This window comes from Lepus europaeus, chromosome 11, assembly GCF_033115175.1.
Source record: "Lepus europaeus isolate LE1 chromosome 11, mLepTim1.pri, whole genome shotgun sequence".
Lineage (NCBI taxonomy): Eukaryota > Metazoa > Chordata > Mammalia > Lagomorpha > Leporidae > Lepus > Lepus europaeus.
Window position 1 is genome coordinate 81,176,551 of NC_084837.1, and position 72,089 is coordinate 81,248,639.

Consider the following 72,089-nt stretch of genomic DNA (forward strand, 5'->3'; position numbering starts at 1 on the left):
CCAATTGGCCAAAACGACTGGAGCTGCGCCGATCCGAAGCCAGGAGCTTCTTCCAGGTCTCCCACATGAGTGCAGGGGCCCAAGGACTTGGGCCATCTTCCACTGCTTTCCCAGGCCATAGCAGAGAGCTGGATCAGAAGTGGAACATTCGGGACTTGAACCGGCACCCATATGGGATGCCAGCACTGCAGGCGGCAGTTTTACCTGCTATGCCACAGTGCCGGCTCTAGCATGAACATTTTTTTTTTTTTGACAGAGTGGACAGTGAGAGAGAGAGGGAGAGAGAGAAAGGTCTTCCTTTTTGCCATTGGTTCACCCTCCAATGGCCGCCGTGGTTGGCGCGCTGCGGCCAGCGCACCGCGCTGATCCGATGGCAGGAGCCAGGTGCTTCTCCTGGTCTCCCATGGGGTGCAGGGCCCAAGACCTTGGGCCATCCTCCACTGCACTCCCTGGCCACAGCAGAGAGCTGGCCTGGAAGAGAGGCAACCGGGACAGGATCGGTGCCCTGACCGGGACTAGAACCCGGTGTGCCGGCGCCGCAAGGCGGAGGATTAGCCTAGTGAGCCGCGGCGCCGGCCTCTAGCATGAACATTTTAATAATAACCTTCCAATCCATGAACAGAGGAAGCTTTACCCTTTTTTTGGGGTATCTTCTTCAATTTCTTTTATTAGTGTTCTGAAAAAAAAATTTTTAAAAAATGTTTTTTACATACTTGGTTAAATATATTACCAAGTAGTTTATTTTTTTGTAGCTAATGCAAATAGATTTGCTCTCATAAGGCCTGCCTTAGTGGGTTTACTATTGGTATATAAGAATACTACTGATCTTGTGTGTTGATTTTTGTATCCTGTCACTTGACTGAATTCATTTATGTGTTCTAATGGCCTTTTGATAGTCTTTAAATTTTTCTATATCTTAAATCATGACATCTGCAAACAAGGATAATTTTTTCTTTCTTAATTATTTATCTTATTTCTTTCTCTTGTCTGATTGCTGTATCTAATAGCTCCAGTACTATAATAAGTAAGAGTTGTGAATGTGTTAGAGGTGTTTGGTGTAGTTGTTAAGATGCTGTTTGGGATGCCTGCATCCCCTGTAAGAGTGCCTGGGTTCGATTTCCAGCTGCACCCCCAAATCCAGCTTCCTGCTAATGTGTACTTTGAGGGCCCAAGTACTTGGGACACTGCCACTCATGTGAGATTCAGGTTGAGTTCCCAACTCCTAGCTTTGGCCTGGCCCAGCTCTTAAAGGCATTTGGGAAGTGAACCAGTGGATAAGACATCTCTCTTTTACTATCTCTGTATATCTCAAATAAAATACTAAATACACTTTTTATTTTTTTAAGATTTATTTATTTAAAATGTATGGTTACAGAGAAGTAGAGGCAAAAAGAGAGAGGTCTTCCATTGGATGGTTCACTCTCCGTGGGCCACAATGGCTGGAGCTGTGGCAATCTGAAACCAGGAGCTTCTGGGTCTTTCATGCAGGTACATGGACCATTTTCTATTGCTTTCCCAGGCCATAAGCAGAGAGCTGGATCAGAAGTGGAGCAGCAGGGACTCAAACCAGTGCCCATATGGGATGCTGACACTGCAGGTGGAGGCTTTACCCACTACATCACAGCACTGGCCCCATAAACTTACTTTTTAAAAAAATGTTGGAGAGAATGGATATCCTTGACTGTTTAAAGATGTTAGGGTAAATGGCTTTAGCTTTTCTCCATCCACTATGATGTTGGCAATGAGTTTACCATACATAGCCTTCACTGTGTTGAAGGATGTTACTTTCATACTTGATTTCTTTTTTGTTCAGGATTTCTTTTTTTAAAATCATTGATATTGAATTTTTTTTTGACAGGCAGAGTGGATAGTGAGAGAGAGAAACAGAGAGAAAGGTCTTCCTTTTTGCCGTTGGTTCACCCTCCAATGGCCGTTGCGGCCGGCGCACTGTGCTGATCCGATGACAGGAGCCAGGTGCTTCTCCCTGGTCTCCCATGCAGGTGCAGGGCCCAAGGACTTGGGCCATCCTCCACTGCACTCCCAGGCCATAGCAGAGAGCTGGCCTGGAAGAGGGGCAACCGGGATAGAATCCGGCACCCCAACCGGGACTAGAACCCGGTGTGCCAGCGCCACAAGGCAGAGGATTAGCCTGTTAAGCCACGGCGCCAGCCGGATATTGAATTTTATCAAATGCTTTCACTGCTTCTGTTGAGATTATCATTGTTAACCTTCGTTCTGTTGGTGCCATGTATTATGCTAATTGATTTGCATATGTTGCGCCATCTTTGCAGCACTGGGATAAATCCCACTTGGTCATGGTGAATATCTTTCCTGTGATGTTGGATTCAATTGGCTAGTATTTTGTTGAGGATTTTTACATCACTATTCACTAGCGAGATTGGTTCGTAGTTTTCCTTTTTGTTGTTGTTTTTGTGTCTTTGGAATCAAAGCAATTCTGGCCTCATAAAATGAACATAGAAGGTTTCCCTCATATCTACTGTTTGGAATAGTTTGAGAAGTATTGATGTCAGTTCCTCTTTAACAGTTTGATAAGGTTGTGACACCACCTGCCACATCAGCATTCCATTTGGGCACAGGTTTGTGTCCTTTGTTCCACTTCTGATCCAGCTCTCTGCTGATGGACTTGGGAAGGCAGTGGAGGATGGCCCCTGTGCTTGGGCCCCTACCATCCATGTGGGAGACCTGGATGAAGCACCCGGCTTCAGTCTGCTGTAGCCCTGACTCTTGTGTCCATTTGGGGAGTGAACCAGAAGATGGTTTCTCCATCTCTCTCTCTGTAATTCTGCATTTCAAATAAATACATCTTTAAGACAAAACACAACAAGAAAAAATTTGATAAAATTCAGTTCTAAAGCCATTTGATCCTGCACTTTTATTTATTGGTAGACCTTTGACTAATTCAATCTCATCCCTTTTTTTTTTTTTTTGAAGTATTGATTTTACTTGCCTGAAAGGCAGAGTTTAAGAGAGAGAGAGGTAGATAGAGAGCTTCCTTCTGCTGTTTAACTCCCCACATGGCTACAATGGCCAGGGCTGGGCCAAGTTGAAGCTAGGAGCCAGGAGCTGCTTCTCGGTCTCCCACATGAGTGCAGTGGCCCAAGTAGTTGGGCCTTCCTCTGCTGCTTTCCCAGGTTCATTAACAGGGAGTTGGATTGGAAGTGGAACAGCTGTGACTCAAACTGATCCCCATATGGGATGCCAATGTGGCAGGCTGCAGCTTTAATCTGCCAGCCCCTCAGCCTCATTCCTTGTTACTGGTGTGTTCAGGTTTTCTATTTCTTCATAGTTTAATTTCTTTTTCTTTTTTCTTTTTAATAGAAAACTTTTAATAAATACAAATTTTGAAAGTACAACTTTTGGATTATAGCAGTTCTTCCCCCCATAACCACCCTCCCACCCGCAAACCATCTCATCTCCTAATCCCTCGCCTATTCTTCATTAAGATTAATTTTAATTACCTTTATATACAGAAGATCAACTTTATACTAAGTAAGGATTTCAACAGTTTGCACCCACACAGACACACAAAGTATAAAGTACTGTTTGAATACTAGTTTTGCAGTTAATTCTCATAGTACAACATATTATGGACACAGGTCCTAAACATAGTTTAATTTTTATAAGTTGTATGTATATAGAAATTTATCCATTTCTTCTAGATTTTTAAATTTGTTGTTATATATAGTAATCCCTAATGACCCTTTGTATTTCTGTGGTATAATGTATAATATCTCTTTCTCTATCTCTGATTTTACTTATTTGGGTCTTTTTTCATGATTAGCCTGGGTAAAGGTTTACTGATTTTTGTGTCTTCAAAACACTAGCCATTTGGTTGATCTGTTGTATTGTTTATGTAGTTTATATTTCATTTGTTCCTGCTGTAGTCCTTACAAATTTTGGTTTTGGTTTGTTCTTGTTTTTCTAGGTGTTGTCTGATAAATTCTGATTTTTTTCAATATATATGGTTATGGCTATAAACTTCTCTTAGTTCTACTTTTGCTATATCTCATAAGATTTGGTATACTGTGTTTCCACATTCATTAGTTTAAAATAATTTACAAAAATATTTATCATTCTTTACATTTGAGAGGCGGGGGGTGGGAGAAGAATCAACCATCTGCTGGTTCACTCCCCAAATGTCCGCAATAGCTGGGGGTGGGTTAGGCCAAAGCCAAGAATATGGAGCTCCTGTGGGTCTCTTACGCAGGAACTCTGTCATCTGTGTGCCAGGATGTGCGTAAGCAGGAGGCCTGATGGGAAGTGGAGGTGGGACTTCATCCCAGGCACTCTGATATGGGATGTGAGTGTTCTTAGTGGCTCAACCCACTGAGCCACAACGCCCACCCCCAAACTATTTTTACTTTGCCCTTTGATCTCAGTGGCCTGTTATTTACTCCAAAACATGTTGTTCAGACTCTACATATTCATATAGTTCCTAGAGCTGCTTTGTTGTTGATTTCTAGTTCTATTCCATTGTAGCTAAAATAGACAAGTGATTGGATTTCAATTTTTTAAAATTTGTTGAGTCTGGTTTTGAGTCTAACACATAGTCTATCCTGGAAAATATTCCATGTGCTGATGAAAAGAATGTGTATGCTGCAGCTGTTAGGTGGGATGTTCTGTGAATGTCTGTAAAGTGTGCTTGGTCTGTAGAGTAGTTTAACCCTGATGTCTTTGTTGATATTTGGACTGGATGATTCGCCCACTGATGAATGTGAGAAATCAAAGTCCCCCACTATTACTGTATTGGAGTTATCTCTTCCTCTAGCTCTCTTAATGTTTATTTTGTAAAACTGGATGCTCTGGAATTAGGTAAAAGGAACATTTATAATTGTCAGGTATTTTTGTTGAATTGATCATTATATAGCGACCTACCTTTGTCTCCTTTTACGGTTTTCCTCTCAAAGTCAATTTTATCTGATATTAATATTGCATATACTTCTTTCAGATTCCATTTGCATGAAATATTTTTTCCATTCATTGATTTTTTTCAGTCTGTGTGTATCTTTACTGGTGAAGTGAGTTTCTGATAGGCCCTGTATGGGAGAGTCCTGCTCTTTCATCCATTTAGTCAGTTTGTGTCCATGGATAATTTAGTCCATTTACATTCAAAGTTGTCATTGATAAATACTGGTTTCAATCTTTCATTTAATGAAACTCTTCAGTTTGAATATATCTGATTCTTTTTCAGGTGGGATGGTAGTTTTCCTTCTTCGTTTCTGTATCTAGGACTTTGTTAAGTGTCTTTGGTAAGCTTGGTCTGATGGTAATCAATTCAATCAGTGTTTTCTTCTCTTGAAAGGTCTTGATTTCTCATTCTTTTGTGGAAAGAAAAAAGCCTTCACAGGGGCAGCATTGTGGCACTTTGGGTTAATCTCTGCTCCCCTACTTTTTTTTTTTTTTTTAGATTTGTTTGGAAGGCAGAGTTACAGGGTGGGGAGAGAGAAATTTTCCATCTGCTGGTTCACTCCCCAAATGACCACAACAGCCAGGGTTGGGCCTGGCTGAAGCCAGGATTCAGAAGCTTCATCAGGGGTCTCCTCCATGGGTACTTGGGCCACCCTCAGCTGCTTTCCCAGGCATATTAGCAAGGAACTGGGTCAGAAGTGGAGCAGCCGGGACTTGAACCGTTGCCCATGTGGGATGATGGCGCTGTAGGCGGCCAGCGCTCCCCACCCCCCTTTCTGACCTAGCTCCTTGCTCGTGAAGGTAGCAGAAGATGGCCCAAGTGCTTGGATTCCTGCTATCCATGGGGGAGACCCAGATGGAGTTGCAGGCTCCTGGTTTCAGCCCCAAGTCCTGACCATCTGGCCATTTGGGGAGGGAACCAGCAGATGAAAGATCTTTGACTCCTTCTTGCCCTCTCTCTCTGTCACTCTGCCCAATAAATAAAATAACTATCTTTTTCTTAAAAAAAAAAAAAACAAAACAAACAAACAAAAAAAAAACCAAAAAACTTCACTGGGTAAAGAATTCTTAGTTGGCAGTTGGCAGTTTTTTCTTTCAGAAATTGGAATATATCACCTATTCCCTCCTAGCCTAAAAGATTTCTGATGAGAAATCTCTTCATTTAATGAGGATTCCCTTAAAAGTGACTTGGCACTTGTCTCTTGCAGAGTTTAGACTCTTCTCTTTCTGACTATAACATACCATGGTGAGGATCTTTTTTTTTTTTTTTTAAAGATTTATTTATTTATTTGGAAGTCAGAGTTACACAGAGAGAGGAGAGGCAGAGAGAGAGAGAGAGAGAGAGAGAGAGAGAGAGAGAGAGAGAGAGAGAGAGAGGTCTTCCATTCGCTGGTTCCCAGATGGCCGCAATGGCCGGAGCTGCACTGATCCGAAGCCAGGAGCCCAGAGATTCTTCCGGGTCTCCCACTTGGGTGCAGGGGCCCAAGTACTTGGGTCATCTTCTACTGCTTTCCCAGGCCATAGCAGAGAGCTGGATTGGAAGAGGAGAAGCCGGGATTAGAACTGGTGCCCATATGGGATGCCAGCACTTCAGACCAGGGCTTTAACCTGCTGCACCATAGTGCTGGCCACAGTGAGGATCTTTCTTGGTCATGTCTGCTCAAGGTCCATATTTTTCTCCAGATGGGGAAAGTTTTTGTGAGTTTTATTGACTAGCTTTTCTATGCCTTTACTGCTTTCTTCTCTCTCCAAGGTTACCAGAGTTCAGTATTTGTTGAATGGTGCCTCAGACCATGAAGTGGCTGTCTTTATTCTGTTTATTTCTTCGGTCTGACTGAGATGTTTGGACAGACTGGTCTTCAGGTTTAGATGTTCTTTCTTCAGCTTGATCTAGGTTGTTATTGAGGCTTTCAACTGTATTTTTTACCTGACTTATTGACTTCTTCATTTCTAAGATTTCTGTGTGCTTCCTTTCAAGAACTCTGTTTCTTTGCCGAGTTTCTCATTGGTACCCAGGTATCATTTTCCTGATTGCATTGAGCTCTGTGCTCCCTTAAACTTCTTGAGTGTCCTTACAGGAATCTTTAGAACCCTTTATCAGTCATGACTTTCTTTGAAGTCTGATACTGAAGTATGACTGGGTTCCTTTTGTGATGTCACATTGCCTTGCTTTTTCATAGTTCTTGTGCCTCTGTGTTGGGATCTGTGCATCTTTTGGATTAACCATATCTATATTTTTAACGGGTAGCCTTAGTTTACTTGAGGTTTGATCCCAAAAAGTGTCTTTGGATGTCCATTTATTTGGTAGGCTACTCAGGCTTTAGTTCCAGTTGGATATAGTAGTATAGTTTTCCTGTATCATTTCTTGGTGTAGTTGTTGGTGGCAGTAGGGGAGGGGCTCTTCCTGCTCCTGGGGCTACGCAGAGTTGCTGGGATCTCTGGTGCACAGTATGCCAGCCACCAACTGAGCGAGAGACTGGAGTCACAGGAGCAGCATTGGTGCTGGGAGTGGGTTAGAGTGCCCTGCAACTGGGTTAGATGCACAGAGCCCCTCGCCACAACCTGAGTGGGGCCAGAGCTGTGTCAGAGGCACTCTGTTGGGTGTGGACTGAAGCCTCTGGGCAGCGCTGATGCCAGGAATGGGCGTGTGTACACTGTCCTAGGGAGGAGTTGGGCAGCAGGGAGGCGCTGGCCGTGGGCCAGGCATGCCATATGCCAAGCTCACACACACAGCCCTGAGGGTGTGCATTTTATGATTGGTGGTGGGCACACTGGGCTAGGGTCATGGGATCCCTGGCTGGGAGTCCCTATATGTCTGGGTCCTAGTGGTGGTTAGTAACGCCCTGGGTGGCAGGGAAGGGGAAGTAGTGGAGGGGGCTGGGCCTCAAAGCAGAGGAAGCAGGAAGTCCTACTTGTGGGTCTTGGAGGCAGGATTCTCCAGTTGTTCTGAGCCCACTGCTCTTGTGCAGAGCACAGCAATGGCTGGGGGCTGGGGCCACAGTTGCTTTGTGGGATCCAGCTGGACTCGGGAGGCTGCAGTCTTTTGCTGCTGTGGTGGAATGTCTACAGGGTCCCAGGGATGGGGATATGCAGGGGCTTCCGTCCTCCCGTGCATTATTGATTCTGACAGTGGCCCTTTATGATGGTGCGACACCACCTCAGCCTGTGCTCTGGGTGCATGGCGGTAGAATGTGAGCGCCTTCACTGAACCCAAGCGACCATGAGTTTTCCAACTGACCCTCCTCTCTGGGCCCCTGGTGGGTAGCAAATGTGGATTCCTTGGTATGCTGGATGGCCCTTGGAAGGCACTCATGCAGGCGGGCTCTGCTGAGGCTTCCTGTTGACCCTTTCTCTGGCACTGGGGATTCTCCTGGCCATGGGGCCATGGGGCCAGGGTCTCAGTAGCCAGTTGACTTTGTTCCTGTCTCCATGCTGCCCTCCCAAGTCTGTCTACTAGCTTCCTGTTACTCCCTTACTGAGTTCTGCTCTCCTTCCTTGGGCACTCACCTCAAAATGCAGCTGTTGATGTTTTCATCCTTTCTATGGAGGAAGAGGTAAATGTTGGAAACCTCTATTCAGCCACCTACGGAACAACTACTCAATATAGTTTAAAAAAAAAAAAAAAAACCAGCGCCGGCACACTGGGTTCTAGTCCCGGTCGGGGCACCGATCCTGTCCCGGTTGCCCCTCTTCCAGGCCAGCTCTCTGCTGTGGCCAGGGAGTGCAGTGGAGGATGGCCCAAGTCCTTGGGCCCTGCACCCCATGGGAGACCAGGAGAAGCACCTGGCTCCTGCCATCGGATCAGCGCGGTGCGCTGGCCGCAGTGTGCCTACCGCGGCGGCCATTGGAGGGTGAACCAACGGCAAAAGGAAGACCTTTCTCTCTGTCTCTCTTTCTCACTGTCCACTCTGCCTGTCAAAAAAAAAAAAAAAAACACAAAGTTTTAGTGAGTATGATTGATGTAGAATAAATTGCACTTGAAGTATTCAACAAGTTTCTGATACATATCCATGCACATGAAGCCATCAGTGCCATCAAGAGCATGAACATACCCGGTATCCCCAGAGCTTTCCTCCTACACCTTGGTAATTCTCCCCTCTTTTCCCTCTCTTCCCTCCCATAAATAACCAATGATCTGCTTGTGGACACTGTAGACTAGTTGGCATTTTATAATTTGTTTATCCACTTAACCTGTTGCTGAACACTTGGGGGTTTCTGGTTTTTCTTTTTAAAATATTATAATGCTGCTGTAAGTATTGACACACAAGTCTTTATATGGACACATATTTCTTATTCTCTTGGGTAAGTATCTAGAAGTAGAATGGCTAGATTACATCTCAGGTGTATAACTTTTTTTTAAAGATTTATTTATTTTACTCGAAAGTCACAGTTACACAGAGAGGAGAGGCAGAGAGAGAGAAAGGTTGGGGGGTATGGATCTTCCATCTGCTGGTTCACTCCCCAGATGGCTGCAACGGCCGGAGCTGACCTGATCCAAAGCCAGGAGCTAGGAACTTCTTCTGGGTCTCCCACATGGGTGCAAGGGCCCAAGGACTTGGACCGTCTTCTCCTGCTTTCCCAGGCCATAGCAGAGAGCTGGATCAGAAATGGAGCAGCTGGGACTAGAACCAGCGCCCACATGGGATGCCGGTTCCACAGGTGGTGGCTTTACCTGCTGTGCCACAGCACCGGCCCCTGTGTAACTTTTTTTTTTTTTAAGATTTATTTTATTTATTTGAAAGAGTTACAGAGAGAGGTAGAGCCCGAGAGTGAGAGAGGTTCTCCATCTGCTGGTTCACTCCCCAAATGACTGCAATGGCTGGAGCTGAGCTGATCCGAAGCCAGGAGCTTCTTCCAGGTCTCCCACGTGGGTGCAGGGGCCCAAGGACTTGGACCATCCTCCACTGCTTTCCCAAGCCATAGCAGAGAGCTGGATCAGAAGTGGAGCAGCTAGGACTAGAACTGGAGCCCCAATGGGATACTGGCACTGCAGGTGGCAGCTTTATCTGCTACACCACAGTGCCAGCTCCTCATTAACTTTTTTTTAACTTTTATTTAATGAATATAAATTTCCAAAGTACAGTATATGGATTACAATGCCCCCCCCTTAACTTTCCTCCCTCCTGCAACCCTCCCTCCCCTTTCCCGCTCCCTCTCCCCTTCCATTCACATCAAGATTCATTTTCAATTCTCTTTATATACAGAAGATCAGTTTAGTATATATTAAGTAAAGATTTCAACAGTTTGCACCCACATAGCAACACAAAGTGAAAAAATACTGTTGGAGTACTAGTTATAGAATTAAATAACAGTGTACAGCACATTAAAGACAGAGATCCTACATGATATTTTTAAAAAATTGATTAATTTTCTATGCAATTTCCAATTTAACACCAGGTTTTTTTTTTCATTTCCAATTATCTTTATCTACAGAAGATCGATTCAGTATATACTAAGTAAAGATTTCATCAGTTTGCACCCACACAGAAACACAAAGTGTAAAAATACTGTTTTAGTACTAGTTATAGCATCACTTCACATTGGACAACCCATTAAGGACAGATCCCACATGGGACATAAGTACAGAGTGACTCCTGTTGTTGATTTAACTTCTTAATAGTTGTATTTTTCGGTGTTAGCAGAAACTCATTTGAAGAATTAGAATTCTTCAAATGTGTCCACTTCTCTGCCAGGACGTTTGATGTGATCTTTTGTCTCCCTGCTCAGAGTAAGCAGAGCAATTTTAGAGGCTGTATCGGATAGTTCCAATATTGGAAGCCTTTTTTGTGGGTACTTCTGCTTTTGGTGTATGGACTCTTGTACATAGGTCAGATCTGGTTGTGTTGATGGGCTTCGTGTTTAAGATCTATTTGTTGAAAAAATTTGCCAGACAGAACTTTGGTTGGCCTCAGTTACCTGCCTGGGGGTTATCTTCATTCAGTTCTAGAGACTGCTTTTCTGGGCCCCCCAGGTGGCTCAAAGCTGGCCTGAAGCTTGCTGACAATTCATCTAACTTGCAGTATAGCTCTGAGGGGGCATGGACCAAATCATCAGGTTCTCCACTTCGGTGCCACCCCCCCCCCCCCGCCCAGTTAGGAGCTTATCTCTGATAGATCTTCCAGTGTCTGAAGATTACACCTGAGTCGAAGCTGTCCCAAATGACAGGTTTCTCTGCTAGATCCTCTTCCTCTCCCGAATCGTGGCCCAATAATTCTTTGCTATCTCTTTAGCCTTTAGATATGCTATGCAGATTAAAACAAATTTTTCTTTTTGAGTTTTTCTCAATGGGAAGGCTAGTCCAAATGATCAAATTTGCAGGTTACTGAAAATGGGAGCCTTCGTAAGCTTTCTTTATGATTATAGTTTTGAACGGTGTGAATTAAGTATTTTAAAAATTAAATGATCAAAAAAAGCCTTCACAAAAGAAAGGTGATCTTCTGGACTAACTCGGTTCTGTTTGAGTCTCTAGAAAAAGCTCTTGATGGTACTGAGCAGCTTGCCGAGTCTAGAAATCCTACAGGGAATTAGTTGGCCTTCCACTACAGGTGACTTTGGGGTCGCCTGTTAATCTGTATGTGATCCATAAACATAATTAAAATCGTCTGTTGTCCAGGAAGGTTTGGAAAGCAGAGAGGTCATTTAAGCAGAGGAAAACCCCGTTACTATGCATTGGTAGTTTATGTTTAAACAATGAACCCATGAATACAGAATGAAATTATGCAATGAAGGTATTTCACAAAATTCATGGAAAAATGGAAGAAAAAGATAAGCCTATTTTCCATGAGCTTTTTCAAGGTCCCTCATAAAATTAAATAGCACATATTTATCTAACTTTAAGTTCGATCTTGATCATTAATATAAGCTTATCATTATAAAAAAATAGATGAGAATGATGTGGTAGACTGGACTGTGAGTTCTGACCTAGTGACATGCCTGAATTCTTTTTTTTTTTTTTTTTTTTTTTTTTTTTAGTTTTTTGACAGGCAGAGTGGACAGTGAGAGAGAGAGAGACAGAGAGAAAGGTCTTCCTTTACCGTTGGTTCACCCTCCAATGGCCGCCGCGGTAGGCGCGCTGCAGCCGGCGCACCACGCTGATCCGATGGCAGGAGCCAGGTGCTTCTCCTGGTTTCCCATGGGGTGCAGGGCCCAAGTACTTGGGCCATCCTCCACTGCACTCCCGGGCCACAGCAGAGAGCTGGCCTGGAAGAGGGGCAACCCGGGACAGAATCTGGTGCCCCGACCGGGACTAGAACCCGGTGTGCCGGCGCCGCAAGGCAGAGGATTAGCCTATTGAGCCGCGGCGCCGGCCCTGAATTCTTTTTTTATTCTTAGGAAAGCCCCAATATCACCTCCTTATCCTTGTATCTTATACAATAAATAAAAAATATGGCTTGGCTGGGAGTGAGGAAAGAAATGTTACCTTTTGTTTTACTCCAGACAACATGTAGTGTACCAACTAAAGAGTCAATTCTGGTTTTCCTGTTGAACTTAAAAGATCTCATGATAAGAAAATCCAAGTGCTACTGACATCACCAATGTCTAATCACCTCCAGATTTCCTGGGACACCTTGAACTCAGAAATTTCCGGAAAGCTGAAACATAAACCACTGTGTTCTGATCTGGAAACATTCCAGATCATTACCTGAGGGTGTTTTCCTGGATCAGTGAAGACAGGTGTGGAATTTATTTTTCCTGCTGCTTATTTCTTTTGTTCTCTGAGGACTCTGTCAGTTGTCTGAAATTAGGAAAATGTGCAAGCTTATGTAATTCTCTGACTATTCATTAATAGAGTATAAAATAATTAAAAAAATCTCATGCTATACCATGGTACAGTTCTGAATTTATTGACTGGTTAGGTGTATGGTACACGAAGAGGCATTGTACAAAGTACAACAGAATACTTACCTCAGGTACATTACTTTATCAAATGTACCGATTATAAATTAACTGACACACTTATTTATGATCTTCCTTAAGTGTCACGAAGTTCAAGTGTTCAATCTTGAAACAAGAGCTTAAAAATGCGTCAGGGTCACTTAAGTAGCCACAGGCTGTCACCTTCATCTCTAATAAACAGGCTTGCAATCTTGATTTCTTTAGCATCTTTATGAGGTGAAAATATAAGTTCAAGGGATCATGAAAAGTATGGGGTGTTCCCTCTACAATTCTATTTAACCCATAGATTTGAGCTTTGTCTTTCATTGGATTGTAGAATGCTGAAAAATCTAGTATTCCTCTTGAGAGTTGCTTGCATCCTTTCCACAAACCTTTAGCTCTGAGTGACAGTCAATCAGTATCCCTAAATAAGCTTTTCCAACTCCTTCAGTTTGCAAAGAATAGCCAAATCTCTACCAGCAATGCCATTGCTAGCTAATCCATGTGTTCATTATCAATTGGTTTAAAACTGTTTCGTTACGGAGAAGAGTACAACCAAATATCTGTGGCATTCCCACCCGGAGTGCAAACCGTGACTCTAATCATGAGGAACAATTAGACAAAGCCGAGGTACAAGACAACTGCCCATGCTCTTCCAGCCCACCAGTGTCATCAAGTACAAAGACTGCAGAAGTGTTTAAGATTCCAGAAAAATGAAAGAGGCCTGACAACTAAGTGCAGAGCAAGGTCTAAGATTTTCTTTTGTGAAAGACGTAATTAGGGCAGTTGGCAAAGCGAGAATGATAATGACCTATCTGCAGATTGGATTGTACAGCTGTATCAACATTCATCTTCAGAGTTTCCTAAGCGTACTGTGGTGATTTAAGCCAATTTTCTTTTTTAGGAAATACAAGCTGAAATATTCAGGGATGTGTAGGGGGAACCATGTCTATAACTGACTTTTACATGGTTTAGAGAGCAAATAAAACATTGAAACGTAGGGAACATCATGAAGGGTATCATAGAATTCTTTGTACAATTCTTGTGACTTTTCTGTAAGCCTCAAATTGTGTCAAAATAAAAAGTTGAGAGGGGCAGGTCTCTGGCTGAGAGATTCAGATGCCACATAGGATGCCCATATCCCATGGTGGGTACCTGGATCCCAGTCTTGGCTGTGCTCCTAATTCCAACTTGGAGTTACTGCAGAGCCTGGCATGAGTCAGGTGGTGGAACTGAGTCCCTGCCACCCACTTGGGAGACCTGGATTGAGTTCCTGGTGTCTGGTTTTGGCCTGGCCCAGCCCTGGCCACTGCAGGCACTCAGGGAGTGAACCAGTGGATGGACCCTCTCTTTGTTAGATTGTCTGTCCCTGTTGCTGTGCTTCTCAAATACATTGAAAAGAAAACAGTTACTCTTCTATGCTTCAAAGATATTTGTGCATGAAACTTCTCCAGGAAAGCAGGGATCACCTTTGTTTGACTTTTTTCTTCCTCCTCTGATGAATCCTTGGTGTTGAACTTGTGCTCAGCACAAAAGAAATTATTCAATGTTTGCTAAATGGGGGAAAAACCCAGTTAACAGAAAACACCAGTATTATGATGTAATTTCTTTGAAGATTCTTCAGAAGAGAGTGAAAAATCCAAATTAAGATAAAAAATGCACTGTGAAGGGTCCCATGGATGTGAGGACAGACATGAGAGCACTGGTGCTGCCCAGAGGGGGCAGGCTTGCTTGTGTTGACCAGCCAAGGTCATGGGTACAGAGCAATAACATCTGTCTGTGCTGTGACCCCCTCCTCTTGCCTAGTGGCCATTTGATATAGATTGTAAGGAGATAATAACACTGCTATATACTGGGCACCTGCTTTGTGTTAAGCAATTTCTCTACATTATTTAATTCCTGAAAAAATACTTCTGCTATTGGAATACACAAACCCTTTAGAATGGTGAAAATACAGTATTGGTAGTGATAGGCAGGACTGAAAGAACCCTGTGATACGTTGGTATGAAATCAAAAGCTGGCGTCAAGAATGACTGCTTGGCTTCTCTTAAGCCTTTGGTACCATGCATTGAAGAGAGATCTGGAAGAGAAGTTAATTTGCTTGGGAAGGGAGATGGTTAGTGGAAGGAATATGAACAGACTAACTTTAGACATTTATTTATTTTTGTAAAGATTTATTTATTTGATGGGGCTGGCGCCATGGCTCACTTGGTTAATCCTCCACCTGCAGCACCAGCATCCCATATGGGCGCCGGATTCTAGTCCCGGTTGCTCCTCTTCCAGTCTAGCTCTCTGCTGTGGCCTGGGAGGGCAGTGGAGGATGGCCCAAGTGCTTGGGCCCTGCACCCACCTGAGAGACCAGGAGGAAGCACCTGGCTCCTGGCTTCGGATTGGCGTAGCTCCAGCCATGGTGGCCATTTTGGGGGTGAACCAACAGAAGGAAGGCCTTTCTGTCTCACTGTCTAACTCTGTCAAATAAAAAAAATAAAATAAAAAAAGATTTATTTGCAAGGCAGAGTTAAGGGGGGGGGGGAGAGAATGAAGGAATGAAGGAATGATTATGAATCTCCCATCCACTGGTTCATTTCCCAAATGGCAACAACAACTGGCGCTGGGCCAGGCTGAAGCCAGGAGCTCCTCCTGGGTCTTCTGTGTGGTGCAGGATTCCCCAGGACTTGAGCCATCTATCTTTTGCTGCTTTCCCAGGTCATTAGCTGGGAGCTGGATTAGAAGTAGAGCAGCCAGGACTCGAACCGGTGCTGGTGGCACAAGCTATGCCACAATACCATCCCCTACTTTAGACATGCAAATGAGTGCCTATGAAATATCTGGGTAGAGGAAATACAGACCCAAATTCAAGAGGCGAGAAACTGAGAACTGAAGAAATTTGTTAGAGAATGAGGAGGTAGGTGGTGTCTACATACGACAGAGTTATGAGAAACTCTGGAAAATGTGTTTGCACGTTGGGAGGGTTTTCAGGATTTAGTACTAAGGCGGGGATTCTGGAGGGCAGCCTGTGTCCTGGCCTCCCTCCTGGGACTTCCACAGAGGCCAGGATACCCTTCTGGAGGGGAACAGGAAACAGTCATGAGTGAGATTTATTGCTTAGCAGGATCCCAGCAGTTGCTACATATCTTGATAAATGGAAATGCTGAGCTTGGAAGTCATAGAGGGAAATATCTCAGTGTATCTGCACAAGCTGCAAAAAGTTGGTAGAAAATGAAGTTAAAGATATTTGTTTTGGTGCAAAAAAGTTTGAAATTCATGCATACCAGAGATCTTCGAAGAGTTCATTGAAAGTGCATATTACGAAGAAAGTCTTCATGGACTTCAAAATCTATTGTAATTCTACTTTTCCCACAAACTTTTCATGTGCCTGCATTTAGGAGCCAAGGTCACTGAGTATTGCTTCATGCTGAAGTTGAGCAATTATGCTGAATGATTGTGATTTTGAAGGATTGCAAGTAGGCTGAAAGCATTGTAAAGCCTTCTCCCAGAAAGTTGAGAAGTTGTTATTTAATGTAAACCAGTAAATGGTGATGATCTTTACCCTTCTCACACTTGCTGCCTTAAATTACTTCAAAGTCAATACACTTGATGATGGATACATGTAATCTCCTGGGGACAGAAGGTTCTTCAGAGAATCTGCTTGCACACACAGCCACGCAAACGAAGAAATAAAATAGCAAGATGGTTACGTCCTCTGGACTAATAGTTTTAGAACAAGAATTGAGTGGGGCAGGAGCTGGAGTCTAAGCTGATGCTTCACTCAGTACCAGGTGTCAACCTTTGCAGCGAACCAAGATCCACTGAGATCTGAATGCCTTCTGGAGATCAAGTCTTTCCACTGTGATTCTAGATCTCTTCTCCTGGGGGTGTATTTTTCAGAGAGGTCATTTCTGCCTTCCTTTTAAGAAATATTAAAGACCGCTGCAACATGTCCTTGTGCTCCTCGTGTTGGTCAGTTCTTAGGTAGGGCCACGTCACCAAGTCCTGCCAATGAACTAATTAGGTAGTAGTTGAGACAAAACTGTATGGGCCCTTACAGTTCTTTCTTGCCTGCCCTAACACTGTCATTCAGCTTGATCTAACTGATGATTATTGAATACTGCTTCCAAGAACAGCTTAATCCACATTAAAACAAGTGATTTTCATTTTATTTGAAATGCAGAAAGAGACAGACATATAGAGAGAGACCTTCTATTCTTCCCCAAATGCCTGCAACAGCTGGGGTGAGCCAGGCTGAATCCAAGAGACCAGAATATAATTTTGGCATCTCATGTTGGTGACAGGGAACCAAGGATGTGCTGTCTTGCAGGAGGCACGTTAGCAGGAAACTGGAATGGAGAATGAAGGTGGAACTTGAACTTGGGCACTCCAATATGGGATGCAGGCATCTTAGTCTTTGGGTCGAATGCTGTCCCCACATACTCTTTGTAAGTGCACACAGACCACTTATACCAGACCATACTCTATGTCATAAAACTGTTATCTATGTTTGTTTCCTGACCATGGTGAAATTGTATTACCAATCAGCAATAAAGCAATAACTGTGAAGCCTGGCAATACTGAGAAACTGACTACTGCTCCTCAGTAACTGTTGCATCGAAGAGGAAATCTAAAGTGAAATGAGGAACTCCTGTGATGCAAATCAAAATGAAAACACATCAGTACTTCTTGAATGTAGCTAATTCTGTACTTAGAGGGAAATTTATAGCCCTGGGCATTGATACTAGAAAAGAAGAAAAGTCTCAGGTCAATTATTTCAGCTTCCACATTAAAAACCAGAAGAAAAGAATGAAATGAAACCCGTAGAGTGCCAAGTGATAGGAATAGTAATGTTTGTCCCTACATGGATACAAATCACACAGGCAAAATCTGAGTTACCTATTTTGGAACTGTTGAGCCTATTGAAGGCTTGCAGCTTCTAGGAGGAGTGGATGATAAATTCAAGCTAACTTCAGTCAATTTTGGTTCTTAGCACACTAGCAGCTACTCATCAACCCCACCACCAACCCCGTGGCAAGCCGTTGGGTCTATGCTCCTATGTCAGCTGGCATTGGGCTTGCAGGATCCAGGATGGGATCAAAGGAACTTCCTCTTCGAATAGGAGAGGACTTCGTGAAGTTCATGGGAGAATAGAATTGGAAGTCAAAAATAACAAGTGCAAACTTTACATGGAGATAATCCCCATCAAGTTCAAGACATAGTATTAGGTCTGTCCCTGATGCACTGAAGGTCCTGGGAACTGAATCTTAGCAATGCTGTCTTTTCTACATTATTAACTGAAGACAGGAAGTGCCTTTTAAATATCTGAAGATTAATAAACAAAAAAGTCATAAGGAGCCAACTCAGGATTGTAAGGTGGATGTCTAGTGATTCCCATTGAAAATCTTAGAAAATTGACCTTATTTGATGAGATGAATTAGCTTTATCATGATGGAGAAGGACTGTCTGTTTTTTTTTTTTTTAAAGATTTGTTTTTGTTTTGAAGTTCAGAGTTACAGAGACAGAGGAAGACAAATTTGGTTCACTCTCTTTCCCCACATGGCTTGCAATGGCCAGTGCTAGACCAGGCTGAAGCCAGGAGCCAGGGGCTTCATCCGGGTCTCCTACATGAGTTGCAGTGGCTCAGACACTTGCACCATCCTTCGCTGCTGTTCCTAGGCCATTAGCAGGGAGCTGGATTGGAAGTGGAGCAGCAAGGACTCAAACCAGTGCCCATATAGGATGCTGGTGTCACAGGCTGCAGCTCTACCTGCTATGCCACAACACGGGACCCTTCCTGCTAATGCTCCTGGGAAAAACAGCAGAAGATGACCCAAGTACTTAGGTCCCTGCACCCACATGGAAGACCCAGATGGAGTCCTAGGCTCCTGGCTTCAGCTTGGTCCAGCCCCAACTGATGTAGCCATTTGGGGGAGTGAACTAGTGGATGGAGGATCTCCCTCTCTGTCTTGTCTCATCTCTTCTCCCACCTCCTCCACTGTGTGTGTGTGTGTGTGTGTCCCCCTCTCTGAATTTACTTAAAAGGTAGAGTTAAACAAATCTTTAAAAAAAAGTGAATAAAACCAAAGGGAACTTTGGGACACTATCAACTGGATAGTAGGACTATCACAAGAAAGAAATGGAGAATATTTGAAGAAATAATGGTGGAAAGCTACTAAAATTTGAAGGACATGAATATAAACATCAAAAATTTAATGAACTCAAAGTTGGATGAATTCAAAGAGAACTATGAACTGAGGCACGTTACAATCAAATTTCTGAGACAAAGACAGAATCTTATTCTTGAGATACTTATTTATCTATTATTCATTTAAGAGATAGCTTTTATCCACCGATTCACTTCCCAAATGCCCACAACAAGTAGGGCACGGCCAGGTGCAAGCTAGGAGACAAGAACTCCATCTGGGTTTCTCACATGGGTACATTAGGAAGAAGCTGAATTGAAATCACAGGGCAGCCACAACTCAAACCAGGCATTCTGTTGTGGCATGGGAGCATCCCAAGTGGGAGCTGAACCTGCTGTGTCACAATACCTGCCCCAGACAAAATCTTGAAAGCAGAAAAACAGAAACAGATTGTTATATATGAATGAGACTTAATCAGATTATCAGCATCTTTATAATCAAATTTCTGAGGCAGCTGGGTTAAAGCCCCAGCCTGCAGCGCCCATATGGGCACCGGTTCGAGTCCCGGTTGCTCTACTTCCTATCCAGCTCTCTGCTATGGCCTGGGAAAGCAGTAGAGGATCGCCCAAGTCCTTGGGTCCCTGCACCCACATGGGAGACCTGGAAGAGGCTTCTGACTCCTGGCTTCAGATCAGCTCAGCTCTGGCCATTGCGATCATTTGGGGAGTGAACCAGCAGAATGGAAGGCCCCCCTCTCTCTCTCTGGCTCTACCTCTCTCTGTAACTCTTTCAAAAAAAAATTCTTAAAAAAATCTATTTTTGTCAAGGATACAGGACTGTAGCTTTTTGCTTTGTCCCTGTCTGGTTGTAGTGTCAAGGTAATGCTGGAGTCTCAGCATTTAAATCTGAAAAAATTCCCTCTTCTATTTTTTTTTTTTTTGTAGGGGGACTTTAAGATAAATTTGATTTAGTTCTTATTTAAATGTTGCACAGAATTTAACAATAATGCCAATCTGGTTCTGTCTCTTTAAAATTCTAATTTCATTTGTTTAAAAAATTTTGCTTATTTGAAAGGCAGAACGACAAAGAAGGAGAGAGGACAGATCTTCCATCTGCTGGTTCACTTCCCAAGTGGCCACAACAGCTAGGTTTGAGCTAGCCTGAAGCCAGAAGCCAGGAACTGGTCTCCCACATGAGTGGCAGGGGCCCAAGCATTTGGGCCATCATTCACTGCCTTCGCATGCACATGAGCAGGCAACTTGATGAGAAGCAGAGCAGTGGGCTTGAACTGGCACTCTGTTGAGGGATGTGGGCGTCACAACAGTGGCTTAACCCACTGTGCCATGACACCCACCTCAAAATCCAACAGTTGAAAACAAGTACATGGTGGCCCTGTGAAGTTTCTCTAGGAATTCAAACGCCATATTAAGAAACTAAAGGATAATTTCAGTAGATGCAAAAAATTCATTTGACACAATCCAACCTTCATTCCTGTTAAAAACTCAGCCGGTGAGGAATCCTCAGCCTGATAAAGGACACCTACAAACAATCATAGCTCACATCAGACTCACGATAAGGGACTGAGTGCTTTCCTCCTAAAACAGTTCCAAGTTCAAGAGTATTGGCTCTTGTCAGTTTTATTCATCATTGCACAATGAGAGCATGACAAAGAAAGGAAAGGCATCTCAATTGATACTACACTTGATCTTAGCCAAAAGGCCGAGAAGCGATGAGGCATCTCAATTGAAAGAAGGTAACTTTTTTATTTGTATGCCGACAAATTAATCTATAAATGATAAGGAAAGATCTCGAGTGGTAAAAGAAAACAACAAATAGGAGAGCAGTGTTACCCATGTGATTCCAAAGCTTTTCATGAATTACAGAAGTAAAGAAGGTGATACTGGAATACAGGTAGATGAGTAGGATAATGGAGCAGAAGAGACCCCACACTACATGATCAGTGTGTTTTTTCACAAAGCGAAGACAATTTAGTAGATAGTTTATTAGAGGAAAGGATAAGTTTGTTTTTTCCAACAAATTGTGCTGGAACAATTGAATATCTATATGCAAAAATTCAATCCATACCTTATACCATATGCTAATGTTAACCTAGTATTCAGTCAGAATGGATCATTGATTTACTTATAAAATCTTAAACTATAAATGTACTGACTAAGGTTAGGCAAAGATTTCTTAGATATAGCTGAAAAAATAGATAATCCATAAAAAAGATAAATTGCGCTTCACTAGAATTAACTGCTTTTGAGTGATACTGTTAAGAGCACAAAAATATCAGTCACAGACTAACAATATCTGCAAGTTACATATCTGATAAAGGCTTTATATCCAGAGTCTATTTTTTAAAAACTTGAAAAACAATTGTGAAGATAACAACCAAACCAAAAACGAAAAAAAAAAAAAACAACTTTATTTGCCATCTCTGTGTTCTCATCAGTAAACACATTAAAAAAGCTGAGCTGTATTAGTCATTAGGGAAATGCAAATTTGAACAGCAGGGGTTGTGCGCAGACAGCTGTCAATGTCGGTAGCAAGATGAATGGTAGCACGTGTCCTTGAGGATGTGGAGCAACTGGAGCTGCCATTCACTGTGGGGCCAACCATTTAAAAAAAACAATTTGATATTTTTTTAAAAAGTTAAATACACTTCCCAGTCATTCCACTGCTAGGTGTGTTTATTTCTGTAAAATTCAGGTATGTGCCCCTGACATATTTGATGTGAAGATTCATAGTAGCTTCATTTGTAAGGGTCCCAAACCAGAAAATACGTGCAATGTCCTTTGACCCATGGAAATTGGCGTATACACATGCAAAAGAATACTATGCAACAAAAGAAGTGCGTAATTGAGACAATATGGACACATTTCTAAATAATTGTGCTGGGAGGGAACAGCCAGACGTGAAACAATGCAAATAATATGATTGCATTTTTATAAAGCTCGAGAAAATGTAATTAAATGTAAAGTGACAGAAAGCCAAAGATGAGTGGTTTCCTTTGGTGGTAAGGGCAGTACATATGGACAGAGACACAATAAAACAATAAAACAATAAAAGTGCAGTCAGAGATAGTCACGCAATTGTAGTCACACGTAGACTGAGGTTTCTGTCATCTGAAGGCTTGATTGGGGATAAAGATTCTCCTCCTGAGATGGCTCAGCAAATTGGAGCTGGACGTAGGTTAAGGAAAGACCTCAGTTCTTCAACTAGGCCTCCCCCACAGAACTACCTTGCTTTCTGCACAGTGAGCCATCCAGAACACAAGTCCACAGGTGGACAGTGTCACTGTTTTAGGTCATTCTGATGACATGTTTTTAAAAAGCCCACAGCCTCAAATGTGCTGTGATCTGTCGCTCACATAGGCCAGCTCTGATTCAGAGCCCTTGCTGTAACCGGATGTTGACCCATTTCCATTAATAGTTGGGTCTACATTCCCTCCGTTTGAACCTGAGCAGATCTTTGCAAATATTTCAACCAATAGAGTGTTGTAAGTCATGCTAGGTCACAAGGTCAGGTCATAAAAAGAAATATGGCTTCAGTTAGTGTCTCTGTCTTGGTGTCTCTTGGGACACCTATCCTTAGTGTCCACCCACCGTGATGCGAAGGATCGCAGGCTGTAAGGTGAGGACATGGGTGGATATTTCGCTCAACAATGCTGGAACCTCAACTGACATCAGCAACAGCTGCCAGATATGCGATTGACTGAACTTGCAGATGATTTCAGCTGTCAGCCTGTGAGTCTTCCAATTGAGGCCCTAGACCTCATGGAATACTCACGGAGATGAGCTGTTGGCCTGCCTAAAATTCTGACCCACAGAAACTGAGAGTGATGCAACTATTGTCATAAGCCTTTAAGTGGTGGGGTTATTTGATACACAGTGATGGGTAATTAAAACAGGCCCCCAGATCCTTCCTTGGTCAAACCAGCATACATTGGCTACCTACCCCCAGATGTGGGAATGAGAGTATGAGAGCCGGATAAATGATGGCTGTAGTCTAGCAGCTAGAGGTTCCAGAAAGAGCAGAGCAGGAAGGTAGGAGAATGGTTGAGTCCAGGTCTGGGAAAACGTGAATGGATTAATCAAGGCTGCCCTTAAAAAGGGGCAGTGGCAATGCAACTGGTGGACTTGGGCAACAGATTCCAGGAAGTCCAGAAGAAATGGAAGGTGGAAACATGAAGACAGTGGATGAAGACGACATGATGAAGTCTAGAGAAGAGAGATGGCCAGAAGTGAGGAGTGAGAAGCCTAAGTAAAGAAAAACCTGGAAAGAGAAATGTCCAAGACCAACAACCATTTCAGGATGGAGCTCTGATTCCTGTGCCCCAGAGCCAGCAGAGTGGTGGTCAGTCCAAAGGCAATGAATGAAAACCAGGCAGGAGGCAACCTTGGTAGGCTTCAAAAATCACAATCATAGGGCACGTAGAGGTGACCTGATTGGTTGTTCCATACATTAGAGAAATACAGTGTCTGTCTAGAAAGTACCTCTTTTCATATGCAAGAATGAAGAAACCAGGTTTCTCAGTACCTCCAATGTCTCTGGCTACATGAATGTATCCCTAGACAAGTATATGGGCATGCACTGATTCAGGTGTTTGATCAACAAACATTCCTTGCGGATATTCTATGTGTATATTCCTTATATAAAATGTGCGATAGGTATATTAATAACAACGTTGAAGTTAATATATCAACAACAATACCTAACATCTGCTAAATACCTCCTAGTAGTGTCTGAAGCTGTAGCTCACTTAATCAAAACATATATAAGGTAAATGCAATCACCATCATATTTTAGGGGTATAGATGCAGGCACTTATAGAAACAATGTGATTTGTTAGAGTTGGGGAATGATGGAGCAAAGGCCAAAGGACAATTGAATCTCTGACCAAAATTGGTGCTGATAATCACTGTCCAGCCAACAGTGCAAATGAAGACCCAGCCAATACCCAACATGGTCTTCTATAGCCTGTTAGCACCACATACCAGCCTCTGGGCCCTGGGTATGGGCATGCAGGGACTCATGGGGGAAGGAAGAAGCAAAAGGAGAAATAAGGAACCAAGAGTTTGGGGGTAGTCTGTTGTTAGAGAGTTCCTGCCCAGGCTTTAGAAGCATGGCCAGTCATGCTGCAGCTACTTGGACACCTCCAGCTGTTAGGTAGGGTGAAGCCCATTCCTTAGTGAGCAGCTGAAGCCACATGAAGGCTTTTCTGTGGTCTTCAAACCTGTTCCTTTGTCCCAGAATCAATGTTGGTGGCTGCTGGGACAAAGAACATAATGATGCAGTTATCCTGTGGAGTGGCCTGGCTCTCTGACCCACTGTACTGGGAAGCCATTGATGTTGACATTGCCCTTGCTCTGCCGGCTCAGGCTTATTTTTTTAACATCTCTCCATACAACCTCATAGTCCCTGCCTGGTGGAACACCATCTCTGTGCTTTCTGTGTCTGCTTTTGCTTCCACACAGGAATTTGGTCACTTCCTCTTTAGCCCCCACTGGCCAGCCATAGTGCCTATTGCTTATTCTTGTTGGAGCCACCTGCAGGTCTCTTCCAGATGCCCAAAGCAGTTCAGGCCCTGGATCTCAGAGTTGTCAGCCTCTGTCCCTGACAGAGATCTGGCAGTCCCTACTGTCTGGAGGAGTGGCTCATGCAGTGTCTGGCCTCACTAGGTCCCGACCTCCTGTCCACTCAGCAGCCTGCTCAGACAGGCCCCCTTGCAAAACCTGAAACTACAAACCCCAGAGTTCCTCGCCCCATTGCTGGCCTTTTGCCTTTTCTACATTATCCTTCCTCCTAAACCTACTTTACAGTCACACCTCAATCTCTGGTTCCAAGCCTGTCTTTTGCAGCCAGTGGCTCAGTCCCTTCCAGCTTCATTTGCTTTCCTACCCAGCCTGGACTTTATGTTCACCATTTCTTTGCTGTTAAACTTGCTCTTTTCTTCTTGGCCTGGTTTTCTTGGGATGCTAGTCAATCTTCAACCTCAGGTAAACCTAGCTGCAAATTTCCTTTGCAAGTGCACCTGAGCTGTCTAAATACGGTTATCACTGGGAAAGCCAAAAATCAATAAAAACAAACTATGTTGGTTGACTTCATAACAAAGCTGTATGATTGATCTTGAGCTGGACCCCAAATGCTGCCTGAGGATTTTATTGATCCCTTCTCATTCTTCACTGATGTTTGCATCATTCTTCACCAAGGTACATTTCATTTACCCCTCACCCTAGACTGGATTGTGGAGACAGCACTTCTGCTTCTCTGTGGAGCACTGGGTATGGCTGTGGTGTGCTGTGGTCAGGAGTTACTGTGCCCTGCTGGTGCTGTTGAGGCTTATCTTGAGACCTGTGCACTGTGTGACAACAGGTGGGCATAGGCTGACAGGAGAGCTTCAACTTTGGGTGGACATGATTGTAGGAAGCTGTAGTGCAGTGTCATTTCAACCTGGAATCATCACAAGACAGGCTAAGGAATGTCCTCCTAGCAATTTTCAAGTTTTAAAAAATGCTAGCAAGTGTCTGTACTGATGACATCAACAAACAGGAAGACAAAATGGGTCCCACTGCGGGAGTATTGGTTGCAGATAGTTGCTTCACAAAGCTGTTTATACACAGGAGTCTGCAGTGAGAATAATTCACATGGGGATGGTTGGAAAGGATGAACTTTGAACTTGAGGGAGTAAGGTGTGTTGAGCTGTGGGAGTGTAGGGAAGGATGATAGGACTTGTTTTGCATTCAAACCAAGAAGTGGAAATATTCTGGATTAATAGGTCATTTCATTCTGAGCATTAAATGAAGAGATTTTTTTCAAGTTCTTTTTATGGGCAGGGCACTGCTCTAAGTGCTGAGAACAGTAGAAGCAAAACAGAGTTCCTGCCCTTGTGGCCAGGGAAAGCCTCTGTGAGGAAGGGAAATTTGAGAAGAGATGAAATGAAATTGGGGGACCAAGCATAAGGTTTCATGGATCAGAGCATCCGACGGAGGGAAACCGTGTGTGCAAAGATCCTGAGGCAGGAGGTGTTAGAGTGTTTGGAGCATAGTTAGGATCTGAATATGATTTGTCCCCAAAGGTTCAAGTGCAACAAGCTTGGTCCTCATTGTAATGGCATTGAGAGGTGATGGAACCTCTAGGAGGTGGGGCTCGGTGAGAGGTGATTAGGTCATGAGGCACCACCCTCTGAAGGAATGAATGCGAGGATGGAGAAGTGGGTAAGTCCCTGGGGACCGCATTAGTCACCATCAGAGTGAGTTGCTAGAGAGCAAGGGCAGCCGTGTGCTGGATCCCTTTTCGACTCTCACTGCCAGCTGCTCTCACATATGCTGTTGCCAAGGGTTGCCAGGGCCATACCGCGATAGAGCACGAGACCCCCACCAGCTGTGGTGCCTGAGCTTGGACTTCCAACCTCAAAAACTGAGCCGAAGACCCCGCTTTTCCTTAGAATGTGCCCAGTCTTAAGTATTTTGCTCTAGCCACATGAAATGGACTAAGATAGCAAGGAGGCTCGTGAGTGAGAAGCACAACAGGGGAGAAACAGCGCGTCCTCAGAGTTGACGACAGACAGGCCGAGACAGCACGTGGGTGAAGACTCTTTGCAAGGCCCACATGTGAAATAGAATTAACTTAGTGAAGTATCTAATAATTAAAATAGAATTGACTTCCTGTGTTTATCTTATATATCACTAAAGTAAGACTGTTGTCTTGTGAGAACGGTATCCACCCAAGGAGATCCCATAGGAATACCACAAGAAAGGCCCTGCCCATCTCAGAATGACAGCCTGTGACTGTCACATTCTCTCTTCATTTGTTTATCCACTGAGAATTTTCTCCCTGGGTTCCTGTTTAACATTTGAATCCACGTATAGTGTCTTTGGATGTGTTGAAATGTTTAGCTTGTATGCTGTCAGGTCTCAGGGATTATATTTGTATGGTTTTTATGGCATGTGTCTTTTTCTTTTTACTTTGGAAAATCAGCTTGGGGTTGGTGTTGTGGCATAGCAGGTAAAACCCCTGTCTGTGGTGCCAGCATTCCATGTGGGCTCCAGTTCGTGTTGCTCCACTTCCACTCGAACTCCCTGCTATTGTGCCTGGGAAAAGCAATGGAAGATGGCCCAAGTGTTTAGGCCCATGCAACTCACTTTGGAATCCTGGAAGAAGCTCCTGGCTTCTACCCGGTCCGGCCCTGTCCTTTGTGGCCATCTGGGGAGTGAACCAGTGGATGGAAGATCTCTCTATCTGCAACTCTACCTCTCAAATAAATAAAATCTTAAAAGAAATAGAGAAGTAATTGGTGACTGGGGAAGCAGTGAGGAGAGGAAGCTAGATAAGGTGCTCCGTCTTGAGTTCGAGGAGCCCGTGGAACAGGGTTTTATCAGCAGAGAGAGGGAGTAGAAGCCATAACTGGTAGTCAGCAGAGAGAGTTTATAAAGCATGAAGGCCAAGAAAAGACTCTCTAAACCCAATACTTGAGCATCCAACAAAGGACGCAAAGAAAGGCCGTGTAGATGTGTGTGCTGAGCGCTGATCGCAGCATGTTCCTTAGCAGGGAGACGCACTTCTTAGTCACACTTGTCTCCTCCATAGAGCCGTGCAGCTCCAAAGTTCTCAGAAGTATTTGAGGGAAGCAAGGGTTTGGCCTAGCAGGTCACATGCCTACGTTCCCCATCAGAGTACCCAGGTTTGTTTCCTGGCTCCAGCTCCTGAGTCCAGCTTCCTGCTAATGCAGACCCTAGAAGACAGCTGATGGCTCAGGCTTCCTGCCACTCATGTGAGAGACTTGAATTGTGTTTCTGGCTGTGGTCTCAGCCCAGCTCCTGGCTTGAAGTCATTTGTGGGAATTAACTAGCAGCTGGGATATGCTCTTTCTCAAATAAATAGGAGCTGGTGTTTGGCACAGCAACCACGGGAGCTGAGCCGATCTAAAGCCAGGAGATTTTTGCAGGTCTCCCACATGGGCACAGGGGCCCAAGCACTTGGGCCATCTTCTACTGCTTCCCCAGGCCACAGCAGAGAGCTGGATCAGAAGTGGAGCAGCCAGACATGAACGGGTGCCCATATGGGATGCCGGCGCCGCAGTTGGAATCTAAGTCTCCTGTACCACAGCATCGGCCCCCTGCAGTCTCTTTTGTTAAAAACACTTAATCCTGTTGATGCGGGCTCTACTGTCCTGACCTAATCACCTTCCAAAGTTCTGACTTCCTAATTCCTTCATCTTGTGGGGGTGGGATTTTAACCTATGTATTTGAGCAATAAACAGCGTTCGGATGAGAGCCCCCTACTTCTACCAGTCATCTAAGTACCTACCTAGATACTGGAGTCGGTCTGTCCAGCACAATTTAATTCAAACCATACCTCCTTGCCCAGCTATGAAGTGGGGATAGTCCTACATTGATAGGAATACAAGACAGGTACAAAACTTTGTTTTCCCTTATCTACCCACAGGAGCCCAATGAGAGTCTTCCGAGCAGGTACTTAACACACAGTGTGTAAACACCTCTATGCTGAAGTCACAGAACCAGGATTCAAATAGCAGATGGGGCAATTTACTTAATGCTATTATGCCTTTGTTTTCTCATCTATGAAATGAGAATAAAAATCATAGCTTCACAGGAGTGCTATGGAAAAGCCTGTAGCAGCAATGGGTAGCCTGTAACAGACATGCATGCAGCTTTATTTATTTATTTTAGTATTTTTTTTAAAGATTTATTTGCTTGCAACTCTGCCTCATCAAATAGAGGTGGGGTGGGAGGGTGTCTTGAATTTGCTGGTTCATTCTCCAGATGGCCACAATGGCTGGAGCTGTGCCAATCCAAAGCCAGGAGCTTCTTCCGGGCCTCCCCTGTGGGTACAGGAGCCCAAGCACTTGGGCCATCTTCTACTGCTTTCCTAGGCACATTAGCAGGGAGCTGGATTGGAAGTGAAGCAGCTGGGAATCGAACCGGCGCCCATATGAGGCTGCAGCTTTACCTGCTACACCAGCCCTGCATGCAGCTTTAGTTAGCTACCAGAGCAGCCTTTGTTAGCAGGACAGTAGTACCCCGCATAGCCCCTCGTGTTCTGATGCACTCAGTTAGCAGTCACTAGGGATTTGCTAAATGCCCAAACGATGACTTGGGGGTCATGACTTACCTGCCGCTTCTTCCCCAGTGCCAGAAGTTTCTTCAAAGGGAAAGGAGAGGAGCTGAGTCAGACCTCAAAACAGCATCTGAGTCATTACAGCCAGAGTCGCTGGAAGTTTAATTTTTTCTGTTCTAAAGCTGGAGATTCTAGAACTTTGATTATACTGTTCTGACTGTACTTATATTTATTTTTATTGTAATTCTGTGAAGTAGGAACTCATTCTTGAGGAAACCAAGGGACAGAGAAGTTAAATAAGGTGCTCTATAAATCATGCCTCTAGGAAGTAAGAGTCTGGTTCTGCGCCCAGGCCTCCTGGTCCCTGTCCCTGCACCTGTAAGGTCACATTGTCCAGAGCAAGGTGGCAGTGACCTGCAGCGCCTCCCTCTGTGCCCGGGACACCCAGTCTCCCAAGGAGGCTGAGTCAGAAGCCCTGAGCCTGCTCTGGCTGGTCCAGTTACTCCTGGCACCAGGCCTTTAGGTAATGAGGAATGGCTGCTTTTTTTCAAAAAAATTCTTTTATTTCCGATTTTTTTTTTTTTGAACAGGCAGAGTGGATAGTGAGAAAGAGACAGAGAGAAAGGTCTTCCTTTTTGCTGTTGGTTCACCCTCCAATGGCCGTTGCGGCTGGCGCATCGTGCTGATCCGAAGCCGGGAGTCAGGTGCTTCTCCTGGTCTCCCATGCGGGTGCAGGGCCCAAGGACTTGGGCCATCCTCCACTGCCTTCCCAGGCCATAGCAGAGAGCTGGCCTGGAAGAGGGGCAACTGGGATAGAATCCGGCGCCCCAACCGGGACTAGAACCCGGTGTGCCGGCTCCGCAAGGTGGAGGATTAGCCTGTTAAGCCACGGCGCCGGCCTACTATTTCCGATTTTTATGACATAACATTTAATTTACATTATAGTCAAAGACGCAATGGCTCTTCTAAATAAAGACTTCAATGAACAAAAAGTTAAAAAGCCATTGTCTATCAAGGGCTATAAACAATAATCAAATAAAAAGATGTTCAACTTTATTCATATAAAGCAAATTTTAAAATAGTTACAGAATCACTAACATAGTGCATATACACAATGGACTATTATTCAGCCATAAAAAATGAAATTCCATCATTTGCAGCAAAATCACTGGGACTAGAGAATATCGTGTTGACCAAAATAAGCCAGACACAGAGAGACAAATAGCACAAGTTCTCCATTATATGGGGAGCTAAAATTAAAAAAAAAAAAACAACACCTATGTGTTTCAGTTTTGCAGCAAATGGAGTGTTTTGCCAAACTTTGCTTTAAATATTAGGCGAAATGATAGGACTGGCTTCTTGGTGGCCCACCAGATCTATCTCAGCCTTGGGAGGCTTGTCACACTGACCTCGGCTGTGACAGGCACCATCCGCTTTCTTCACTTCTAAGTTCCGAGGAAACTTCTGAGCAGTGACCCTTGCTTCTCCTTTTGGCTGCAGTAAATCAGATGCTGGAACCGCCTACAGCCAGATGCCTAGGGGTCCTTGGTTCCATTTATAGATTAAGAAGCTGATGATCTGATGAGTTAGTCCCAAACAAGTGGGAAAATTAGTTGCAGGGCTGGCGCTGTGGAGCAGCGGGTTAAGGCCCTGGCCTGAGGTGCTGACATCCCATATGGGCTCTGATTCTGGTCCCAGCTGCCCCTCTTCTGATCCAGCTCTCTGCTATGGCCTGGGAAAGCAGTAGAAGATGGCCCAAGTCCTTGGGCCCCTGCACTCATGTGGGGGACCCAAAGCTCCTAGCTTTGGATCGGCACAGCTCTGGCCGTTGTGGCCATCTGGGGAGTGAACCAGTGGGTGGAAGACCCCTCTCTCTCTGTCTCTACCTCTCTCTGTAACTCTTTCAAATAAATAAAATAAATCTTTAAAAAAATAAAGAAAATTAGTTGCAATTTGTGCAGGGAAATTGCATTGGAAGGGCTTGACTTGAACTAGAAGGAAGAGTACCATGTGAGGTGTAGCAAGAGGAAGACTGGAAGCCGGAGTGTCCAAGCTGCACATTGAGATTGTTGGCCTGAATGACTCAGAATGGTATGGCTTGCTCTTGTTGGAACGAGAAAGATTTCCTGCAGCATTGCAGGCAGTGTCAGCTGGCTTTTATAATACATTATCTGACAGGGAGGCACCCTTCAGTCTGTCCTATAGTCTTAGTAAGAGAACATTAAACCTATTTATGTGTTTGTTCCAGGCTGTGAAATCTAATACCTTAGTTTGTCCAAACTGTATCAGGCCAAGCCCATGGTCTATGAAGGAACATAAATAAATATTATCTCAGAAACCTAGAAGCAGAAAATATAGAGGCATTTTAATCCTTGAGTGGGCAAATTGAGAGTTTTCTACTGTTTTTTCTTCCTGTTTTGACACGGTACAGACCACATAGTGGAAGGAATTGTACTGTCCAGAGGACAAGCATCCTCCCCTCCCTGCACCCTTCTTAGCTTTAAGCCTCTGGTCCCTGCTTGACTATGCGAACAAGCACATGGCAGGAAAATCCTCCCTGCTCAGGAGCAGGTCTGTGAGTGAGTAATATGGACCCAGGGTGTCTTTGGGCTAGAGTCCTCATGCTGCCATTTAACTTTTTACAAAGAGGTCTTTATGGAATGAATAATTGCTTAGTGGGTAAAGCTAAGGGAAGAGAACAGGCTACATGGCTATTAAAACAGTACGACTCAGTCCACGTTTCCCATATGGGTGACAGGGACCCAGCTACTTGAGTAATTGCCTGTTGCTTTCCAGGGCATGTATCAGCCAGCAGCTGTTATCAGAAGGGGAGCTGACTTGTGAGCCCAGGCATTCTGATCCGGGATAGGGGTGTGCCAAGCAGTGTCTCGAGGGTGATGCCAAACACCTGCTCACTTTTCCAAATGCTTTTCATGGCGCACAACCTGTAAATGGATTTCTAAAGGCTGCATTGCCATCTGGAATTGATCTGTGATGTCTCATCCCCTCTCAGTGAAAGAGCCTCCAGACCTCAAGAGTATAAATTTGATTTCAAATGCAGTGTTGTCCATCTTCTTTTCTCTCCACACCCATAGCAAGTCTTTTCTCGAAAGAGAAAGCAATTTATTAAGCACAGATATCTAAGCGCAAAGTGTATTAACCCCCCTGTATGCGAAAAGTAATATTTCCAAGCTACCTGCTAGAGAAAAACGTTCCCAGAAGCTGTGTGATAGATAGAGCCCAGGCTTAGAGACCGGTCCTGACTTAGCCATCTTCAGCCTGTGTAACCTAGGATGGGCCACTTCAAATACCTGTGAGATGTTCTGTTTCCCCCAAAGGCAACCAGAAGATGGCAAATCCCTTAGTGGCTCGACTCAAGTCTGTCTTGACAGAGGAGCTGCTCAGATCTGGCATAGGAACCTCAAAGCAAAAGCGTTCCTCCTGGATCATCTCTCCCTCTTCCATTTCCCAGGGAACCTTGCTGTGGTGTGATCTCACCCTCTTCTTCTGCCTCTCTTCCTTGCCCCTTGAGTCTGTGGCATGTGCTCTTTGGAGGGCGGCCGTAGACCTGTAGACCTTCTGTGGTGTGGGAGGTGGCTGTGTGCCCCCGGACCGCCGCGCCCCGCCCACTGCATGTCCCCCTCGGCCACCCAGCACAGTTCATAGAACTCATGTCTTTTCAGATACTTTTTTGATAGTTTTTTTATATAATGAAATCCTTATTCTGTTTATAACTTAAAAATAATAAGCCACTATAAATGAATTCCTTAAAGTAATATATTTGTTCTCTTTTGCTATTTCTACTTCTCATTACTTTTTAGCTATAACATTGGTAAACTGATTCTTATTAATCCCTCCCTCTTTTTTACTATTTGGTTTTCAAATTTTATTTGAATGTCAAAGAAATTCCTTTATTAGGAACAATATTTCACACGGAAGTATTCAAAGGAAAGCTACTTAAATCTGCATGCAGTGTGCACGTGTTGATTGAACGCCTGTTTTCTGTAGTCAGGCTGCTGCATGGACGTCAGTCTCCCGTTCCACCTTGGTGTGACTGTGACAGCTTTCAGGGCCCTGTGGATGATGACCCGTGGGCTGTCTGGGAAGTCCTTAGTTTGATCATGTTGCGTGTATCTGCTCAGTACTGCAGTGTAAATCGCTGTGTTCGCCAGTGTATTTCAACAATTAAAACATTTTTAGCCCTTTGACACTTAATCCTATCATTATGATCAATTATGAACTTAAACAGATCACTTTGACTAGTAAAATGACATTGGTACATGCCACCTTGATGGGATTGATTTGGGATCCCCTGGCACGTTTCTAGCTCTACCATTAGGGCTAAGTCCGAGTGAGCATGTGCCAAACTGTACATCTCCTCCCTCTCTTATTCCCTCTCTTATATTTAACAGGGATCATTTTTCAGTTAAATTTAAACACCTAGGAATAATTGTGTGTTAATTAAAGAGTTCAACCAATGGTATTAAGTAGAACAAAAAATACTAAAAGGAAGAAAATAGTAAGTTGTTCCTCGACAGGACAAGGGCTGATCAAGTCATTGTTTCTCATAGTGTCTATTACACTTCTACAGGTTTCCTTTTAGGTGCTCAGTTAGTTGCCACAGATCAGGGAGAACATATGATATTTGTACCTTTGTGACTGGTTTATTTCACTCAGCATGATGTTTTCTAGATTCCTCCATTTTGTTGCAAATGACCGGATTTCATTAATTTATTTTTTACTGCTGTGTAGTATTAATAGAGTACATATCCCATAATTTTTTTTATCCAGTCTTCGGTTGATGGGCATTTAGGTTGATTCCACGTCTTAGCTATTGTGAATTGAGCTGCAATAAACGTTGAGGTGCAGACAGCTCTTTAATTTGCCAATTTAATTTCCTTTGGGTAAATTCCAAGGAGTGGTTTGGCTGGGTCATGTTGTAGGGCTATATTCAGGTTTCTGAGAAATCTCCAAACTGTCTTCCATTGTGGCTTTACCAGTTTGCATTCCCACCAACAGTGGATTAGTGTGCCTTTTTCAACATCCTCACCAGAATCTGTTGTTAGTTGATTTCTAACCAGGGTGCGATAAAACCTATTGTGGTTCTGATTTGCATTTCCCTGATGGCTAATGATCCTGAACATTTTTTCATGTGTCTGTTGGCCATTTGGATTTCCTCTTTTGAAAAATGTCTATTTAGGACCTTGGCCCATCTCTTGAGTGGGTTGTTTGTTTTGTTGTGGAGTTTCTTGATCTCTTCGTAGATTCTGGTTATGAATCCTTTATCAGTTGCATAATTTGCAATCTCCCATTTTGTCGGTTGCATCTTCACTTTCCTGATTGTTTCTTTTACAGTACAGAAACTTCTCAATTTAATGCAATCCCAAATGCTAATTTTGGCTTTGAATGCCTGTGTTTGTGGGGTCTTTTCCAAGAAGTCTTTGCCAGTACCTATATCTTGCAGGGTTTCTCCGATGTTCTCTAATAATTTGATGGTGTTGGGTCGTAGATTTAGGTCTTCAATCCATGTTGAGTGGATTTTTGTGTAAGGTGTAAGGTATCAAGCCCTCTCCTTGATAGAGAAGACTGCCGGGAAGGGAGCGGGAGGGGGAGAAATGCCTAAGGGAAGGAAAGGGACATTTACAGAGCTGTGCCTGGTGCCAGGCTTTCCACAAAGTGCTTTTACAGAAGTCTTTCCCCTTTCATCCTCACAGCAGCCCAGCAAGGTAAGTCTTGCTTCATGCTTCTGCACGTGGAAATCCAGTTTTCCCAGCACCATTTGTTGAATAGACTATCCTTACTCCAGGGATTGGTTTTGGATCCTTGATCAAATATAAGTTCACTGCAGATGTTTGGATTGATTTCTGGTGTTTCTATTTTCTGTTCCATTGGTCTATCCATCTATTTCTGTACTAGTACCATGCTGTTTTGATTACAACTGCCCTGTAGTATGTCCTGAAATCTGGTATTGTGATGCCTCCGGCTTTTTGTTGTACAAAATTGCTTTAGTTATTCGAGGTCTCCTGTGTCTCCATATGAATTTCAGCATCATTTTTTCCAGATCTGCGAAGAATGTCTTTGGTATTTTGATTGGTATTGCATTGAATCTATAAATTGCTTTTGGGAGAGTGGACATTTTGATGATATTGATTCTTCCAATCCATGAGCATGGAATATTTTTCCATTTTTTGGTATCCCCTTCTATTTATTTCTTTAAAGTTTTGTAATTCTCATCATGGAGATCTTTGACATCCTTGGTTAAGTTTATTTCAAGGTATTTGATTGCTTTTGTTGCTATTGTGAATGGGATTGATCTTAGAAGTTCTTTCTCCACTGTGGCATTGCCTGTGTTTACAGACTGTTGATTTTTGTGTATTGATTTTATATCCTGCTACGTTGCCAAACTCTTCTATGAGTTCCAATAGTCTCTTAGTAGAGTTCTTTGGATCCCCTAAATAAAGAATCATATCACCTGCAAAGAGGGATAGTTTGAGTTCTTCCTTCCCAATTTGTATCCCTTTAATTTCTTTTTCTTGCCTAATAGCTCTGGCTTAAACTTCCAGAACTATATTGAATAGCAGTGGTAAGAGTGGGCATCCCTGTCTGGTACCAGATCTCAGCGGAAATGCTCCCAACTTTCCCCCATTCAATAGGATATTGGCCGTGGGTTTTTCATAAATTGCCTTGATTGTATTGAGAAATGTTCCTTCTATACCCAGTTTGCTTAGCATTTTCATCATGAAAGGATGTTGTATTTTATCAAATGCTTTTTATGCCTCTATTGAGATAATCATATGGTTTTTCTTCTGCAGTCTGTTAATGTGGTGTATCACATTGATTGATTTGTGAACACTGAACCATCCCTGCATACCAGGGATAAGTTCCACTTGGTCTGGGTGTATGATCTTTCTGATGTGTTGTTGCATTCTATTGGCCAGAATTTTATTGACAATTTTGCATCTATATTCATCAGGGAAATTGATCTGTAATTCTCTTTCTCTGCTGCATCTTTTTCAGGTTTAGGAATTAGGGTGATATTGGCTTCATAGAAAGAATTTGGGAGGATCCCCTCTCTTTCAATTGTTTTGAATAGTTTGAGAAGAATTGAAGTTAGTTCTTTAAATGTCTGGTAGAATTCAGCAGTGAATCCATCCGGTCCTGGGCTTTTCTTTGTTAGTAGGGCCTTTATTACTGTTTTAATTTCTGTCTTGGTTATGGGTCTATTTAGGTTTTCTGTCTTCATGGTTCAAATTTGGTAGGTTGCATATGTTCAGGAATCTATCCATTTCTGATAGATTTCCCTGTTTGCTAGCATATTACTCTTTGTAGTAATTTCTTTTTTTTCATTTCCAAATATCTTTATATATAGAAGATCAACTTAGAATATACCAAGTAGAGATTTCAACAGTTTGCACCCACACAGATACACAAAGTATAAAGTATTGTTTGAATGCTAGTTTTCCGTTAATTCACATATTACAACACATTGACAGAGATCCTATGTGGGGAGTAATTGCACAGTGACTCCTGTGTTCATTTAACAATTGACACTCTTATTTATGATGTCAGTAGTAATTTCTGATGACTGTTTTTATTTCTGTGTTGTCTATTGCTACATTCCCTTTTTCCTCTCTGATTTTATTGATTTGGGTCTTCATAATCTTTTTTTTCTTTTTAAGGTTTATTTATTTAATTTATTTGTGAGGCAGAGTTATAGATGGAGAGAGGGAGAGACAAGGAGAGAGGTCTTCCATCTGCTAGTTCACTCCCCAGATGGCTGCAACAGCCAGACCTGTGCCAGTCCAAAGCCAGGAGCCAGGAGCTTCAACCAGGTCTCCCATGTGGGTGCAGGTACCCAAGGACTTGGGCCATCTTCCACTGTTTTCCCAGGCCATAGCAAGGAGCTGGATTGGAAGTGGAGCAGTCAGGCACCCATATGGAATGCCAACATGGCAGGAGGAAGTTTAACCTACTACACCACAGCACCAGTCCCTATCTTCATAATCTTGTATTGAAGTGTCATGTTCTATTGGGGGCGTCATATTGTTTTCCTTGTCCTTGTTTCCTCTGTTGTTCCTCGTTTGTTTGGCATTGTGGAGATATTCTTTGGGTTCTTCTTCTTTTTTTTTCTCTGCTATGGTGGCCTTTCTCATTATACTATGACTCTAGATAAGTGGACTATCTACTTTCAGTGAATCTCTAGAGGCTTGTGGTGGGTATGGCCAGAGAGCTCTATTCAGTTCTTCAGGGTTAAGGAGATGCCTAAGGTGACACACCCAGGTTTGGCATGGTAAATCAATCTCTCTCTCTCTCTCTCTCTCTCTCTCTCTCTTCAGAGGAGAAGTAATTATGCTCAGCTAAGCTCCTTGATGGTGATCAGTACCTGAACACTAGCCCCAGTGGGTATAATATTCATCTGCTGTGTCCCAAGGACCACACTAAGGATCTGTGCAGTCCTCAGTGTAAGTTCAGATTCCCCTGCGATGTCTCTCATCAGGTAGCCAGGGCTGCTCAATCTTGTGGCATCTCCCACCGAGACTACTCATGTCTCAGCCACACCATGAGTTCTCCCACACACCCCCATTTTTTTTCACAGTCCCAGTTCATAAGCTCCACACATTCACTAGGTCTTATTCTCCTGTTATTACTCCGCACCATAATCAGGTTTTTCTGCTCAGCTAATTGCCGGACACAGCCCCAAGCTGGGGCAGCTGTTATGTATGTTCAAAATGGCGCCTGCTCTATCAGCTCTTAATGCCTTTGTAAGGTGAGTGGAGAGAGAGAATCGTGTCCATACTGTCCCTTTTATTTTTTCTCTCCTCTAGTTAGTTTGGTGTACTTTCCCCCACGGGGCTTCAAGCCTGGTTCCCTCTAGGCTCTTCCTGCCACTTTTCTGCCAGTGTCTCTGGCTACTGCGGTTTCGTCTCGCCTCTCTTTCCAGCGCTGGTGTGGAGGCTCTTGGCAGCTAGAGTCCCAAACTGAGGGTGCCTGTGTCCTCCATGTAGATCCATCATGTCCCTCTAATTGCGATAGAGTTTCCTTTGCCGTTTTTTCCCTAACTCTTTCCTGAGACTACATTATCTCCACTTTTATTAAACTATCTTTTCCTGGACTATCAGTGAGCTCCCTCCCTATTCCACCATTTTGGAACCTCCCTGTGTTAGCAATTGTAATAACTCCTTTTTACCCGATTTTTGAGTCTTTTTTAGTCTTTTTTTTTCTTGGTTAGTTGAGCTGATGGTTTATTGATTTTGTTTATCTTCTCAAAACAATTAACTCTTCATTTAATGAAATGAATCTTGTGAATTGTTCATAAAATTTCTATTTATTTCTTTTCATTTACAAAATTTGAGTTTGGTTTATTATTCCCTTCCTTTCCTAGTTCCTTGAGAAGTATTGTTGTTTATTTGGCATATATATATATATATATATATTTAAAATTTATTTATTTATTTGAAAGTCAGAGTTACACAGAGAGAGAGAGAGAGAGAGAGAGAGAGAGAGATCGATCGATCCTCCATCCGCTGGTTCACTCCCCAGTTGGCTGCAACAGTCGGTGCTGCACTGATCCAAAGGCAGGAGCCAGGAGCTTCTTCCAGGTCTCGCACATGGGTGCAGGGGCCCAAGGACTTGGGCCTTCCTCCACCGTTTTCCCAGGCCATAGCAAAGAGCTATATCAGAAGTGGAGTAGCCAGGACTCGAACTGGTGCCCATATGGGATGCCAGCACTGCAGGCAGTGGCTTTACCCACTATGCCACAGCACCAGCACCTATTTGGTATATTTTTAATGTATGTGATTATGACTGAACTTTTAGTACTATTTTTGCTCTATCATAAGTTTTCATATGCTGTTTCCTTTGTAATTAGTTTAAAAGATTTTTTAAGTTTCATTTTAATTCTTCATCGATCAATTCATTAAGAAGCATATTTTTGGGTCTCCATGCATTTATGTTACTTCTTGTTTGTTTATTTAAATTACATATGGAGGGGCAAGAGGAGAGTGAGATCAATCTCCTATCCTCTGGTTTACTCCTTAAATGCCCACAACAGTAGGGATAGATCAGGCCAAAGCTGAGAAACAGGAACTTAATTTGGGGCTCCCACATGGGTGGCAGGGACCCAACGAATTGAGCCATCATTTCTGCTTCCCAAGGTATGCATTAGCAGGAAGGCAGAATTGGGAGTAGAGCTGGGTTGAATCCAGGCCCTCTAAATAGGGCATGTCTCTACCTCTACTATTTCTTTTATTGCTGATTCTAGTTTTATTCCATTTTGGTCAGGGACGATACATGATACGATTTCAGTTTTTTTTTTTTTACTTGCTTCATAGCTTAATATGTGGTCTATCCTAGAGAAAGTTGCATGTAATGATGAAAGCCGGCGCCGCAGCTCGCTTGGCTCATCCTCCACCTGCAGTGCCGGTACTTTGGGTTCCAGTGCCAGTTGGGGTGCCGGTTCTGTCCCAGTTGCTCCTCTTCCAGTCCGGCACTCTCTGTGGCCCAGGAAGGCAGTAGAGGATGGGCCCTGCACCTGCATGGGAGACCAGGAGGAAGCACCTGGCTCTTGTCTTCGGATCGGTGCAGTGCGCCGGCTGTAGCAGCCATTTGGGGGATGAACCAATGGAAGGAAGACCTTTGTCTCTCTCTCTCACTGTCTAACTCTGCCTGTCCAGAAAAAAAATATGTATTCAGCTTCTGGTGTGTGGAATGTTCTGTAAATGTTTCATCCGTTGGTCTGTAGTATAGTTTTTAACTCTGATTTTTTTTTTTTTCCTTAGATGGTCTATTGTCAGTGAAAGTTGAGGTTGGAACCTCTCTCTTTTGATCTTGTTTGTTTTATAAAATTGGTTGCTCTACCATTACATGCATATGCATTAAAATAGTTATATTTTCCTGTTGAATTTGTAGCCTAATGATTCTATAGTGACCTTTTGTGGCTTTTGTCTTACGTGTCTGTGTTATCTGAAATGACTACTCCTGCTCACTTGGTTTCCATTTGTGTGGAATGCCTTGTATAATCTTTTCACTTTTAGTCTTTGTCTCTGCTGGTGAAGTGAGATTCTTGGAGGCAGCATACTGGTGGGTCTTATTTTTTTTCCCCATTCAGTGTGTGCCTTAATTGGGAAATTTATTTCTTTTATATTCAAAGTTACTATTGATAATAAATGACTTCATCCTGTCATTTAAAAAGATCTTCTGTTATTGTTGAAATTTCTTTATTGTTTTTCTGGTGCATTTTGTAATTTTACAGATTTTCTTGTTTTTCTTTGTTTCTTTATGTAACTCCTTTAAGCATCATGGTCAGGCTCTTGCTTGTCTGTGAAAGAATTTATCTTTCTTTCATTTATAAAGTTTAGCTATTCTAGGTGTACTATTCTTAGTTGGCACTTTGTGTTCTCTTTTAGAACTTGGAATATACCATTTGATTCCCTCCTGGCCTGGAAGGTTTCTGTGGATAAATCAGCTGTTGGTCTCATTCAGGATCCCTAAGCAGTTACTTGGCACTTTTCTCTTACACATTTTTGATTCTCTTTTTGGGTTGTACTTTTCAGAATTTGGCTACAAGGTGTTGTGGTGAGGATCTTCTCTGGTCATGCCTATTTAGAATCCCATGGGCCTCTTGCACTTATGTGTCCTTATCTTTCTCCAGATTGGAACATTATCAGATATTGTTTGAGCAGATTTGGGTTATAATTATTCAATATATTTACATGCCTTTATTCCACTCTCTCTCTCAGGGATTCCCAAAATCGAAGTATTTGCTCATTTATTGGTATTCCAAAGGCCTTGGAGCTGTCTTCATTCTTTTTAAAAAAGGTTTATTTTGTTTGAAAGGCAGTTACAGAGGGAGAGGAAAAGACAGAACTTCCAACTGTTGGTTCACTCCCCAGATGGCTGTAATGGCCAGAGCTGGGCCAGGCTAAAACTAGGAACCTGAAGCTTTATCTGGATTTCTGATGTGGGCAGCAGAAGTCCAATACTTGTGCTATCATCCACTGCTTTCCCAGGCATGTTATCGGGGACCTGGATTGGAAGTGGAGCAGCTGGAACTCGTATGGGATGCTGGCGTTGCAGGTGGTAGCTTAACCTGCTGCACCCAACGCTGGCCCTATTACTTTTTTTATTTCCCTTTATTGTCTTACTGGGATATTTCAAATGACTTGCCTTTAAGTTCAGCTATTCTTTCTTTTTGCTTGATTTAGCCTTTTGTTGAGGCTTTCGACTACGTTTTTATTTGACTTAGAGAGTCTTTGATTTTTTTAAAAAGATTTATTTATTTATTTTTTTAAAAGTCAGAGTTACACAGAGGAGAGGCAGAAAGAGAGAGAGAGGTCTTCCATCTGATGGTTCACTACCTAAGTGGCCGCAATGGCCAGAGCTGCACCAATCTGAAGCCATTAGCCAGGAGCCTCCTCCAAGTCTCCCATGTGGGTGCAAGGGCCCAAGGTCCTAGACCATCTTCTTCTGCTTTCCCAGGCCACAACAGAGAGCTGGATTGGAAGTGGAGTATCCAGGTCTTGAACCAGCGCCCATATGGGATGCTGGAGCTTCAGGCCAGGGAGTTAACCCTCTGTGCCACAGCACCGGCCCGAGTCTTTGATTTCTTTCTTTCTTTCTTTTTTTTTTTTTTTTTTTGACAGGCAGAGTTAGACAGTGAGAGAGAGACAGAGAGAAAGGTCTTCCTTCCGTTGGTTCACCCCTCAAATGGCCACTACGGCCGGTGTGCTGTGCCGATCCAAAGCCAGGAGCCAGGTGCTTCCTCCTGGTCTCCCATGGGGTGCAGGGCCCAAGCACTTGGGCCATCCTCCACTGCCTTCCCGGGCTACAGCAGAGAGCTGGACTGGAAGAGGAGCAACCGGGACAGAATCCGGCGCCCCAACCGAAACAAGAACCCGGGGTGCCGGCGCCACAGGTGGAGGATTAGCCTAGTGAGCCGCGGCGCCGGCCGAGTCTTTGATTTCTAAGATTTCTATTTGCTTTTCAAGATCCTCTTGGCTGATTTTCTCATTCATGTCATGCCTTGAGTTGCTAACTGAGTTTAACTTATCTGTAATCTCTTGTAATTCTTTTTTTTTCTTTTTAAAGATTTTACTTATTTGCGAGGTAGAATTACAGAAAGAGGGAGGGAGAGACAAAGAGAAGGGTCTTTGATCTGCCGGTTCACTCCCCAAATGGCTGCAATGGTCAGAGCTGAGCCAAACTGAAGCCAGGAGCTTCTTCCCAGTATCCCACGCAGGTATAGGGGCCCAAGGACTTGGGCCATCTTCCACTGTTTTCCCAGGCCATTAGCAGGGAGCTGAATTAGAAGATGAACAGCCAGACAGGAATCGGCACTCATATGGGATGCTGGTGCCACAGGCAGAGGCTTAGCCTACTAAGCCACAGCACTGGTCCCTCTTGTAACTCTTTAAGTATCCTTATAACTGTTCTTTTGAATTTCTTATCTGTGTTTTGCCAGGCTCCCTTTCTTTGAATTCTGATACTAAAGCATGAGTGTGTTCCTTTGGGAGGCATGGTATTGCCTTTGTGTGTCATACGTCTTGTTTCTCTGTGTTTGTGCATTTGATGGATCAGACATCTATCTCTTTTAAAGGGTGGTTCTCATGGTTTGAAGGTTTCTTTCTGAAGATGTGTCTTAGGTGGTGGTTTGGGGAGCTACTTGACTTTAGTCCCCCTGGACACCGGCATGTAGTATCCTTATATTTTCTTCCACTGACATCAGTGGCACTGGTGCCAGGGCCATGGTGGGCTCCTCTCAGTCTCAGCAGGTATGCTTGGGCACTGGTGGTAATGGCTATGGTTATGGCAATGCTAGGCCCAAGTATGGGGTGGTCATGCATAGCTGTTCCCATTGCAAATGCTGGGGTGGGTTAGGGCTGGAGCCATAGTGGTGCCAGGCTCCAGTCTGAGATGGGCATGTGTGGCTGCCCGTGTCTACCGGCGATGGTGTGGATTTGGGAAGGGAGTCGTTGCAGAGCTGGGACAAAGGTTGGGATGGATATGCGTGCCTGTCTGCACTCATCAGAGCAGGTGGAGTGGAACGGCAGTGCCAATCGGAAGGGTGGGCACACGCAGTTCTCTGCCGCAGTGTGCACTGCCCTAGCGGGAAGGGCAGAGTGTGGGAGGAGAGTCTCCAATCTGCAGAGCTAAGTACCCTCACTTCTAAGGTGCTGGGAGCAGGACCTGCTCTACGGTGCTAAAACACCTGCCCTGCAGAGCACAGCAATGCTTGGACCATGATGGTGGGGACTCTGTGGCTGCTGACTCCAGCTGGGTTTGTGAGGCTGCAGTCAAGGGTGCTGGGAATGTCCCTGAGCCCCAGGGATGTACAAGGCCTTCTTCCCCTGGGACGGCCCAGCTGCTGGTGGTGACAGCATCATCCTGCTGCAGCCGGTGCTCTGGGCGCTGGTGGACGTGATAGGAGTTTCCTCTCTGAAGGGAAGCTGTTTTGCATAGTCTGGCCAGCTCTTCTTGCTGGGCTCCAAGTCTCTGGTGACTGTGGATCCCTCTTGCAGCCAGGATTGCCTGGGTGTCCCTGTTGGGGCTCTGTGATTAATCCTTGTCCCTGTAGGAGGGAGTCCCATCCATGGGGTCTGGTGGCAGTTGCTGGAGCACTTTTTCTTTTTCTTTTTTTTTTTAAACTTTTATTTAATGAATATAAATTTCCAAAGTACAGCTTATGGATTACAATGGCTTCCCCTCCCCCATAACTTCCCTCCCACCCGCAACCCTCCCCTTTCCCGCTCCCTCTCCCCTTCCATTCACATCAAGATTCATTTTCAATTCTCTTTATATACAGAAGATCAGTTTAGTATATATAAAGATTTCAACAGTTTGCACCCACATAGCAACACAAAGTGAAAAATACTGTTGGAGTACTAGTTATGGCATTAAATAACAGTGTACAGCACATTAAAGACAGAGATCCTACATGATATTTTTTAAAAAATTGATTAATTTTGTATGCAATTTCCAATTTAACACCAAGTTTTTTTTTTCATTTTCAATTATCTTTATATACAGAAGATTGATTCAGTATATACTAAGTAAAGATTTCATCAGTTTGCACCCACACTGAAACACAAAGTGTAAAAATACTGTTTCAGTACTAATTATAGCATTACTTCACATTGGACAACCCATTAAGGACAGATCCCACATGAGACATAAGTACACAGTGACTCCAGTTGTTGATTTAACAATTTGACACTCTTGTTTATGGCGTCAGTAATCTCCCTAGGCTCTAGTCATGAGTTGCCAAGGCTATGGAAGCCTTTAGGGTTCGCTGACTTTGATCTTATTCTGACAGGGTCATAGTCAAAGTGGAAGTTCTCTCCTCCCTTCAGAGAAAGGTACCTCCTTCTTTGATGGCCCCGTTCTTTCCACTGGGATCTCACTCACAGAGATCTTTCATTTAGTTTTTTTTTTTTTTTTTTTTTTGCCAGAGTGTCTTGGCTTTCCATGCCTACAATACTCTCATGGGTTCTTCAGCCAGATCCGAATGCCTTAAGGGCTGATTCTGAGGCCAGAGTGCTGTTTAGGACATCTGCCATTCTATGAGTCTGCTGTGTATCCTGCTTCCCATGTTGGATCGTTTTTTCCTTTTTTGATTCTAACAGTTAGTATTAGCAGACACTAGTCTTGTTTGTGTGATCCCTTTGACTCTTAAACCTATCAGTGTGATCAGTTGTGAACTGAAATTGATCACATGGACTAGTGAGATGGCATTGGTATATGCCACCTTGATGGGATTGTATTGGAATCCCCTGGCACGTTTCTAACTCCACCATTTGGGGCAAGTCCGATTGAGCATGTCCCAAATTGTACATCTCCTCCCTCTCTTTTTCCCACTCTTATATTTAACAGGGATCACTTTTCAGTTAAAATTTCAACACCTAAGAATAATTGTGTGTTAATTAAAGAGTTCAACCACTAGTACTAGATGGAGAACTTTTTCTCACAGCTGCTCCCCCACAGCTGTGAGTCCTATAGATTTCAATGCCTCTGGTGTTCTCCCTTGGGCACTCACCTTGAAATGCAGCCATTTATTGTTATTCTGGCTCTTCTCTGTGGGGGAGTTGACAAACACTGGATGCATCCACTGAGAGGGTATTGCTAGAGCCTGGCGCAAGGTGGATTCCCTCAAAGAGGTGCAGATTGTGAGGCTGATCTGTGCACCATATTCTACAACTGAGGGATGCCTTTAGAAAAAAGGGAACCCAAAGTGAAGGTTCCTATCCTTGCAATGGAGATAAATCTAGAACTAAATTTCAGGCCAAAATGGATAATGAGTACTAAGAATGATAGTGTCGGCCAGTGCTGCGGCTCACTTGGCTAATCCTCTGCCTGCGGGGCTGCACCCCGGGTTCTAGTCCTGGTTGGGGTGCTGGTTCTGTCCCGGTTGCTCCTCTTCCAGTCCAGCTCTCTGCTGTAGCCCAGGAAGGCAGTGGAGGATGGCCCAAGTGCTTGGGCCCTGCACTCACATGGGAGACCAGGAGGAGGCACCTGGCTCCTGACTTCAGATCGGCGCAGCCCACCAGCCATAGTGGCCATTTGAGGGGTGAACCAACAGAAAAGGAAGACCTTTCTCTCTGTCTCTTTCTCTCACTAACTCTGCCTGTCCAAAAAAAAAAAAAAAAAAGAATGATAATGTCAATGTATGCTAACATGGCATTGTTGTTTCAAAATGTTTTTACATAAGTTGGCATAAATAAGCAAAATAGCAAAGCTACAAGGGAGGGAAGATAGAGTTAGCCCCACTTTACAGATGAAGAAACTGAGACTAGAGACCTCAACTAACCAGCGAATACTGGAATTCTGCAGGTAGAATGTGGTGGGTCTGTGTTCTGACCTCTCAAGAATGGTTTAGGGAAGTGCTTTCTTGAAACTAGAGCCTAGTACAAAAAACCAGGTAAAAGAAGGCACTTAGTAAGTCTTTGACCATTGCATTGAACTTAAACAGAAATAATAAGGCAGAATCAAATATACAATTTCCTGGTTGAGATTTGATAATATAAAGAACTGGAATACTTTCTGATTGTTTTGGAGCAAGATTCTAATAGGAAAATGCTACCCCAGACTTCAAAACGAGGCAACAAGAATGTTGTATGGCCTTTCTTTCGTTTTTTAAATGTGCTTTTTAAGGAATATAAATTTTATAAGTACAGCTTTAGGAAAACAGCTATTCTTCCCACCCTATCCACCCTCCCACCCATAGCCTACCCCTCATCCTCCTCCCTCTCCCTTTGCAAGTCCCATTCTCCATTAAGATTCATTTTCAATAAACTTTGTACATAGAAGGTCAGGTCTATACTAAGTAAAGATTTCAACAATTTGTGCACGCACACGCACACACACAGAGAGAACTAGTTTTACAATTCTCATAATACAACTTATTGAGGACAGAGGTTCTGCATGGGGAGTTAGTGCACAATAACACCTGTTGTTAATTTAATGGTTAACACCCTTAAGTATGACGTCAGTGACAACCCAAGGCTCTTGACAGGAGCTGCCTAGGCTATTGAAGCCTGTTGAGTCCACAAACTGTCAATATTTGGATAAGGCCATAAGCAAAGTGGAAGTTTTGTTCTCCCTTTAGAGAAAAGTGCATTCTTCTTTGATGACGACTTCTTAATGCTGGGGTCTCACTCACAGAGATCCTTCATGTAGAATATTTTTTGCCACAGTGTCTTGGCTTTCTAAGCCTGAATTGTTCTCACCGCTTGAACATTAGCGGTGAGTCTGAGGGGATGTGTGCCAAACTATACATCTCCTCCCTCTCTTATTTCCACTCTTACTTTTTTTTTTTGACAGGCAGAGTGGACAGTGAGAGAGAGAGAGAGAAAGATCTTCCTTTGCCGTTGGTTCATCCTCCAATGGCCACCGCGGCCGGTGCACTGCGGCTGGTGCACCGCGCTGATCCGAAGCCAGGAGCTAGGTGCTTCTCCTGGTCTCCCATGGGGTGCAGGGCCCAAGCACTTGGGCCATCCTCCACTGCCTTCCCGGGCCATAGCAGAGAGCTGGCCTGGAAGAGGGGCAACTGGGACAGAATCCGGAGCCCCAACCGGGACTAGAACCTGGTGTGCCGGCACCACAAGGCAGAGGATTAGCCTATTGAGCTGCGGTGCCGGCCTCTCATGGGCTTTTTTAGTCAGACCAAGAAGCATAAAGGCTGATTCTGAGGTCAGAGTGCTAAAGCAATTGTCATTCTATGAGTCTGCTGTGTGGACTGCTTCCTGTGTTGGAACAGTCTCTCCTTTTTAATTCTATCAATCATTATTACCAGGCACTTGATCCTATTTAATATGATCACTTTAACTCTTAATCCTATCTCTGTGTTTACTTTAACATTTAATATGATCTATTTAACAATTAAGATGACATTTTTACCATCCAGTTTACTGGGAGTTGAGGTCCTGTGACAAGTTTTTAAACTCTGCCCTTAGAAGTAAGTCTGGGCCGGCGCCGTGGCTCAACAGGCTAATCCTCCGCCTTGCGGCGCCGGCACACTGGGTTCTAGTCCCAGTCGGGGCACCGATCCTGTCCCGGTTGCCCCTCTTCCAGGCCAGCTCTCTGCTGTGGCCAGGGAGTGCAGTGGAGGATGGCCCAAGTGCTTGGGCCCTGCACCCGCATGGGAGACCAGGATAAGCACCTGGCTCCTGCCATCGGAACAGCGCGGTGCGCTGGCTGCAGCGCGCTACCGCGGCGGCCATTGGAGGGTGAACCAACGGCAAAAGGAAGACCTTTCTCTCTGTCTCTCTCTCTCACTGTCCACTCTGCCTGTCAAAAAAAAAAAAAAAAAAAAAGAAGTAAGTCTGTAGGAGGCCGGCGCCATGGCTTAACAGGCTAATCCTCCACCTTACGGCGCTGGCACACCGGGTTCTAGTCCCTGTCGGGGCACCGGATTCTGTCCTGGTTGCCCCTCTTCCAGGCCTACTCTCTGCTATGGCCCAGGAAGGCAGTGGAGGATGGCCCAAGTCCTTGGGCCCTGCACCCACATGGGAGACCAGGAGAAGCGCCTGTCTCCTGGCTTCGGATCAGCGAGATGCGCCGGCTGCAGTGGCCATTGGAGGGTGAACCAACAGCAAAAAGAAAGACCTTTCTCTCTGTCTCTCTCTCTCTCACTATCCACTCTGCCTGTCCAAAAAAAAAAAAAAAAAGTAAGTCTGTAGGAATGCATGCAGAACTATATAGCTTTACAGTTACAACCTTGCTCCTCTCTCTCTCTCTCTCTCTCTCTCTCTCTCTCATTCCCACTCTTATTTTTTTTCTGAGTTTTTTCTTTTTATAGAAAGCTCTTATTTAATAAATATGAATTTCATAAGTACAACTTTTGAATTACAGCGATTATTTCCCCTGTACTCACCCTCCCACCCCATTCCCATCCCACCTCCTACTCCCTCTCCCATCCCATTCTTAAGATTCATTTTTAATTATCTTTATATACAGAAGATCAACTATATACTAAGTAAAGATTTCAACAGTTTGCACCCACACAGACACACAAAGTATAAAGTATTATTTGAATACTAGTTTTATCGTTAATTCTCATAGTACAACACATTAAGGACAGAGGTCCTACATGGGGAGCAAGTGCACGGTGACTCCTGTTGTTGATTTAACAATTGATACTCTTACTTATGATGTCAGTGATCACCCGAGGCTCTTGTCATGAGCTTCCAAGGCTATGGGAGCCTCTTGAGTCTACAAACTCCAACATTATTTAGACAAGACCATAATCAAAGTGGAAGTTCTCCCTTCCCTTCAGAGAAAGGTACCTCCTTCTTGGCCCCTTCTTCCCACCAGGATCTCACTCACAGAGATCTTTCATGTAGGTTATTTTTTGCCAGAGTGTCTTGGCTTTCCATACCTGAAATGCTCTCCTGGGCTTTTTAGCCACATCCAAATGCCTTAAGGACTGATTCTGAGGCCAGAGTGCTGATTAGGGCATTTGTCATTCTATGAGTCTGCTGTGTGTCCTGCTTCCCATATTGGATCGTTGTATCCTTTTTATTTCTATCAATTATTGTTAGCAGACACTTGGTCTTATTTATGTGATCCCTTTGACACTTAATCCTATCTTAATGATCAGTTATGAACTTAAACTGATTACTTTAACTAGTAAGATGGCATTGCTACCCACCAACTTAATGGGATTTGGAGTCCCATGGCATGATTTAGCTTGAACATTAGCGGTGAGTCTGAGGGGATGTGTGCCAAACTATACATCTCCTCCCTCTCTTATTTCCACTCTTACTTTTAACAGGGATCAATTTTCAATTGGATTTAAATACCTAAGAATAATTCTGTGGTAAGTAAAGAGTTCAACCAATGGTATTAAGTAGAAAAAGAAAATACTAAAAAGAATAAAATAGTAAGCTGTTCCTCCACAGTCAGGACAAGGGCTGATCAAGTCATTGTTTGTCATAGTGTCAGTTTTACTTCTACAGGTTTCCCTTTAGGTGCTCAGTTAGTTGTCACAGATCAGGGAGAATGTATGATATTGTCCCTTTGTGATTGGCTTATTTCACTCAGCATGATGTTTTCCAGATCCTCCATTTTGTTGCAAATGATTTCTTTTTTTTTTTACTGCTGTGTAGTATTTCATAGAGTACATATCCCATAATTTCTTTATCTAGCCTTCTGTTGATGGGCATTTAGGTCTTAGCTATTACAAATTGAGCTGCAATAAACATTGAAGTACAGATAGCTCTTTTATTTGCCAAAATAATTTGCCTTGGGTAAATTCCGAGGAGTGGGATGGCTGGATCTTATGGGAGGGCTATATTCAGATTTCTGAGGTGAGATCTATTTTCAATTGACTTTATACACATATGATTAACTCTTTGTTAAGAGTTCAACAAATAGCATAAAGAAAAAAATGAAAAAAAAAAAACTTCCTTGACAGTCAAGACCAGGGCAGCTCAAGTCATTCCTTCTCAAAGTGTCAATTTTATGTCTACAGATTTCATTTTAGGGCTCTATTAGTACTCACAGAGCAGGGAGAACATATGGTATCTGTCCCTTTGGACTGGCTTATTTCATAAGTATGATGTTTTCCAGATTCCTCCATTTTGTTGCAAATGACCAGATTTCATTTTTTTTTACCACTGTGTAGTATTCCATAGAATATATATCCCATAATTTCTTAATCCAGTCTTTGGTGATGGCCATTTAGGTTGATTCCATGTCTTAGCTATTGTGAATTGAGCTGCAATAAACATGGAGGTGCAGATAATTCTTTTGTTTACAGATTTCATTTCCCTTGGGTAAATTCCCAGGAGTGGGATGGCTAGGTCATGGTAGGTATATATTCATATTTTTCAGGTATCTCCATACTGTCTTCCATAGTGGCTTTACCAGTTTACATTGCCATCAACAGTGAATTAGGGTACCATTTTCCCCACATCCTCGCCAGCATTTGTTGTTTGTTGATTTCTGTATGTAAGCCATTCTAACCGGAGAGGTGAAACCTCATTGTGGTTTTGATTTGCATTTACCTGACAGCTAGTGATCCTGAACATTTTTTCATGTGTCTGTTGGCCATTTGGATTTCATCTTTTGGAAAATGTCTGTTTAAGACCCTGGACCATCTCTTAAGTGGGTTGTTTGTTTTGTTGTTGTGGAATTTCTTGATCTCTTCGTAGATTCTGGTTATTAATCCTTTATCAATTGCGTAGTTTGCAAATAATTTCTCCCATTCTGTCAGTTGCCTCTTCACTTTCCTGACTGTTTCTTTTGCAGTATAGAAACTTCTCAATTTGATATAATCCCAATTGTTAATTTTGGCTTTGGCTGCCAGTGCCTCTGGGGTCTTTTCCAAGAAGTCTTTGCCTGTGCTGATATCTTGCAAGGTTTTTCTGATGTTCTCTAATAACTAAATCTTTAATCCATGTTGAGTGGATTTTTGTGTAAGGTGTAAGGTAGGGGTCTTGCTTCATACTTCTGCATGTGGAAATTTAGTTTTCTCAGCACCATTTGTTGAAGAGACTATCCTTGCTCCAGGGATTGGTTTTAGCTCCTTGGTCAAATATAAGTTGATTGTAGATGTTTGGATTGATTTCCGGCGTTTCCATTCTGTTCCATTGGTCTATCCATATATTTTTTTAACTTTTATTTAGCAAATATAAATTTCTAAAGTACAGCTTATGAATTACAATAGCTTCCCCCTCCCCCCATAACTTCCCTTCCACCCACAACCCTCCCAACTCCCACTCCATCTCCCATTCCATTCACATCAAGATTCATTTTCAATTATCTTTATATACAGAAGATCAATTTAGTATATATTAAGTTCTCTGTCCTTAATGTGTTGTTCAATGTGAATTAATGCTATAACTAGTATCCATCTATTTTTATACCAGTACCAGGCTGTTTTTATTATAACCGCCCTCTAGTATGCCTTGAAATCTGGTATTGTGATGCATCTGGCTTTGTTTTTGTTGTATAATACTGCTTTAGCTATTCGAGGTTTTCTTTGCCTTCATATGAATTTCAGCATCATCTTTTCTAGGTCTGAGAAGAATATCTTTGGTATTTTGATTAGTATCACATTGAGTTTGTAAATTGCTTTTGGAAGAATGGACATTTTGATGATATTGATTCTTCCAATCCATGAACATGTAAGATTTTCCATTTTTTTTGTATCTTCTTCATTTCTTTTTCTTTTTTAACATTTTGTAATTCTCATAATAGAGATCTTTGACAATTTATTCTAAGGTATTTTATTTTTTTTGCAGCTATTGTGAAAGGGGTAGATCTTTAAAGTCACTCTCAGTCTTGATTGTCTACATATATGAAGGCTGTTGAATTTTGTATATTGTGTATCGTATATCCTTCTACTTTATAGAACTCTTCTATGAGTTCCAATAGTCTCTTAGAGGAGTCTTTTGGATTCCCTAAATATAGAATCATGTCATCTGCAAATAGGGATATTTTGACTTCCTCCTTCCCAATTTGTAACCCTTTGATTTCTTTTCCTTGCCTAATGGCTCTGGCTAAAACTTCCAGGACTATACTGAATAGCAACAGTGAGAGTGGGCATCATTGTCTGGTACCGGATCTCAGTGGAAATGCTTCCAACTTTTCACCATTCAATAGGACGTTAGTAATGGGCTTTTCATAAATTGCCTTGATTGTGTTGAGGAATGTTCTTTCTATACCCATTTTGCTTAGAGTTTTCAACATGAAAGGGTGTTGTATTTTATCAAATGCTTTCTCTGCATCTAATGAGATAATCATATCATTTTGGGCAGCAATTTGTCAATGTGATGTATCATATTGATTGATTTGCGAATGTTGAACCATCTCTGCATACCAGAGATAAATCCCACTTGGTCTGGGTGGATGATCTTGCTGATTTGTTGTTAGCTTCGATTGGCTAGAATTTTGTTGTGGAATTTTGTTGTGTCTATGTTTCAGGGAAATTGATCTGTAATTCTCTTTCTCTGTTGCATCATTTTCAGGTTTAGGAATTAAGGTGATGCTGGCTTCATAGAAAGGATTTGGGAGGATTCCCTCTCTTTCAATTGTTTTGAATAACTTGAGCAGAATTGGAGTTAGTTCTTCTTTAAATGTCTCATAGAATTCAGCAGTGAAGCCATCTAGTCATGTGCTTTTCTTTATTTAGAGGGCCTTTATTACTGTTTTAATTTCTGTCTTGGTGATGGGTCTATTTATTTTTTCTATCTTCATTATTCAATTTAGGTAGGTAGTTTGTGTCCAGTAACCTATCCATCTTCTAGATTTCCCAATTTTTTGGTATACAGCTCTTTGTAGTAATTTCTGATGATCCTTTTTTTTTTAAATTTCTGTGGTATCTACTAGAATTCCTTTTTCATCTCTAATTTTATTTATTTGGGACTTCTCTCTCCTTTTATTGATTAGTAGGGCCAATGCTGTGTCAATTTTACTTATTCAAAAAACCAGCTCTTCGTTTTGCTGATCTTTTGTATTTTTTGAATCAATATTGTTGATTTCTTCTCTGATGTTAATTATTTCTTTCGTCCTACTAGTTTTGGGTGTGGTTTGCTATTGCTTTTCTTTTTTTTAACTTTTATTTAGTAAATACAATTTTCCAAAGTACGGTTTATGGATTACAGTGGCTTTCACCCCCCATAACTTCCCTCCCACCCGCAACCCTCCCATCTCCCACTCCCTCTCCCATTCCATTCACATCAAGATTCATTTTCAATTATCTTTATATACAGAAGATCAATTTAATATAAATTAAGTAAAGATTTCAACAGTTTGCACCCACGCTGAAACACAAAGTGTAAAACTCTGTTTGAGTACTAGTTATAGCATTAATTCACATGGTACAACACGTTAAGGACAGAGATCCTACATGAGGAAACGGGCACAGTGACTCCTGTTGTTGACTTAACAAATTGACACTCTTGTTTATGGCATCAGCAATCCCCCTAGGCTCTTGTCATGAGTTGCCAAGGCTATGGAAGCCTTTTGAGTTTGCCAACTCTGATCTTATTTAGACAAGGTCATAGTCAAAGTGGAAGTTCTCTCCTTCCTTCAGAGAAAGGTACCTCCTTGTTTGATGGCCCGTTCATTCCACTGGGATCTCACTCACAGAGATCTTTCATTTAGGATATTTTTCCCAGAGTGTCTTGGCTTTCCATGCCTAAAATACTCTCATGGGCTCTTCAGCCAGATCTGAATGCCTTAAGGCTAATTCTGAGGCCAGAGTGCTGTTTAGGACATCTGCCATTCTATGAGTCTGCTGTGTATCTCGCTTCCCATGTTGGATTGTTCTCTCCTTAATTCTATCATATAGTATTAGCAGACACTAGTCTTGTTTATGTGATCCCTTTGACTCTTAGACCTATCAGTGTGATCAATTGTGAACTGAAATTGATCACTTGGACTGGTGTATGGCATTGGTACATACCACTTTGATGGGATGGAATTGGAATCCCCTGGCACGTTTCTAACTCTACCGTTTGGGGCAAGTCAAATTGAGCATGTCCCAAATTGTACATATCCTCCCTCTCTTATTCCCACTCTTATATTTAACAGAGATTACTTTTCAGTTAAATTTAAACACCCAAGAATTATTGTGTATTAGTTATATAGTTCAACCAATAGTATTAAGTAGAACAAAAAAAATACTAAAAGGGATAAAGTATTAAGTTGTTCATCAACAGTCAGGACAAGGGCTGATCAATTCACTGTTTCTCATAGTGTCCCTTTCACTTCAACATGTTTCCTTTTTTGTGCTCGGTTAGTTGTCACCGATCAGGGAGAACATATGATATTTGTCCCTTTGGACTGGCTTATTTCATAAGTATGATGTTTCCAGATTCCTCCATTTTGTTGCAAATGACCGGATTTCATTTATTTTTAACACTGTATAGTATTCCATGGAGTATATATTCCATACTTCCTTAATCCAGTCTACTATTGATGGCCATTTAGGTTGATTCTATGTCTTAGCTATTGTGAATTGAGCTGCAATAAACATGGAGGTGCAGATGGCTCTTTTATTTGCCAATTTAATTTCCTTTGGGTAAATTCCAAGGAGTGGGATAGCTGGGTTGTATGGTAGGGTTATATTCATGTTTCTGAAGAATCTCCAGACTGACTTCCATAGTGGCTTGACCAGTTTGCATTCCCACCAACAGTGGGTTAGTGTCCCTTTTTCCCCACATCCTCTCCAGCATCTGTTGTTGGTAGATTTCTGTATGTGAGCCATTCTAACCGGGGTGAAGTAAAACCTCATTGTGGTTTTGATTTGCATTTCCCTGATTGCTAGTGATCCTGAACATTTTTTCATGTGTCTGTTGGCCATTTGGATTTCCTCTTTTGAAAAATGTCTATTGAGGTCCTTGGCCCATCTCTTAAGTGGGTTTCTTGTTTTGTTGTTGTGGAATTTCTTGATCTCTTCGTAGATTCTGGTTATTAATCCTTTATCTGTTGCATAGTTTGCAAATAATTTCTCCCATTCTGTCAGTTGCCTCTTCACTTTCCTGACTGTTTCTTTTGCAGTACAGAAACTTCTCAATTTGATACAGTCCACATTGTTAATTTTGGCTTTGACTGCCTGTTCCTCTAGGATATTTTCCAAGAAATCTTTGGCTGTGCCTATATCTTGCAGGGTTTCTCCAATGTTCGCTAATAATTTTATGGGGTCGGGTCATAGGTTTAGATCTTTAATCCATGTTGAGTGGATTTTTGTGTAAGGTGTAAGGTAGGGGTCTTGCTTCATGCTTCTGCACGTGGAAATCCAGTTTTCCCAGCACCATTTATTGAATAGACTGTCCTTACTCCAAAAATTGGTTTTAGATCTTTGGTCAAATATAAGTTGGCTGTAGATGTTTGGATTGATTTCTGGTGTTTTCTATTTTCTGTTCCATTGGTCTATCCATCTGTTTCTGTACCAGTACCATGCTGTTTTGATTACAACTGCCCTGTAGTATGTCCTGAAATCTTGTATTGTGATGCCTCCGGTTTTTTGTTGTACAAAATTGCTTTAGTTATTCGAGGTCTCCTGTGTCTCCATATGAATTTCAGCATCATTTTTTCCAGATCTGAGAATGTCTTTGGTATTTTGATTGGTATTGCATTGAATGTATAAATTGCTTTTGGGAGAATGGACATTTTGGCTTTTTTATATTTTTTTAATTTTTTTAACTTTTATTTAGTAAATATAAATTTCCAAAGTACAGGTTATGGATTACAATGGCTTATTGCCTCCCAGAACTTCCCTCCTAGCTGCACCCTTACCTTCTCCCACTGCCTCTCAGAATGGACATTTTGATGATATTGATTCTTCCAATCCATGAGCATGGAAGATTTTTCCACTTTTTGGTATCCTCTTCTATTTCTTTCTTTAAGATTTTGTAATTCTCATCGTAGAGATCTTTAATGACCTTGGTTAAGTTTATTCCAAGGTATTTGATTGTTTTTGTAGCTATTGTGAGTGGGATTGAACTTACAAGTCTTTCTCAGCCATGGCATTGCCTGTGTATACAAAGGCTGTTGATTTTTGTGCATTGATTTTATATCCTGCTACTTTACCAAACTCTTCTATGAGTTCCAATAGTCTCTTAGTAGAGTTCTTTGGATCCCCTAAATAAAGAATTATATCATCTGCAAAGAGGGTTAGTTGGACTTCTTCCTTCCCAATTTGTATTCCTTTAATTTCTTTTTCTTGCCTAATGGCTCTGGCTAAAACTTCTGGTAATATATTGAAAGGCAGTGGTGAGAGTGGGCATCCCTGTCTGGTACCAGATTTCAGTGGAAATGCTTCCAACTTTTCCCCATTCAATAGGATGTTGGCTGTGGGTTTTTCATATATTGCTTTGATTGTATTAAGGAATGTTCCTTCTATACCCAATTTGCTTGGAGTTTTCATCATGAAATTTATTGAATTTATTGAATGCTTTCTCTGCATTTATTGAGATAATCATATAGTTTTTCTTCTGCAGTTTGGCAATGTGATGATCACATTGATTGATTTGTGAATATTGAACCATCCCTGCATACCAGGGATAAATCCCACTTGGTCTGGGTGGATGATCTTTCTGATGTGTTGTTGCATTCTATTGGCCAGAATTTTATTGAGGATTTTTGCATCTATGTTCATCAGGAATATTGGTCTGTAATCCTCTTTCAATGCTGCATCTTTTTCTGCTTAGGAATTAAGGTGATGCTGGCTTCATAGAAAGAATTTGGGAGGATTCCCTCTCTTTCGATTGTTCTAAATAGTTTGAGAAGAATTGGAGTTAGTTCTTCTTTAAATATCTGGTAGAATTCAACAGTAAACCCATCTGGTCCTGGGCTTTTCTTTTTTGGGAGGGCGTTTATTACTGTTTGAATTTCTTTCTCAGTTATGAGTCTGTTTAGGTTTTCTATGTCTTCCTGGTTCAATTTAGGTAGGTTGCGTGTGCAGGAATCTATCCATTTCTGATAGATTTCCCTGTTTGCTGGCATACAAGTCCTTGTAGTAATTTCTGATTATTCTTTTTATTTCTGTGGTGTCTGTTGTTACATTTCCTTTTTCATCTCTGATTTTATTGATTTGGGTCTTTTCCCCCTTTTTTAGTTAGTTGGGCCAATGGTGTGTCATTTTTTAAAAAAATTTTTTCAAAAAATCAGCTCTTCGTTTGGCTGATTTTTTTGTAATTTTTTTTTTTGGATCCAATCCTATTGATTTCTTCTCTGATTTTAATTATTTCTCTTCTCCTGCTAGATTTGGGTCTGGTTTGCTGCAGTTTTTCTAGATCTTTGAGATGAATTGAAAGCTCATCTATTTGATGCCTTTCTAATTTCTTGATGTAGGCACCTATTGATATAAACTTTCCTCTTAACACTGCTTTTGCTGTATCCCATAAGTTTTGATATGTTGTGCTGTTATCCTCATTTACTTCCAAAAGGTTTTTGATTTCTCTTTTGATTTCTTCTATGACCCATTGTTCATTCAGGCACATGTTGTTCAGTATCCATGTGTTTGCATATGCTGTAAGGATTCCTGGCTTGCTAATTTCCACCTTCATTCCACTGTGGTCTGAGAAGCTGCATGATATGATTCTAATTCTTTTAAATTTGCTGAGACTTGCTTTATGTGGTCGATCCTAGAGTAGGTTCCATGTTCTGCTGAGAAGAATGTTAATTCTTTAGATGTAGGACTGAAAGTTTTGTAGATATCTGTTAGATCCATTTGGGCTATAGTGTCGATTAAATCTACTGTTTCCTTTTTGATCTTCTGTCCCGTTGATCTGTCTATTTCTGAGAGTGGAGTTTTGAAGTCCCCCAGTACTATTGTATTGGAGTCTAAGTCTCCCTTTAGGTCCCTTAACAAATCTTTTAAATAAACCGGTACCCTGTAATTAGGTGCATATACATTGATAATCATTATATCTTCCTGTTGAATTGATCCCTTAATCATTATATAGTTCCGCTCTTTGTCTCTCTTAACAGTTTTTGTGTTAAAGTTCATTTTGACTGGTATCAATATGGCCACGCCAGCTTTTTTTTTTTGTTGTTTCTGTTGGCATGGAATATCTTTTTCCAACCTTTCAGTCTGCATGCATCTTTGTTGAAAAGATGTGTTTCTTGTAAGCAGCAAATAGATGGGTTTTGCTCCTTAACCCATTCAGCCAATCTGTGTCTTTTAACTGGTGAGTTGAGGCTATTAATGTTCAATGTGACTATTGATAAGTAGTAACTTTGCCCTGCCATTTTCCCAAAGATATTTTCTAATACATGCTTTGAGCTTCCTATGATCTTTTATTGTGAGGTTTTCTTCCTTTACCTTCTTTCATATTGATGGCCATGTTTCAATGTGTTTCTGTGTACAACACATTTTTAAGCATCTTTTGCAGCACTGGACGAGTGGCAACAAATTCTTTCAATTTCTGTTTGCTATGAAAGGTCTTTATTTCACCTTCATTCACAAATGAGAGCTTTGCAGGATATAATATTCTGGGCTGGCAGTTTTTCTCTCTTAGTACCTGGGCTATGTCTCGCCATTCCCTTCTAGCTTGTAGGGTTTCTGATGAGAAGTCTGCTGTGAGTCTAATTGGAGATCCTCTGAGAGTAATCTGATGTTTCTCTCTTGCACATTTTAGAATCTTTTCTTTATGTTTCACTGAGGTGAGTTTGATTACAATGTGTCATGGTGAGGATCTCTTTTGGTCATGTTTATTAGGGGTTCTATGAGCTTCCTGAATTGGGATGTCTTTTTCCTTCTCCAAACCTGGGAAGTTCTCTGCAAGTATTTCACTAAAAAGGCCTTCTAATCCTTTCTCTCTCTCCATGCCTTCAGGAACTCCTAGAACCTGAATGCTGGGTTTTTAATAGTATCCTGTAGGTTCCCAACAATATTTTTTAGATTTCTAATTTCCTCTTCTTTTCTTTGGTTTGATGATATACTTTCCTGTGCTCTGTCTTCTAAGTCCCATATTCTCTCTTCTGTTTCACTGACTCTGTTTTTAAGGCTCTCTAATGTGTTTGTCATTTGATCCATTGACTTCTTCAATTCATTTTGATTTCTCTTCACTATCACAATTTCATGTTCTACTAGTTGCTTCATTTCATTTTGATTCCTCCTTAAGATTTCATTTTCATGAGAAAGATTTTCTATCCTGTCCAGTAAGGATTTCTGTAGTTCAAGAATTTGTTTTTGAGAACTTCTAGATGTTCTTATCATAAATTTTTTGAAATCCGTATTTTGCATTTCTTCTATCTCATCATCTTCATAATCTTGGTTTGGGGTGTCTTGTTCTTTTGGTGGCATCATAATGTCTTCCTTGTTCTTGTTTCTTTGGTTTCTGTGTTTGTTGCTTGGCATTGTGGAAATATTCTTTGGTTTATTCCTTTTTTTTTCCCTCGCTGTGGTGGGTTTTCTTGGCATACTATTACCCTAGATTAAGTGGACTATCTGCTTTTGATGGACCCTTAGAGGCTTGTGATGGGTGTGTTCAGTGAGCTCTGTTTGGTTCTTCAGGGTTAAGGGTATGCCAAAGGGGACACACCCAGGTTAGGCGTGGTAAATCTCTCTGTCTCTGTCTCTGTCTCTCTCTTTATTCAGAAGGGAAGTAAATCCACACAGCTGAGCAGAGTTGAAGACAGTACTGAGCTCTAAGCTCTGGCCCCTTTGGGTGTGATATTCCTCTGCTCTGTCCCAAGGACCACACAAATGATCTGTGCAGTATTCAGTGTAAGCTCAATTCCCCTGCAATCCCCCACTGGGTTGCCAAGGTTACCGAGATTTTGGCGTCTCCGGAGAGTACTCACATCTCTGGTACTCCATGAGTCCTCTCACACACTCTTGATTTCTTTTTTCACAGTCTCAGTTCATTAGTTCCACACATTCACTAGGTCCTAACCTCCTGCTATTTCTCCCCACCAGAGTCAGGTTTTCTTGCTTGGCTGATGGCGGGCACAGCTTCTATATATGTCCAAAATGGCGCCTGCTCTTCTTCTTGCTCGCCTTTGTAAAGTGAGTGGAGCGAGAGAATCGTTTCTGTACCGGTCCCTTTTATTTATTTTTTCCTCTCCTCTAGTTAGCCTGGTGAACTTTCCCCCATGGGGCTTCAAGCCTCATTCCCTTTAGACTCTTCCTTCTGCTTCCCTGCCAGTGTCTCGGGCTACTGAGGTTTTGCCTCACCTCCCTTTCTAGTGTTGGTGTGTAGACTCGGCAGCTGGAGTCCCAAGCCATGGATGGCCATGCCCTCCATGTAGGTCCACAGTGTCCCACTAGTTCCAGAAGAGTTTCCTCTGCAGTTTTTTCCCTAACTCTTCCCTGAAACTACAGTACCTCCACTTTTATTGAACTATCTTTTCCTGGACTATCAGTGTGCTCCCTCCCTATTCCGCCATCTTGGAGGAAGTCCTGCTATTGTTTTTCTAGATACTTGAGTTGCCTTGATAGCTCATTCATTTGCTGCCTTTCCAATTTCTTGGTGTAGGCACCAATTGCTATAAACTTTCCTTTTAACACTGCTTTTGCTGTATCTCATAAGTTTTGATATGTTGTGTTTCATCTTCATTTGTTTCCAGAAATTTTTTAAATTTCTCTTTTGATTTGTTCTGTGACCCACTGTTCATTCAGGAGCATGTTGTTCAATCTCCATGTATTTGCATATGCTCTAGAGATTCCTGAGTTTCTGATTTCCAGCTTCACTCTATTGTGGTCCAAGAAGATGCATGGTGTGATTTAGATTTTTTTGAATTTTCTGAGACTTGTTTTATGGCCTAGTATGTGGGCAATCCTAGAGAAAGTTGCACTGGTGAGAAGAATATGTGTTCTGCAACTGTAGGATGAAAGGTTCTGTAGATATGTTAGGTCCATTTGAACTATAGTGTTGATTAAATCTGCTGTTTCCTTAATGATTTTCTGTCTGGTTCATCTGTCCATTGCTGAAATTGGAGTATTGAAGTCCTGCATTACTGTTGTATTGGAGTCTGTGTCTCCCTTTAGATCCCTTAACATTTCTTTTAAATAGCCAAGTGCCCTGTAATTAGGTGCATATACATTTATAGTAGTTACATCTTCCTGTTGAATAGATCTCTTAATCATTACATAGTGCCCTTCTTTGTCTCTTTTAATAGTTTTTGTGTTAAAGTCTATTTTGTCTGATATTACGATGCCTGTATCAGATCTTTTTTGCTTTCTGTTGGAATGGAATATCTTTTTCCATCCTTTCACAGAAAACCTAAACTTTGAGTCTGCTTGCTTCTTATAGGCAGCTAATAGATGGGTTTTGTCTTTTCATCCATTTAGCTAGTCTGTGTCTTTTACTGGAGAGTTGAGGCCATTTATATTCAAGGTCACAATTGATAAGTAATGACTTTATCCTGTCATTTTTCCAAAAATATTCCTATTTTGTTTATTTGAATTTCCTTTGAACTTTTACTGAGAGATTTTCTTTCTTTATATTTTTGTGTATTGATGACCTTAAGCATCTTTTGTAGACCTGGATGGGTGGTGACAAATTTTTTCGATTTCTGTTTGTAATGGAAGGTCTTTATTTCATCTTCTTTCACAAATGAGAGATTTGCAGGGTACAGTATTCTGGGTTTGCAGTTTTTTCTCTTAAGGCTTGGACTATATCTTGCCATTCTCTCCTATCCTGTAGGGTTTCTCTGCTGAGTCTAATTGGAGGTCCTCTGAAAGTAATCTGGTGTTTCTCTCTTGCACATTTTAGAATCTTTTTTTTATGTTTTACTGTGGTGAGTTTGATTTCAATGTGTCATGGTGAAGTTCTTTTCTGGTCATGTCTATAAGTTCTATGTGCTTCCTGTACTTGGATGTCCTTTCTTTCTCCAAATTAGGGAAGTTTTCTGTTACTTTTTCACTAAAAAGGTCTTCTAATCCTTTCTCTCTTTCCACGCCTTCAGGAACTCCTAGAACCTGTATGTTGAGGGCCAGCGCCGTGGCTCACTTGGTTAATCCTCTGCCTTGCGGTGCCAGCATCCCATATGGGCACCGGGTTCTAGTCCCAGTTGCTCCTCTTCCAGTCCAGCTCTCTGCTGTGGCCGGGGGTCGGGGGGCAGTGGAGGATGGCCCAGGTGCTTGGGCCCCTGCACCTGCAAGGGAGACCGGGAGGAAGCACCGGCTCCTGGCTTCAGATTGGCGCAGTGCTGGCCATAGTGGCCATTTGGGGAGTGAACCAACAGAAAGGGGAGAACTTTCTCTCTGTCTCTCTCTCTCACTGTCTATAACTCTACCTTTCAAAAAAAAAAAAAAAAAGAACCTGTATGTTGGGTCATTGATAGTATCCTATAGATTCCCAATGGTGTTTTTTAGTTTTCTAATTTCACCTCTTGTTTTTGGTTTGTGTAATTTCCTGTGCTTTTTCTTCTTAGTCCAATATTCATGCTTCATTGATCCTGTTGTTAAGGCTTTCCACTGCATTTTTAAAAAAATTTTTGACAGGCAGAGTGGACAGTGAGAGAGAGAGAGACAGAGAGAAAGGTCTTCCTTTTTGCTGTTGGTTCACCCTCCAATGGCCGCCGTGCTGCGGCTGGCGCACCGCGCTGATCTGAAGGCAGGAGCCAGGTGCTTCTCCTGATCTCCCATAGGGTGTAGGGCCCAAGCACTTGGGCCATCCTCCACTGCACTCCCGGGCCACAGCAGAGAGCTGGCCTGGAAGAGGGGCAACCGGGACAGAATCCGGTGCCCCGACTGGGACTAGAACACAGTGTGCCGGCACTGCTAGGCGGAGGATTAGTCTGTTGAGCCACGGCGCCGGCCTCCACTGCATTTTTATTTGTTCTATTGAATTCTTCATTTTATTTTGATTTCTCTTTAAGATCTAAATTTCATGGGACAAATTTTCCTTCATGTCCTGTACAGATTTCAGTAGTTTGTGCATTTGCTTCTGATTACTTCTATGTAATCTTATGATCAGTTTTTTGAATTTCATTCCTTGCATTTCTTCCATCTCGTCATCTTCACAATCTAGCATTGAAGTGTTGCGTTCTTTTGGGGGTGTCATGTGGTCTTCCTTATTCTTGTTTCTTGAATTGGTACATTTGTTCTGTATTTGTGGAGATACTTGTTTCTTTGATTTTTTTTTTGCTGTGGAGGCTTTTATTTTTGTACTATGCCTCTATAGATAAATGGAGTGTCTGCTTGTAGTGGCTTGTAGTGGGTATGGCCAGGAAGTTCTGTTCAGTTCTCCGGGGTGAAGGGGATGTCTGAGGTGACATACCTAGGTTTAGCATGGTAAATTTCAATTTTTTTTGACAGGCAGAGTTAGAGAGAGAGAGAGAGAGAGAGAGACAGAAAGGTCTTCCTTTTTCTGTTGGTTCACCCCCCAAGTGGCCGCTACGGCCAGCATGCTGTGCCGATCCAAAACCAGGAGCCAGGTGCTTCCTCCTGGTCTCCCATGTGGGTGCAGGGCCCACGCACTTGGGCCATCCTCCACTGCCTTCCTGGGCCACAACAGAAAGCTAGACTGGAAGAAGAGCAACCGGGACAGAATTTGGTACCTCAACCAGGACTAGAACCCGGGGTGCCGGCACTGCAGGCGGAGGATTAGCCTAGTGAGCTGTGGTGCTGGCCCTAAATTTCAATTTTTTTAGATCAGAAGGTAACTTTATTCTGCTCAGCTGAGCTCCTCTCCTCAAAGGAAACCAGTGCCTGAGTGCCAGCCCCAGTGGGTATAATATTCGTCCACTCTGCCCCAAGGACCACACAAAATATCTGTGCAGTCCTCAGTGTAAGTTTGGATTCCCCAGCAATGTGTGTGCAGTCTTCCACTGTGACTGCCCAAAGTCCCAGCCATTTCCTGAGTTTCCCACACATCCTGAATTTTTTTTCACAGTCCCAACACAGAAGCCTCCCACAGTCACATGCTCCTAGCCCCCTGTTGGTTCTCCCCACCAGAGTTAGGAGTCTCCACTCTGCAGGTTGCTGGGCGCAGACATGTTCTGGCACAGCTGTTATGTATGTCCAAAATCATGTCCATTCTATCGGCTTGTTACAGGATGCCATTGTAAAGTGATCTCTCTCTCTCTCTCTCTCTCTCTCTCTCTCTCTCTCTCTCTTTTCTAGTTTGGCAGTTCCACTATCTGCCATGGACTCAAAGCCAGGTTCCCACTAGGCTTTTCCTGCAGCTTTTGCGCCAGTGGCTTGGGTTGCTGCAGTCTGGTGTCACCTCACTTTGCAACACTGGTGGGTAGGCTCTCAGCTGCTGGAGTCCTGAGTTGTGCATGTCCATGACCTCCATGTAGGTCCACTGTGTCCCTCTAATTTGCATAGAGTTTCCTCTGCCATTTTCTCCCTAACTCTTCCCCGAGACTGCACTCTCTCCACTTTTTAAAATCTAGCTTCTCCTGGACTAGAGCAGTAAGCTCCCTCCCAACTCTGCCATCTTGGAACTCCCCCCACATGCCCTTTCAAAATCATGTTAGACGCTGGTTCCAGTATTATGGTGCAGTGGGTTAAGCTACTGCCTGTGACACCAGCACCTATTTGAGTAGCATTTGACATCACTGCCACTCCAGTTCTGACTCAGCTCCTGCTAACGTGCCTGGAAAAGCAGCAGAAGATGGCCCAAGTACTTGGGTCCCCGCCACCCATGTGGGAGACAGAGGAAACTCCTGACTCCTGGCTTTGGATCAGCCCAGTTCTGGCCATTGTGGTCATTTGGGGAGTGAACCAGCAGATGGAAAAATCTCTGTCTCTCCCTCTTTCTCCATAACTCTGACTTTCAATTAAATAAATAATTCTTTTAAAAAAATTAGACATGAATATATTGTCTAACATAACTGCTAAATCATCTAATCCTGAAAGAGATGTTTCTACTTAATTTCTTATCTACTAATGCTTAAGGCTTAGGCTCTGTGAAGTTAAGGTTAATTTGTGGATTTTTTTCCTATATAAATACAAATGATTTCTGCCTACTAGAAAAGATAACTTAGAATGTCAGTTTATTTACCTTGAAGATTATTAACCAGCAGTCTTATACTTTTTTCCAGTGGTTATCATTTCTATTCTCCTTAGAATCAGCTTTAATATCCTGTTGGTTCCCTTATTAATAAGTTAAATATATCTTTGATACATACTTAATATAAATGTATATGATTTAAACTTCTTGAAGTTTATAGTTTAATAGTTCAAAGGTATAGTAATAACATTTGACTTAGAATGAGTTACATTTTGAATTCTTAAAATTGAACTGCCTAAAAACCATGTTTTTGTATTCTATAATGTGGTACATGTGATTAAAATTTTTTTAAAACCTAGTCTTTGAGGATTGTAGTTATGCCAGTATTTCATCAGTAGCACAGGGTATCATTGTTTATTCATACTAAGGGTATTTTAAAAATCATGAAAGGTTTTGAATGCATGTGAAAGTATATAGAATGTTTCTATAGCACTTTGACTTACAGCACGTTTTTCCATTCAGTGTTCTTCTGGACCCAGTGCGTGATTGTGTGTTGGGTTTAGTGGTCACTTTCTTTAAAAAGTTCATTTCTACTTCCTTATTTGAGAGACCAGGAGCTCCCATTTTCTGGTTTACTCTTCAGGTGCCCACAGTGGCCAGAGCTGGGCTGAGCTATGGTTAAATCTGGGAGCTGGGGGCCCAATCCAAGTCTCCCATGTGGGTGCAGGGACTCAGTGACTGGAGCCACCACGGCTGCCTCTCAGAATCTGCACTGGCAGGAAGCTGGAGTCAGGAGCCAGTGCTGCAAACTGAATCTGGTTCCCCAGTGTGGGATACGGGCGACTTAGCTGCTGGGGTAAATGCCCACTCCAGTTGTCATGCTCTTTAGCTTCCTTTAGTCTGTATAGCTCTTCAGCTTTTCTTTGGCTTTTAAGAAACTGACATTCTTGAACACAGGGTAACTTCTTGATGGAATGTGCCTCCATGTGCATTGCACAGTGTTTCCTCATAGTGTCAGATTCAAGTGTGGCTGGAACACTAGGTAAGAGAGCTATGTCCTTTTCAAGGTGTGATAGCTGAAGGCTCATGATGTCCTCCCCTCCTTACTGTGATGATAGTCACAGCTCCAGGAATGGCCCAGTTTTCCACTGTAGTAGTTGTATTCTCCTCCTTGCAATTCGTAAGTAATTTATGGAAAGACATTATAGGAGCATGCACATGTTGCATTCTACATGTGTTGCACTGTGTGTTTATTATTCACTGATAATCCTGCATGAAGCGATCTTTATTTTGATGTTTGCAAAATGACAAACTTACAGCTTTACTGCCTGCCTGACGTTTATCACTTGGTGTTTCTGCTGTGAAGAGGAGTTACCTCCTCCTGTCTTATTTGCCTGTTGGTTGATGCATCAGTCATCTATCACCCTATCTCATATCATCTATCTACTTAATGAGTATAAATCCATGAGTTCCCATTTTATTTAAAATGTTATAACCCAGTATGTATTTTAAAGCTCTGTTGTCTTAAACCAGTCCCTGTAAGCCAGCTCCTATGTGCTTTTAACATACTGCCAATTTTTTCAGCACTTCTTACTTTTTGGCACAGCAACATATTCTAGCCTTGTCTTGTACTTAAAGGAATTTTGCTTTTCTTTTGCTCCTTTAAAGACAGATGTACTGAGGCCGATGTTTTTGGTACAGTTAGTTAAGCCACCACCTGCGACGCCAGCATCTCACATGGGAATGCTGATTCAAGTTCCAGCTGCTCCACTTCCAATTCAGTTCCCTGCTAATGCACCTGGGAAGGCAGCAGAAGATGATTCAAGTACTTGGACCCTTACTGACCATGTAGGAGACCTGGATGGAGTTCCATGCTCCTGGCTTCCACCTGACCCAGCCCTAGCCATTGTGGCCATCTGGGGAATGAACCAGCAGGTGGAAGATGTTTCTCTCTCTCTGTCTCTCTCTCTCCCTCCTTCCCTCCCTCCCTCCCTCTCACTATCACCTTGCCTTTCACATTAACAGATATTTAAAAAGTACATACTGGAGCGGGCATTTGGCATGGCAGTTATGACACCACTTGCCATGCCCACAACCTATACTATAGAACTGGATTCAAATCCCAGCTCTGCTTCTGATCCAGATTCCTGCTAATATGCATTGTGAGAGATAGCAGGTGATAGATAATACTTGGGTCCCTGCCACCCACATGAGAGACCTGGATTGAGTTCTTGTCTTCTGACTTTGCCTGGCCCAGCCCAGCCCTGTCTGTTGTGGGCATTTGGGGAGTGAACCAGTGGATGGAAGATCTCTGTTTCTCTCTGTTACTCTTTTCAAATAAATAAAAAATAAGACCTTAAAAATATGTATTATGGGGGCATATGTTAAGCCTAGCAGTTAAGATGTTAGCTAAGATGCCTGCATCTCATGTTGGAGTACCTGGGTTCAATATTCTACTCCACCTTCCTGCTACTTCAGACCTTGGGAAGTAGTAGTGATGGCTCAAATCATTGCCTTCCTGTCATTTATGTGGGAGTCTTGGACTGAATTTCTGGTTTCCATCCAGTCCAGTCCTAGCTGTCGTGGGCATCTGGGGAGTGAATCAACGGATAGGAGATTCTTTATCCCATTTCTCTCTTATATACATACATGTGTGTGTGTATATGCCACATATATGTATATGGATATAAAGCTCTTATATAAGTTTATGTGTTGTTGATGTTATTTAATTATGACATAGGCTGCAAAATACTTTCAATTTTCTTTTTATGGTACTTGTGGACTTAATTTTCTATGCAGAAGCTTATGTTTATGAAATTAAGTGTATCTTGTGACAACTGAAACTTTAGTCATTATGAGATAGACTTGCTCTGTACTTTATCATGTATTTCCTTTTGAGAAATGTTGATTCAGGTCATTTGCCCATTTCTTAATCAGATTAATATTTCTGTTAAGTTGTTTGAATTCCTTACATATTCTGGAAATTCATCGCTTGTTGAATGAGCACCCTTCGCTGTTGAGTGTCAGTGCCCTTGGTATTCAGGCCATTCTGATTGCTGCCCTATTCACAGTAACCATGAATCGAGGGGAGTGGAGGAAGGTCCCACACCCATCCCCCTGTCCCCATTGACAGTAAGCGGCCCCTCCTCCTCCTGGTGACTAGGACCAATAGTCTTGCTAAGATGATGACTCCTTCATGCCTATTGTCCTTGGATACAAGGACAAGATTGCTTGGACACGTTTGAAAAGAGAGAGGGTGATGAAAATGTTCTGTGTTTAGCTGTGCATTTGTTGAAGCTAATATACTTGTGATCTTTTTGTATAGAAATTATACCTCAATAATAATATTTAAAATGTGAGAACTAATTGCACGGAAACCAAACTACAGTTAGTTGGAGAAACTATACAAGTAGTATAGTATGACAGTGCTTCAAAAAGTTCTTGGCAGATGAAATAAAAGATAAGTTTATTTTGGTGCGAAAAATTTTGAAATACATGCTTACAAGGAGTCTTCAAAAGTCCATGAAAATTGTATACCATAAAACACTATGCATGGATTTGATCATTTTTACCAAAAGAAATTTGTCTTTTAATTTTCCATACTTTTTGAGGTACCCTCATATAAGCTGTTTGGAAAGACTGAATTAATTACTGTCAATCGTAGTTTTCCTACCATGCTACAGAATACTAGAAGTCACTCTTCCTATCCAGCTGCACTCCTGTATCCATTCACCATCCTCTCTCCATCCCTCCCCACCTTCCCAGGATCTGGAAACTGCTATTCTGTTCACTCCTTCTATGAGAAGAACTTTCTAACTTCCACATATACATGAGAACACATGGTATTTGACTTTCTGTGCCTGACTTCCTTCACTTAACATAATGTCCTCCAGTTCCATCCATGTTGTTGCAAATGACAAAATTTATTTTTATGGATGAATAATAATTCATTATTCAAATATACCACATTTTATAAGTCCATCCATTCATTGATGTACACCTAGAGTGATTTCATATTTCAGTTGTTATGAATAGTGCTGTGGTAAATGTGTGAGTGCAAGTATCTCAGAAGTACTGAGTAGACATTTGCAACAAAATGGATGAATCTGGAAAACATCATACTTAGTGAAATAAACCAATTCCAAAGGGACAAATACATATGTTCTCCCTGATCTGTGAAAACTAACAGAGTACCCAAAAGGAAACCTGTAGAAGTGAAATTGACACTATGAGAAGCAATGACTTGAACAGCCCTTATTTTGACTGTCAACAAAGAGTTTTTCTTTTACTATTTTCTTTTTCTACTTAATACCATTGGTTGAAATCTTTACTTAGCACAGATTTATTCATAGGTGTTTAAATCCAATTGAAAACAGATCCCAGTAAAAAATGCGTGGGAATAAGAAAGGGAGGAGATATACAGTTTGGCACACATTTCCACAGACTTACCCCTAAGGGTAAAGCTAAAAACTTGCTATGGGACTCCAAGTCCCATTAAGCTAGGTGGTACTAATGCCATCTTACATGTTAAAGTGATCATATTAAGTGTGTAACTGATCATATAGGTAGGATTAAGTGTCAAAGGGATCACATAAATAATACCAAGTATCTGTGAATAACAATATATAGAATTAAAAAGGAGAGAAGGATCCAAAATGGGAAGCAGGCCACATAGCAGACTCAGAATGACAAACACCTTAAAAAGCACTCTGACCTCAGCATCAGCTGTTAAGGCATTTGGATCTGACTAAAAAGCCCATGAGAGCATTTCAGGCATGGAAAGCCAAGACATTGTGGCAAAAAAATGATCTACGTGAAGGGTCTCTGAGTGAGAACCAGTGGAAAGAAGGGGCCATCAAAGAAGGAGGTACCTTTCTCTGAAGGGAGGAGAGAACTTCCACTTTGCTTATGACCCTGTCTAAATAATGATGGAGTTTGTGGACTCCAGAGGCTTCCATAGTCTTGGCGGCTCATGACAAGAGCCTTGGGTGATCACTGATGTCATAAATAAGAGTGTTGTTAATTGTTAAATCAACAACAAGAGTCACCAAGAGTCACTGTGCACTTGCTCCCCATGTAGGACCTCTGTCCTTAATGTGTTGTACTAGGAGAATTAGTGGTAAAACTAGTCTTCAAACAGTACTTTGTGTGTGTGGGTGCAAACTGTTGAAATCTTTACTTAATGTAGATTTGGTCTTCTGCATAAAAAGTTAATTAAAAGCGAATCTTGATGAAGAATGGGATGGGAGAGGGAATAGGAGGTGGGATGGGAATGGGGTGGGAAGGCGGGTATGGGGGTAGAATCACTCCTAAAGCTGTACCTATGAAATTATATTCATTAAATAAAAGCTTCCTTAAAAAAAAAAAAGAAAAGAAATACTGACTTAGGGGCTGGCCTTGTGGCGTAGCAGGTAAAACTACTGTCTGCAGTGCCAGAATCCCATACAGGCACTGGTTCATGTCCTAGCTGCTCCATTTTCCATCCAGCTCCCTGCTAATGTGCCTGGGAAAAGCAGGGAGAGATGGCCCAAATGCTTGAGTTCCTACATCCACATGGGAGGGAGACCAAGAAGAAGCTCCTGGCTCCTGGATTTGGCCTGGCCCAGCCTGGCCGCTGTGGCCATTTGCGGAGTGAGCCTGTGAATGGAAGACCTCTCTTTCTGTCTCCTCCCCCTTGCTCTGTAAGTCTGCCTTTCAAACAAATTAAAAAAAAATCTTTAAAACCAAATACTGACCTGAATTCTTTCTGGTTTATCCCCTGTAGTGGGATTGTTAGATAATTGAATTGTGCTGTTTTTAGATTGTTGAGGCAACTCCGTACTGTTTTCCATGGTGGTTGTACTGATTGACATCAGCAATGCTTGAAGGTTCCCTTTCTCTCCGTCCTCACCAGCATTTACTATTTTTCTGTCTCTTCGAGAACAGCCAATGTAACTGGAATGATATGCTATCTCAGTGTGGCTTTGATTTTTCACAAGGGTACTTCAAAAAGTTCATGAAAAATGCCTGTTAAGAAAAAAATACTATAAATGGATTTCAAATTTCTCCCACAAAATAAACTTAGCTCTTAATTCCATTTTTCATGAACTTTTTGAAGAACCCTCATGGAGAGGATTTTGAAAGTTCCCACCATGAAGAAATTATAAGTGTCTTAGGTGATAGATAGGCCAGTGACTCTGATCTGATCATTACATATGTTTATACCTGTGTTGAAAAGTCACATTGTACCCCATGAACACGTACAATTATTGTGTTAATTAAAAATAATATATATATATATTTAAAATGTAGGTTAGTGTCTCACCACCAAATGAGCCACCTGTCATTGTGAGGTGAAAGATGAGGATGATGGGAATTTGGAGTAGATTGTAGATAAGGTGTAGGATGACAGTCAGCTTTGTCCGTGAGGCCACTTGTTGAGAAGGGGCTGTTATCCATCCCACTAAGAGTTTCCCCTTAGGATGCGTGGCAGGGCTGCTCTTCCAGAACATGTGTAAGTAGTTGTTTGGGCTATACAGTGCCACATTCAGAACTTTTGAAGAGAAAACCTGCCGCAGTGAGCACCAGCTACTGCCGTGTGAATGCGATGCTCCAGTTCCCTGCCACTAGGCATGTCGGGGTCGTGAGTGCCCACTCCTGCCAGGTGCAGGGCTTGTGCAGTGGGCAGCTCAGTGCTGGGGATGCCCAACTGTCCTGCTAGAAACTCCAAAACTGCACTGTGGTTTGATATTTTTTTTGAAAAAAAAAATTTATTTATTTGAAAGGCAGAGTTACAGAGAGGCAGAGGCAGAGAGAGAGAGGTCTTCCATCTGCTGGTTCACTCCCCAGATGGCCACAATGGCCAGAGCTGTGCTGACCTGGAGGCAGGAGCTTCTTCTGGGTCTCCCACGCGGGTGCAGGGGCCCAAGGACTTGGGCCACCTTCTACTGCTTTCCCAGGCCATAGCAGAGCGCTGGATCGGAAATGGGACAACTGGGACTGCTGGTAGTGGCTTTACTCGCTATACCACAGCACCAGCCCCTGATGTTCTTGGACAATCCTTCCTTCCTCTCCCCGCTGGTAATGATCATGCCTTCATTGCTGTCTGAAGCACACCCTGTCTACTTCTGTGCTCTCTCCCTTTATCCAGGCAGGCACTTTCCACAATAACTGTCATCCATGTTCAAGACCACTTTAGCGTCTGCAACTGCAAGAATTTAAAGGAGCTGAAACT

General features: G+C 42.5%; 1 pseudogene; it reads right to left on the reverse strand.

Moving 5' to 3' along the window:
• Positions 1–20,520: 20,520 nt before the first annotated feature.
• LOC133770866 (U2 spliceosomal RNA) lies at positions 20,521–20,669 on the reverse strand (annotated as a pseudogene).
• Between the last annotated feature and the right edge of the window lie 51,420 nt (positions 20,670–72,089).